Source organism: Lytechinus pictus, chromosome 14 (genome assembly GCF_037042905.1).
Source record: "Lytechinus pictus isolate F3 Inbred chromosome 14, Lp3.0, whole genome shotgun sequence".
Taxonomy (NCBI): Eukaryota; Metazoa; Echinodermata; class Echinoidea; order Temnopleuroida; family Toxopneustidae; genus Lytechinus; species Lytechinus pictus.
In genome coordinates this window covers 6931867-7003955 of record NC_087258.1, presented here as the reverse complement: position 1 = coordinate 7003955, position 72089 = coordinate 6931867, and the positions used below count along the sequence as shown (strand labels likewise).

General features: G+C 36.0%; 3 protein-coding genes across 3 annotated transcripts; 1 reads left to right on the top strand and 2 right to left on the bottom strand.

The window, feature by feature from the left end:
• Positions 1 to 16275: 16275 nt before the first annotated feature.
• LOC129275974 (probable RNA methyltransferase Y17G7B.18) lies at positions 16276 to 26079 on the bottom strand. The gene is made up of 2 exons (XM_064109543.1): positions 24281 to 26079; positions 16276 to 17460 (listed from the first exon to the last, which is right to left on the bottom strand). Exons 1-2 carry the CDS (start codon positions 25646 to 25648, stop codon positions 17176 to 17178), a joined length of 1653 nt encoding a protein of 550 aa, XP_063965613.1. The 5' UTR covers positions 25649 to 26079; the 3' UTR covers positions 16276 to 17175.
• An 8785-nt stretch (positions 26080 to 34864) lies between these two features.
• LOC129276706 (zinc finger CCCH domain-containing protein 13-like) lies at positions 34865 to 62337 on the top strand. The gene is made up of 11 exons (XM_054913103.2): positions 34865 to 34968; positions 38531 to 38592; positions 39461 to 39609; positions 40353 to 40574; positions 41289 to 41403; positions 42333 to 42405; positions 43175 to 43273; positions 50261 to 50344; positions 52060 to 52150; positions 56691 to 56891; positions 58482 to 62337. Exons 2-11 carry the CDS (start codon positions 38552 to 38554, stop codon positions 60035 to 60037), a joined length of 2631 nt encoding a protein of 876 aa, XP_054769078.2. The 5' UTR covers positions 34865 to 34968; positions 38531 to 38551; the 3' UTR covers positions 60038 to 62337.
• LOC129276707 (insulin-like growth factor-binding protein complex acid labile subunit) lies at positions 46444 to 49122 on the bottom strand. The gene has a single exon (XM_054913104.2). The coding sequence runs from the start codon at positions 49120 to 49122 to the stop codon at positions 46444 to 46446; it is 2679 nt and encodes an 892-aa protein (XP_054769079.2).
• Positions 62338 to 72089: the final 9752 nt, after the last annotated feature.

Sequence of the window (72089 nt, the reverse complement as noted above, 5' to 3'; positions counted from 1 at the left end):
GTTTCCCCGTGCCATCCTAAAGGAAATTTTCAACAACCTGTTTGGGTCAGTTCACATCAGAACTGACATTCTACCTTTGCAACAAATGTTGTGAACAGTTCGCATAATTCATAACAATATCCACGGGCCATTAGGAAGCGCATTGAGACGTTGGATGATAACGTGATATGCACTATACACGAACTTCATATTACGTGTGCCACCATGTTCATTATCATGAGAGGATTGTGGGTCAACCAATTTTTCCTTGGACATACAAGATAGAGATTCTGCTTTTTTCAATTTGACTAACATGCAATGCTATTCCCATCATGCAATGCGCACACAATGTGATACTTGACCAAATGTTCATGATGTCCACTTCAACTGATATCCCCTAGAAAACGCAATTAACGACCAGTATTTTGTTGGCTATATAAACTAGTTCGATGGAGCAAAATTCCCAACCATGCAGGAAACCAAATTCCTGATCATGCTGGACGATTCAAGAAGTTCCTCAATAAATACACTTAAAGGTAAAAGGCAGTAGTTGCAGCATACAATTATTTCATGAGAAAGTTTTTTAAATCAGGGTTACAGTAATTGCCAAAATATCATACATCTAGATCTGGTACATTAATGTAAATTTATTTTTGTAAAATCATGAAATCTTAGCCCAAAATCGATAATTCTGATGATCACTAACACAGAAAAGCATATGTGGGACAGTGTATCAATATTGCTTCGAAAAATACCCGACATTTGATGGAATTCCGTGCTTATTTTGCTCATTTCTCAGCAACTACACATTTTCTTCCAGAGCTATTTGGCACATACTTTTTTATTTATACACGTATACAAAACACTTTGGTGGTAATTTCATCGCATTCTGTTCAAACTCATTTTGAGATCGTTACCACAACTGGTAATTATCTTTAATGTGAAAGGTCCTGTATACATACGTCATTGCACAAAGTTGGAAGATTAAGAAAAAGAGGGCAGGAAATATCATCTCCTACTCAAAAATTAATATCATGTCCTTTTCCTGCTTCAAGTTTTTGACAAATGAGGAGGAGGGAGAAAGATAGACTCATCCTTACTTCATTACATTTACCTTTATACCTTCTACATGTTTATTCAAAATCACTTTGCTAAAATTCTCACTATTGACAATAATCAAACGATCCCAGATTTATAACACAAGTAGCAAGTTTTATGATGGTTCCTCCTCAGTATGTAAATCTTTGTAAGAGGAGATTGAAAATGAGATGTGAAAGCATGTGAGACGAGACTAGCGCTGTATCTGGATCTAGGAAAGCCTATAATTAGTGCCACAGAGGAAATAAAACAGTACATGTATCTCTACAAATTATTATCACCCGTATCAGACATCTGAGCTGGTCATTTACAAAACCGTATTTCCCTGTATTTTATTATCATCAGGAAGGGATAGGTATATTGTTTGTATTTTCCTCGGTCTCAATGCGCGTATTGACTTTGAATGCAGAGACGACGCAAAATATACCTTTGTATTTTCCCTGGTCTCACATCCGGGCCTTTGAGGATGCGAATAAGGTGATACGCTTCATGATGTTCCGCGCACCAACGATCTACGTCATAATAAAGACAACGCTGGATCTGGGCGCTTGCAAGTACGTCATAATGGTAAAGTGCAGAGCCTAGACACTGATATTATCATGACACAACAGAACTCTATTCTTAAAAGATATCACTGTTATCATGATTTTTGCTCTAGATATCTGATTTGGATGATAATAAAAATATTGACTGCCCTTCTTTCGGGAACATCAAATATATTGCCCTTAAAAGACCCATATTGCCCTCGTCTAAAGACTCGGGCCAATATGATTCTTTTGCTGGCAATATATTTGATGTTCCCCTCAAGACCAGTCAATATCATATAAATATAATACAGATTACGTTTTTTTTCTTCTAATACGTACAACCTGTATATATTGTGATTTACAATTTTTCTCATCCATATAATACAGATTATAACCTGAATATAGAATTTACAAATTAAGATTTTTCTACCATAATGTGTATACAGATTACAGTAATCTGATAAAGATTAGAAGGAAAACTGTAATCTGTATAATACAGCTTAATAAAAAAAAATCTCCGTCGAATTAATGGGTCTTTTGAGGACTAAGTATTTGCAGGTATTCTTGTGATCAGGTAGGCATAAAAACACCTTCTTGAACAATTTTGTTTGCTGCACATTATCAGACAATGCATGCAGGCTTGCAGAATGAAAGCTTACTTGAACAAAATGAATTTAGAATCAACTTTCAATATCAATGTCATTCACTAAATACTTTATTCTATATTTAGAAATGAGCACTCATCTGTATTAGATGACAATGGAATAGGGGTATGGCATGCACAGCACTTTGGGATGAAAGGCATTTCAACTTGTTTTTAAGCCATACAATTATGTTTTATGCATAATTTTCAGAGGCAGGATAAACAGTTTGTATAGTAATGCTCTAGTCACATAAACATGTACATGCAGGATTAGATTCGATGTGATCAGATGTGACTTGCGTTTTATAAACTCATTCAGATTTCAAATTCTCATTGAAAACAAAGTGGGAAGGACTACTCATGAACATTAGGCGGTGCTGCACCAGCCCGAGTTTGCTCAATCTTGAGATTTTAGCCCGATCGGCCCTCTTCGCGATTTATCTTGAGTTTCAAGAAACCCCGTCTCCACCATCGCAAGAGCGATTCCTGCTCGAGCGAGGCATCGATGCATTATGGTCTGACGCCATGAATAAATAATCCCGAGTGCATCTGCACCTGCGAATTAGCGGGATAATTCGTAAAATAGCCCGCTATTTTGCAAATAATCCAAAGATGACTTGGGATTGCAATCTTGAGATAAATCCTACGAACTAGCGCTATAATTGCGTCTCCATTACAAATAATCTCGAAATTGTTCAGATCTGGATAATTTGCCGGAAGATCGGGATAATTTGCCGGATCAGAAATAGCTCACTAATTTGAAAACTCGGGCTGGTGCAGACGGCCTTATTGTGTAACTGACATGTGTCGTTTTGACGATTCTGATCGCCGTTCTCGATGTATGCAAATTTTAATCATCTACCAATCCAAAAATTGGATCAATCGTAACTCTTTGTAAGATGGGACCCAGGTGTTTGATCTTTACCCCTCCCCTTCATTTCAAAATCCTAGATCCACCACTGCTTATAGAATCCTATCCAAAGCATAAAGCCCACAAGTTTGCATTTTAATTAAGGAAACCAAAATACAAGGAGAGAATCCATCTTATCAGAAATAATAAAATGAGAGAAGCAATCTAAAACTTGCTTCATCAAAATCGGCTATAGGATAAGCGAGTTATGGACGTTTGAAAAGTCTTGTTGTACTTTCTATAGGGTCCTCAAATTGGCAAACATGTTTCAAATGGCTGATTTTGTGCACAACTCTCAATTTGTTTTGTACACAAATTTTTAGATTTTCCCCTTTATTTTTGATATTTCACATTATCTCCTAACCTTGACATATGCGGTGTGAATTTTATTTATTCCATGACAAATGCTCCGAAGAGTGAGGCAAGATGCAATTTGAAAGGTAATGGGGAAAATTTGAAAATTTGTGTCCAAAACAAACGGAGAGTTGTCTACAAAATCTGCGATTCTGAAGCATGGTGACCAATTTGAGGATCCCCACAGAAAGTACCATTTTTGATGTTTTTAATTGTTCCTCTCATTTTACAATGTACTCTTTCTAATAAGCTTGCTTCTCTTCTTGGGTTTTGGTTTCATTAAGCACCTATAGTCACATACTAGATCTGCATTTAACCTACATGTAAATTGAAAGATCATGCAACTAGCATTTTGGTTTCCACCTATAGTCATACTAGATCTGCATTTAACCTACATGTAAATTAAAAGATCATGCAACTAGCATTTGAACCAAACACATCTAAAAATGCTCATTCTTTCCCTGCAACGTTACACATGAACTAACACAGTGTTTCCCCCAGTGTTTTCCCCAATAAAGTTCATTCATTCATTCATTCAGTACCCTGGGGTAAGGTACCAAGGCATGAATAATCTTTTCCACGATTCTCACCAATAAATTTTCTCTGAGCCAATCAGATGAAAGGATTTCAATAGCTTGTAACAAATATTCAGTACAAATAACTTACTTCTTGTTTCAGCCTCAGGTAATGCTTAGTCTGCAGGCACAGACCCTGATTGGAACTTTGATCAACAAGTATGCCTCCAAGCAAAGACTAGCACATACAAAACTTTCTGTTCAGAGCCTTCAGTACACAAGGCATGAGTAGGCTGCACATTCAGACCCTTAACTCAAGTGAAGGGTTTGCTCAGCAGACTAGGTAATGCTCCCCTGATCACTACCAGGTCTGCGGCTAAAGTATAATAACATTGGACCCTGGGCAAATACATGTATGTGAAGCTCATACCACCATAACTACAATACAACAATATGCCTATTCATATCTGCCCAATCACAAGAAAAAACTCAAAAAGACTAATTTTAGACTGACAATGCAATGAACATGTATACTGCACATCCACACTTTAATAAATGAACCCAAGCTCTCTCTAATAATTCACTAACATACAATGTACCAATACTGCAAAAATCCTTCAACCTTGGAGAAATACTTGCAAAAGTTTTTTAGTACCTACTCACTTCGGAAAATCTATTCAGGGATTGCCATCTTTTTATCTGAGTTGAGTTCCCTACAAAATACCAGGATTGAGTGTGTATACATGTAGCACCTGGAGGTCAATTCTCTGATAATTGTTGCGGACATTTACAGCTAATTTTACATAAGGACAGTACTTGTCTTTCACACTTGTTATTTCAGGTATTTTTCATGACTGGGTGGGTGTAAAAGCATCTTATGATTTGCTCTGCTTCAATACTATTGTTCAGTTGTTCTGGTTACAGTCCAAATCCTCAATTTTGTATTCCCTTTTGGTAGATGAGGAAATTCAAATGTGACAATCTCGAGAAAACATGTTAAACTTATCCACCATAAAGACTTCTATGACCTTTAACCTCATGACCTCCAAATCTAATCAGAACTCTGTTAAATCATATGCATACATTTATAGCTAATATGCTTTTCACACTGCATTTCCTTAAAGCTAAATGACAGTAGTTGCAGTAAAATACTGATTTCGTGAGAAAGTCTGTAAAACCAAGGTTAAGTATTACTATATCATCGTGGATCTAGATCTGGTACAGTTACATAAACTGAACTTTGTGAAATCATAATATCTAAGCTAAAAAACCATCACACTGAAGATCGCCAACACAGAAAGGCACACGTGGGACAGTGTATTATTATTGCTGGAATAAAGACCAGACGGAAGTGACAGAATCCGCGCTTATTTTGCTTATTTCTCAGCAATTACACAATTTCTTCCAGAATCCTTTGGCACATATTTTTTATTCATACAAACAGACACTTTGGTGATCATTATATTAAATTCTGTAAAAAGTCATTTTGAGATCGTCCCCAAAACTGGAATTTATCTTTAACCCCATACTATCCTTAACCCCAGACTATCCTTAACCCCATACTATCTTTTTTTCGATTCACACTGTCTTTCTTAACCCCATACTACATGTATCTGCTCAGCCGGGATAATGCCTTAACCCCGGACTATCCCTCAGCTCATGAATATTGATGATTTTACCATACAGAGCGTGATTAACGTGCAATTCGACTTCCGTGATTGGCTTATACTTAGCCCCACTTTCCTTAGCCCTGTTTCGTTTTCACACTGCATCTCTTAGCACCGCAATTGTGGTGCTAGCACCACAATAAGCCGGCTAGCCCTGCTTTTTTGCAGGGCCAGATAGTACCGTACTATTTACCGTGCTAGCCCACTTTGCTAAAATGTAGTGTGAAAACGAAGTGGGCTAAGCTTAACCCCGGGAAATTGGTGGGGCCCGGGGTTAAGGAAAAAAAGTGCAGTGTGAAAAGCATATAAGAGTGAGAAGTTGATCCCTAATATTGTTCTGTGGTTATCGCGAGTGCAAGACTTGTCAAAGACATAATACTTTACCTTTGCGACATTCCAACCTCTGACCTAATAAGACCCAAATCTAAGAACATTATAATCACTCGCATGTGCACACAAGACAAGTTGGAACTTTGAAATTGGTCCCTTAAACTAATAAACAGTTTTTTGGTTAATTGCAAGAATGAGACATTTTCGGGTCAGTCTGTGACATTTGACCTCAAATCAGGTGATTGTCCCTCCAATACATGTATGCATGCATGGTACCAAGATTGAAGTTGATCTGTCAGACGGTTCTTTAGTTATCACAAGAACAATAGCAGGACGGATGACCCAAAAAACAAATGCCTGTGGCAACCATCTACATGTACAATGGGCAGAGGCATGACTTCAAGAATGATATAAAAATGTTGGCGAATTAAAACAAACTAGAAGTCAAAATCTGTAGATCAACAGGAGTATTTGATCTTTTTTCATTTACTTGTTTTTCCCCTGGTTAACATGACATGGGTATGACTGAGAGTGTTTAATATGGTTATTTGATTTACCCTTGTCATATCCTGGATATTCAATTTTCAATATCTAGGGAGCCTTTCATGAAACAAATACTCAGTGATTTTTCACTGATTGCTGTTACAAGCTTCTGCAAATCCTTGCCTCTGATTGGTTGGGAGAAAATTGCAAGGTGAAAATCGCCGACTAAACTTTTCATGAAATGCTCCTCTATTGGCACCAATCCTCTCATGCCAAGAGATTCCTCAGGTTCAGGAAAATCTGGGGGAAATGACTAAAGCCAAAGACTCGAAAGGTGTGTTCATACATATGTTCAGCCCATGCTTATAAACACGAATCATGATGCAAAACATTTGGTGATGCTGTGCCTGTTTCTGTGGGAATGCATTCGCACTATTTCCAGATATGGTAACTTTTGTCTGATTGTAGCTGAGTTCTTAAACAGCGCTTCAAGGATTTAAAATAAATTCAGATTGGCCGTGAAAAGTGACCAGCAAAATTATTTTTTTTAATTCATATACTTTTAATAAGCAAGATACGTGTATTTCTAAATATAAAAGGATTCAATCAAACACTTTTTGCTTTAAATTCAAATTCATAAGGTTCTATCTCTCAAAGTTTAAATCTAACTATTTAAAAAAAACTGGTCATTATTCACAGCCGATATGGTTTAATCTTGAACTTTTGAGTACAGCAAGCAGTTTTACTACATATCTGAGGAAGATCTAGTTCAATACAATCTTAACAGTTTCCTTTCTAAAGCCTGCCACCGAGGACAGTATGACATCATCATAACTGACAAATGTCTAAAGCTATGCATTCAAGCAAATTAAATAAAAATAATTCGGAATGAATCAAGGATATCTATTTTTGCAATTGAGATTTGACATTAATTCTAATTGATGATTGAATAAACCAGTTTAGCCCTACATGTTAATACTGTATATGTCATGAATCCAATCGTTCTTTTTCTATCAAATGAACAACTTCAGCTTTTGAGGAGCTGCATGTTCTTTTTTTCTGTCATAAACCTAATTGAATTGAATCTTTCTACTTGAATATGTTCTCAAAACAATGTTAGGCCTACTGTACCATGCAAAATAGTCATATGAACTCAGTCTAGGACTTCAAGGGCAAGGGGAAAGAAATCCCTTTGACTAATGTAATCTGCATGTATACCCACTTCATGATAAGGTGCTGTCAGACCGACTCAATCACCAGAATACCTGTTAATTACAAGGGTTTGTCCAGCCCTCAAGATGCATGTACATGACATTTGTTTTTGTATGAATACATTTACCTAGCAGACCCTTTCGGGGTGAGTTCTCAAAGTTATGAGCATGATCATCTGTAATATCGTCTGAAGAGCAGACCAGGTACAGACAAGGTACATGACTCTGCAAGCTAAAACAGCATCCGCACCCAGCATGCTTTTAGGAACAGGATCATTCTCTTAATTTTTGTTTACACTGCAAAAAATACCCACACGGGCAGGCCACACCCTTGCAAAAAATCTTGGTAATTTGACAAGTACATACTTTTTAGTAGTTATTTTCTATAGCGAATATTATACCCCTTTCATAGACCCAATTATGCGGCTAATAGCAGCATAATTTGGTCGTAAAATCGGAGGAGGACCAGAGTTATCCGCATTATTTTGATGCTGCAATTATCCGCATAATAGCAGCATCGGGACAAGATTTTGAGTTTATGAACGTATTTCCAAATAATGCGGATAATTGCCATGGTGCGGTCACAAGGTCACCCTTTTCCAACACAACCGCATCGTAGGGGGCGTGTCCAGTTGTCATGACGATTATCTGCCTTTTTCAGGACGGGCGCTCGTAAAAATAATGCGGATTATTTTGGAGTTTGTGAACGCAATTTTTATTGAATTATCCGCATTACTATTACATGTAGGCGGCTAATTGGAGGATAGGCATACGAAAGGGGTATTAGTACTTTGTAATCACAGTGGCAAAACAAAAAAATGCCTGGTATTTTCCGATCAGGGCAGATTACAGTTAATTTCCTGATCAGAAAATACTTGGTATTCTAAGCTTTCGAGTTGGTCTGAAAACACCCAGTGTTTCTTCATGATTACTTGTAATATCATGGGATTCATACAACCCTGGTTGACCTTGGATTAAGTAATGATGAATTAATGAAGGCTTCTAAATATTAATCATAATTAACAAAAATCAATATTATTTGAAATAAGAAAAAAGGAGAAGAACTATAAGAAAGGTATTTTATATACAAGTAAGCGGGAAAATCAACCAAAATTTCAACACTTATTTTTCAAAGATTTTCAAATAATTTTTGACAATATTCATATTAACTCAAGATCAACATAAATTTGTGGGTTTTTTAAATAAAGCACTTGGGTTTGCTCTATTAGAATAAAATGAATATGTGGATGCAATCTAAATCATTTTTCCCCTTTTAATTACATAAATAAATGAAAACACAAGTTTTTGTCTTTTATGACTTGCTTCTGAAAAATACACACACACATACATGTACAAGTGTGTAAAAAAATGAAAGTAAGAGGGTAACAAATTTATCCTAAATAAATTTTGGACATGCTTACTAAGATTTGATGCTTCATCTTTTAAACACATTTATAGCACAACTGAGTGGATTGCATTAGCCACAATAACACAAATCAATGTTATAAAGCTCTATGTATTTTTGCAAGATAATGAGTTTGGCCTGAATCTTAGATGATTCACACGATACTGTAAGCCATCGAGAAAGAAACGTCAAGTTTGATGAAAGTAAACAGGTGTATTAAAACAAAGTAACTTCTAGCTGACTAGTCCATATAAACTGGCATGACAACAAAATATGAAGGAGTGTCAGCATGGAGTTGTGTTCAGACATACATGTACAAACCAAAGACTTGGAAGTGTTGGCCTTCGCTATTAATAAAACAATGCCTGTGATATATTTTATGCCATTTATATTTTTTTATATTTTGGCTAGGACATTCAACCTCTTAGGAAAAATAGTGGCAAAGTCGATGGTACCCATACATTGGTAAATAAAGCAAATCTACATGTACATGTAATACTGCTGGCTAAACCCAAACTATTCAACATTTCCAATTAATTCCTGAATATGTGCAGTGATCTACAAAAATTAGGTTGGGTATACATGTAGGATATGAAATGAAAATGTGTTTTATTGGATAGATTTTAAAATTATTCAATAAAATTTATACTGATCACGTAAAGCAAGGGTTCATTGACTCATCCAACAATCCTGTCATTTTAACACCCCCCCCCCCCTTTACCATACATGTACCATTACACAATGTTCATAAAATAACCATAATTATTTTTACCAAGAATCAACAATATTACAACTTGAAAGTGTTGAAACATAATTAATGATTGTTGCTGGGATTGAAAAATTTGCATTCATAAGCAACCTTTAAGTGTAAAAGATGCTCCTGCTGTAATGTAAAGTGAGGAGGGAAGCGGTGTGCTTAATTAGAGAAAACCACAGACTTGCTTGTAGAGGATGTTACACATGGAATAGCAGATAATAAACGTTAAAAATAGTTATCGACCATTGAAGACTCCATACTGGCACTATTAAAGCTGAAAACACACTCTTAAATGCCTCACTGGAAAGAAGTACAAGACATTTAAATATGGTGTGTAATAATCTCAAGCTTCAAAATATTGGCTGCAGTAAGCAAGTAATACATTCATCTGAAATTTGGCACGTGAACAAACTGAGCATCATAAACATCTCTATTTATTTATACATACTTACATATTTATACATACATACAATACATACGGCATGAAGTAATTCCTCAAATAGCAGTGCACACCAGAATTGTAGACTAGCTTAGCCGGGGTAATATAGGAGCACCTTGAGCACCTAGCAAGGTGGATACATGCGCTAAACAAATCCTATATTATTATTATTATTACTCATTATGCCATGTTAGATAAATTCCTCTTGGTCAGATTTTTTTTTTGAGGAGGAAGTAGAGTGTTATATGATATTCAATATTTTTCCTGAACATTGCATTTCTCAAATACTCTTTCCACATGTACGGGGGAGCATTTCATGAAAGAACTTGTCAGACGTTTTATCCGACAAGTCCTGTTTTATCCCACAGTTACCATATTAAGAGGGCCTCTCAGCCAATCAGAATCGAAGAAAGTTGTCAGATCTGACAACTTGTCGGACAAAAATGTTGATGAAACACTCGCCAGGTTTCAAAATTCAACAACCTATTGTACCGAACTGAAATTTTACTTGCTCTGAAGTAATATTACTCGATATTCTGGTCAGTGAAACAAAGACACCATTCTCACTACATTCCTGAAACTATTTTACTGGAAACTAGTTTAACACGTAGTGAGAACGGTCTAAGCGGTCTAGGAAGCGATCTTCCAAACCAGTTCGGAAAACCACATCGCGATGTAGTTTTCAAGATCACTTTGCCTCGTTAAACTGGCTTTAGCGTAAGTGAGGACACAATCGTTCTTCGGGAAGCGATCTTCGCACATTTTGAGCGCGCTATCCCACACACTGCGTGTAGAATGCCTACGCTGTGGTTTCGAATTTTGCGCGAAACGTGTCACCCTGCTGAGAGCGTTCCCATAGTAACAAGATCGCTTTACGTGAAGTGATTTTGAAAACCACTTTCGTGTGATCAAGTGGGAACGCTAGCAAAGCGATCTTCCAAACTGGTTTCCTGAACCGGTTTCCAGTAAACTAGTTTTAGAAAGCGTAATGAGAACGGCCTCAAACACACGGGCTGAGGTAATACTGCCAGTGAAACGTTGAAAATAGCCCCCAAACTACTACTCAGTTTAATAAAAAGGCAATAAATACAAACAGGAAAAGAGACAAGATAAAACAAGGAGAAAAGAGGAATAAAAGAAATTTAAAAAAGGGGGAAAATTGCATTTCAAGGAATCACTCCACTCCACAAGATATAAGACTGAATTAGACGAATTCTGATATTTTTAACAGACTACAGAGGAATATCATTTTTGAGGGCCAGCAGTCCCCTTGACCTTGGACCTGAAATGAAACCCAAAACAACAATAAACTAGCCTGGTGTGCAACCTTAAAAAGGCATTAAATTTCAGCTTTTCACTCGCCCTCTGCACAAGCACCTGGCTGAAATATAGTGCTATTAATACACAGTGAAAAGAAATTGTGTTGAAAAGTTTTTATATTGGTGTGAATGTGGAATAATGTGACATTGCCCCAAGCCCATGTATCATAAAGCTTGGCGATTGAAAGCAATAATTGACACAATAATCTATACAATCAATCACAGAAATCTGCCTCACAATCAATTGCTAGGTTTAAAGGACAAGTCCACCCCAACAAATAGTTGATTTGAAAAAAAGGAGAAAAATCCAACAAGCAAAACACTAAAAATTTCATCAAAATCGGATGTAAAATAAGAAAGTTATGACATTTTAAAGTTTCGCCTAATTTCACAAAACAGTTATATGCACATCCTGGTTGGTATGCAAATTGGCAGACTGATGACGTCACCCACTCACTATTTCTTTTGTATTTTATTATATGAAATATTAAATATTCTAATTTTCTCCCCCTTGTCAAGTGAAACAAAGTTTTATTTCTCCCTGAACATGTGGAATTACCATTATTTTAACAGTTTATGGTTAAGTTAAGTTGGTCCTTGTTGTCAAATCTGTAAAAATTGAAATATTGTATTATTCAAACAATAAAAAACAAAAGAAATAGTGAGTGATGGATATCATCGACTCTCTCATTTGCATATCACTGAGTTGTGCATTTAACTGTTTTGTGAAAAATAAGCGAAACTTAAAAATGTCATAACTTTCTTATTTTACATCCGATTTCGATGAAATTTGCAGCGTTATGTTTGTTTGATTTTTCTCTATTGATTCAAATCAACAATTTACTGGGGTGGACTTGACCTTTAATGTTACAGGGCCAAATGAAAGGAAGATAGTCTGCATGCACAGACCTATGGTTGTCGCATAGTGCATAAATGCAGAGTCTGAAGTAGTAAGACTAGATTAACACATGTAGTGTGGCTGCTTATATCAAAATCTAGTCTTCATGCTAGACATGGTATAACTTTGTGTCAAATATGAGTCTGTGCTCGTAGACTAAAAGGAAGATGGAAAGACAAATTATCCCTGGAATACTCAAGGGTGTATTGAATGATCTCACCAAGGATGACTTTACAACAAGTTTTACAAGGGTGTTGTGAGAGAGCAAAAAAGTTCAGCCATGACTAATCCCCTGCAGAAAAGGTTCCTGGCTTTGACTTTAATGTGTACCTATTTCATTACACTCAGTCATAGACAACTAGGATTACACATGTACAGTATTAAGTCCTATTCCAGGTCATCAATAGGAAACTTTACTGTAAATGTACATGTAGCTGTGCCAATATTGCGCGGGCTTTTCAGATGCAACATTAAAATTATTGATAATTATCTGATGCAGAGTTACAGGGAGTATCTACATGTACATAATGAAAAGTAATACAACAAAATGTTATCAAAATAGAAGATCATTTCAAATTAAAACTATAAAATGAATCCCCAGGGACCCATTGCATACAAGTTTAACTTGCTATCAAATGGTAACTGAGGTTTGGTAACAGAGTTATGGTAACTGAGTTATGGTATTAAACTCCCATGGAATCCTTGATTTTGATTGTAAAAAGGGCCTTGAACATGATGCCCTTAAATGGCGAGTGCCAAACTAAAAAGCAACCATGACAATCAACTGTGAAGCACTGTAGCCCAGAGGATTCATCCCCAGACTTGGAAGCAGAGGGTCGTGGGTTTGACTTCTGGCCATGGAGTAATTTCCTTCAGCAAGAAATTGATCGATAATGTGCTGCACTCAACCCAGAGGAAAATGGGTACTGGTATGAAGTAATTCCTCAAAACACTGTGAACACTGGTATCGGTAGACTACTTGTAGCTTAGCCAGGAGAGCACCCTGACTTGAACACCTAAAATGGTGGATATGTGTGCTATACAAATACTTTATATCACTGTGCGTAGTGGAAAAATGCAGTCTCTGAATGCTTTTTAGGCCAGGGTTGTGTGTACGGCCAGAAAGCCAAGGAAAGAATGTTGGAGGACAAAGCTAAGGATTTCAGACGTCCAAAGCAGAGGCCAGCAAAGTCAAGGAATGCTGGCCTCTATAAAGGCCAAGGCAGAGAATTTCTGGCATCCAAGGACAAAGCAAAGGACGTCTGGCCTCCAAGGACAAAGCAAAGGACTTCTAGCCTCCCAAGGACATGGCAGGGGATTTCTGGCATCCAAGGACAAAGCAAAGGACTTCTGTCCTCCCAAGGACAAGGCAGAGGACTTCTGATATCCAAGGACAAGGCAAAGGACTTCTGGCCTCCAAGGACAAGCAAGGCAAAGGACTTCTGGTCTCCCAAGGACAAGGCAAAGGACTTCTGGCCTCCAAGGTCAAGGCAAAGGACTTCTGGCCTCCAAGGTCAAGGCAAAGGACTTCTGGCCTCCCAAGGACATGGCAAAGGACTTCCGGCCTCCCAAGGACATGGCAGGGGACTTCTGGCCTCCAAGGTCAAGGCAAAGGACTTCTGGCCTCCAAGGTCAAGGCAGAGGACTACTGGCCTCCAAGGACAAGGCAAAGGACTTCTGGCCTCCAAGGTCAAGGCAAAGGACTTCTGGCCTCCCAAGGACATGGCAAAGGACTTCCGGCCTCCCAAGGACAAGGCAGGGGACTTCTGGCCTCCAATTCCAAGGCAAATGACTTCTAGCCTACATGGACAAGGCAAAGAACTTCTGGACTCCAATGACAAGGCAAATGACTTCTGGCCAGAATGTTTGAAGACAAAGCCAAGGATTTCAAACTTCAAAGGTAGAGGCCAGCAAGGAGAAGGCAAAGGAATTCTGGCCTCGTCATACTTGTGGAGTCAACATGTCAAGTGGGATGGCATGACTTATCCAATTGGTTGGTACTTGTGTCTAAACACTCTGCAGGCTGTGTGCAATAGAATTATGTTTCTGTATGCTGCTTCAGTATTACTATTTGTGTCTAAATATAGAGTACATGAAGACAGGAATTTATTTCTAAAAAGAACAAGAATGAAGATGACGAAGCAAAATTTTAGATTCCTTTCAGAGTCTGAAAAACAAATTTCTCTATCCTAACAAGTACACTCCTAGCCTCTCTCTCTCTCTCTCTCTCTCCACTAAATAACAACATTCAGGATTATCCTTGACATTATCTTGTATTAGAATAATTATAAATAGAAACGAGAGCACAAAAACAATATGGCTGCCAAAACAGAAAAAAATATCTGGATAAAGCCTTTCCTACAAGCTTTCCCCAGAAAGAAGCTTAGAGGCTTTCCCTGTATCAAGGATAAATAATGTCGCTGATTAAAACATGAAGTCGTAAACATCCATTTGCCTAAAAGCAGATAAAAAGAGATAAATATTTTCAAAATGTACAATTTCTAGGGATTTCAGGGAATAAAAAGGGAGGAAAATGTACACTTCCTCTTAAATTAATGCAACATTGACATTCATACTTGTATAAGCAGACAAAATATTTTGTGCCGTTTTGTGTTGTTTTATTTTAGCTTTGTAGCTAGATAAACAAGTGAATTGAATAAATGAAGATATGCACTGTCACGTATGCCTTGTTTGATAATTCATGTCAGAAACGTTTTGAGGTCAAATGAGGTCAGGTTTGAGTGAACTTCGAGGAATGGGAGCTCTAATAAGGGGCAAAATATATTCATGGTTTACAAGGCAGAGTAACAGAACACATCTATCTGCCCATTCCATGTGAAGAAAGCATTTGAAGCATAATATTGAGGAAGGCAGAACTCTTGTGTAAACCTATTTACACTTATCTCATAATAAAGTATTGAGATTAAACTGGAGAATTAAAGTCCCAGATTAAACACACCTATCTACCTATTCCTTAATTACAAAATAACCTACATGTAAACTGCAGCTGTTGTGTGAATCGGGGGGGGGAGGGGGGGAGGTTTGATGACCCAGTTTTTCAGACCTAATTTTCAGAACTCCGAATGACAAAAGTTCCGTTCAGAAGGCGCCCCGCCCCGCTCGAAAGACCCCTGTTACAAAACATCTCCATTCCCTAACCCTGCCAAATTTGTCCAGCGCGAGCACCGCATGCGAGAGCTCCACGCACAGCTTCACAACTCCCTCAGCTAGCACCCACATATACATGCACAGCGCTGGCATGCACCGTATCCTGTACAGCGATCCCGTTCCGTAGACCGTTTTCCACACCGCCCAGTATGTATTTAGTTCCCAAAGACCCCATATTTTACCCGTGTGTTCAGTTCCTTAGATCCCCATTTCAGGGTTTCGCGAGGCACGTCCCCATCAAAATATAATTTGAGTGCCCCCCCCCCCCCCCCCCCCCCCGGGTGTGAATTCAACTATTAAGAGATATTGTTTAATAATAGTAGGGAGGTGCACTGGATATATTTAATACTTAATGTAAGCTGAAGTGAAAATTTAATGATACTGATGTCAGATCGTCAATACAAACATATACATGTACATCTCAATACATCCCTCTCCCCATTTCGCCAAATTTGCCTCATCATTTTAAGACTCTTTATTCTATATCATTGGCATTTTTGTATAACTTGATTACCCTATTTACATGTTTTTATGGTCATTTATCATGAAAACAAAAATGAAGTTTAGGTTAATATACATCAACTACAGTGTGAACTCCACTATTCAAACATTCATGAATACAATCTCTATTGGGAATCCTTTGTTATGCACACTGCACATATATGAGTATGATTAGATCCATACGAGGTTTATGATGATGTACAAAGTCATTGGATTGTTCTCTCTATGATGAAGCAAATGTTTGCCAGGGAAAAAATTATAGATTCATGAGTGTGACAACCATACAATGATTCCCAGATTACCCAGACTCCCCAGAGCCAAGGAGATGTGATTGCCAGAGTAAAAAGTATGTATCATTAACCTGTAACATTGCATATGCACAATATGGATGATGGATGCAGAGATGAGGAGTTTTCATAGATTAAAGGCAACCACATGTAGTTCTTCTTCCAGAATCCCGCTCATAGATGGTGCTAAGTTTTAGCACTATCTCGGGGCAAGGGGCAAAGTTGTAAATAACTAAGACCGCCTGCACAGAACCGGCGATATCTTTAAGTTAGAGACCAATCAATTCAAGCAAGAACATGGAGAAATCATGCATGTTGTGAAATTTATGAGATCTGAATCAGTGTCTAAGGAGGTGATGACCAGTCTACACAAATGGCACTGATGATAATGATGATGATGATGATGGTGGTGATGGACTGATGGTGGTGATGGACTGATGGTGGTGGTGATGATGATGGTGGTGATGATGATGATGATGGTGGTGATGATGGTGATGATGATGGTGATGATGGTTGTGGTGATGATGGCGATGGTGATGAATGGTGGTGATGATGGTGGTGATGGTAGAGGTGGTGGTGATGGTAATGATGATGGTAATTATGAAGATGATGAAGATCATCATCATCATCATTGTTGGTGATGATGGTGACAAATGTAATATTAACAACCCCCAAATTCCAGTTCTACCATTCTTGAACAAAAACAAAATTCATGATCCAGCTAACTCTCACATGAACCTCGTTACCTACCGTCATTTTCCTTTTCTTCTGATATGACTGCCACGCCTGCGGTTCTAGGATGAGTCTACCACCAGGATAAAGTGCCCTGTAGATGCGCTTGAAGAAGCGTTTGATGCCCGCATCTCCCCAATTCAGATGAATCCATTTAGTGACACTGAGACAGAGGATGGTGTTGTATTCCTCTTTCTGAGTTTCTAACAAGGAGTCGTCCTTCAAAACAAAGTTAGCCTGTAGAGAAAAGTAAACAAAATGATAACAATAATTAATATCTGGATTTATATTTTGCTTCTTTCCAAAGGACATAAAGTTTGACTATTATAACTTCCGCTAAAGGGAAAAAATGACATTGGGGCTCAGGGTGATTTCCTCCCCGAAATGCTGAAAATATGGCTCTAGAAACTCCAAAAAGGGAACTGGGAAATCCCAATTCAATGCCATGTTAAAGCTTTATGTTGTAGTAGTACATGTAAGTTGTGAAAAGTTATGTAGTCCCCGAACATAAAAAAAAAAAAATTTGCCTGCTCCGGCTTTGGCTTGAGCTGCAGCTTTTTCAGCAGTGCTCAGTGCATGCAAGGAATTCATCCTGCCAGGTACCATTCACCTCACCTGGGTCCCGTAACACAAAACTTAGCAATGATCGTAGAACATTTTTTTACAATTGATTCCATTGATTACAATGTACAATCAATCGTAAAAATCAAGTGCACGATTAATCGCTAACCTTTGTGTTATGGGACCCTGGGTTGAGTAAAAATTGAGCAAAATTCAATGGCTATGTTCAAACCCACAACTCTGTTTGAAAGACACAAGCCAGAATCACTAGACCAAGCAAACAAGCACATGATCACAAACCCTATTGTTAATGTTATTAAAATCTGGGGCCTATTTCATAATGACGTACAACTATTGTAAATCTGCCATTATTTTAAGTTCAATTGAGACCTTGACTTTAATTGGTTGCTGTGCCCATTGCCATGGTTGTTACCATAAAGGCAAAGTTACATTAGTTGTAACTCTTTATGAAACAGGGCCCTTGACCTGTGAACCATGACATTGGAACACAGTTGTCTACACTGTAATCAGATCATCTTCCACACTCTGATTACTTCAAAGCGCATTCATCATCATCATACCCATAACAAAAAGATCAAAAGGTGCTTTCACACTGACTCGAAAACTGAGAATATCTTGCATTCTCTGATTGGGGAATCTACCCTATCTCCATCAATTAGAGGGGACGGGGACCTGTTTCACAAAGACATAGGACTATGTAACCATGGACCTAGCATAGTTGGTCAATGAAGTACTAGTAACGACCCTGTAAACCATGATTGTGATTGGCTGCTGAGCCTTGATTCCAGACTAGCCCCTCTGCCCCTGCATAGTCTGCTGTCTTGTCTGCTACTATTGAGTCAGACCACAACATGCAATGCTCATATTACTTTGAGAATTTACTGTAGGCCTACACCAAAAGCATCTGATTTGGACAGGTATGAATGCAAGGAAAATAGTGTATTTTGAGGCCTGAATTAACCTAAATCTCCTAAATTTTTTAGCATTTTGGTGATCGTGTCGGTCTGAGAGCACCAACTGATTACTGAACAAAGTGCATTTATCTCATTCAATTTAAAACAGACAATAAGCCCGCTTCCTCATTACCCCTGGGGGGCATTTCATGAAACACATAGTCTGGGTGTGTTATAAGCTACTGCAATCCTTGCATCTGATTGGCTGAGACCATATTACACTGTAGTAAACTGATATCATTGACAAATCTTTAAAGTTTACCATAAATTCATTAGCCCAATTGCAATTTTTTACAACTTGTACAAATAAAGACTTCCTTACTAACTGTTTGTCCAACTTTGTTAAAAACAATGTGCTTCTTTGAATTTATCCCTTATTCATTTTTTATTAGAATTATGGATAAAATATTCAATTTATTGAATGGGTAAAAAAACATATCAAAACTATAAAAAGCCAATACCGTAAATTAGTAACTGCTATTAAACTCTAAGCCTAGAATGCATAAATTAAAGGGGAAATGGCATCATTCACACAGGTCAATTGACCATTCCAAAAGAGGATAGAGACCTAATATTTGTACATGGTTTACAAACACATGCTTTTCACACTGCATTTTCTTAACCCCATACTATCCCTAACCCCGGACTATCCTCAACACCATACTATCTTTTTTGGGTTTCACACTGTCTTTCTGAACCCCATACTATTTGCTTAAATAGGGTTAACGCCTTAACTCCAGGATGTCGCAGCTCATGAATATTGATTTTGCAACACAGCGTGTGATTCATTTCAACTTTTGTGAATGGCTAATGCTTAGCCCCACTTTTCCTTAGCCCGGTTTAGTTTCACACTAGCACCGCAATAAGCCGGCTAACACTGCTTTTTAGCAGGGCCAGATACATGTACATGTAGTTTTTAGCCTACCGTTCTATTTACTGTGCTAGCCCAATTTGGTAAAACATAGTGTGAAACCAAAGAGGGCTATTAAGCTTAACCCCAGGAAATTGGGGGGGGGCTAAGGCCCCCAATTTCCTGGGGTTAAGCTTAGCCGATTTATTTCCTGGGTTATGGGAAATTTCTGTAGTGTGAAAAGCATATTACAATGTAGACCTACATATATCAACAAACTCCTGCTCACAGGAAAGGAAAATACAGATTTCCTGCAGGAACATGCCAGGTAGGTAAACTAGTCCCAACTTGAATGCAATAAACAGCATGTTCACACTATACACTTTTGTGCCAATCAATCATTGATCATTTCCTCAGGCAATATTTACATTGGTTGTGTTTACACTCTTAAATTAATCAAAGGCCAACCCATGGTCATGTACATGTATGTGTGCCCTGACTGATGACCGAACTTGATGCAGCTCCCTTGGCCTTGCAGATTTGTTGTGCCCATTTTTTTTATTTTTCCCTTTTGTGCTTTGATATAGAAATATGCCCTGGAAAAGTGGCCTTGCCAAAAATATCAAATTTTAGGTCTGGATGCTACAATGTGTCTACATGTATAAAGTATTCACACCTATAAAGTATTCACAACTATTTGGGTCAATAACCAATGCTATCACCTTGGGTGAATGAGGCCCACTATCAATAGCATACACAGTCTGAATCAGGGACAACTGCATGGATGTATTTCATTCCTGGGATTAGTGATTAACGAGTCATTAGTTCCATCCATTGACCAGTGGTGTGTTCACACTTCACACTAACCATGAATTATGATGACTATTAAACCCTACAGATGGGCACATTGCTCTAGAATATTATGATGATGATGATGACAATGATTATAAATCATTTTTATGATGATGACAATGAGTCAATGATAATGATGATAATAATGATAATGATGATAATGGTGATGATGATGCAAAAAAATTGAAGAGGAAAAAAAAGGACAAGTAGTCTGCAAGCACAGACCCTAAACTGAATAACAACTGGATCTTGAGAGAAGACTGACAAAAGGGTCAACTAGAGTGAGTTTGTATGTACTTCCAAGAAGCAACCAATGACAATCCAATTGCCTCTCTACTAGTCTAAAATTCAGACTAAGTACTAGCATTTTTTCAAGAAACCTAAAAACTGGTAGAGAACTTAATAAAGGGGTACTCCGGGCTGAAAATATTTGTATAAAAACATATCTTAATAAACAGAGCAAAATTCACAGAGCAAAATGCTGAAAGACAAAGTTTCATCAAAATCTGATGAAAAACAAGTTACATGTAATATCGAATTCTAAAGTTCAGCAATATTTTATGAAAATAGTATTATGCACGTCATTGTGAATATTCACTAGGTGGGCTGATGATGTCACATGCCCACTTTCCTTTTTCTCATGTTATTACATGAAATAATAATTGTTTCATTATTTCATACATGTGTGAATGATATGTCTGCTACATGTATAAAATGAGTTGCAGCAATGGATATCTCACGCACTATTCAGTTGTCAATCCATTAATATTAAATAGTTCTTGGAGGAAATAATTTTAATAAACCTAATTTCATACAATAAAATACAAAAGAACAAGTGAGGATATGACGTCAATTCAAAACTTTAAATGACGTCAATGCACAACTTTAAAATGCCATAATTTTGTTATTCTTTGTCCAATTTTGATCAAATTTTCAGTGTTTTGTTCATCTAATTTTTCTATATCTGTTCGAATCATATTACTTTCAGCCTGGACTACCCCTTTAAAATTAATAATGTAAATTATAGCTGCAATTTTCACACATTGGTTTTGTTCTAGCTGAATTTTCAAGTCTACAGTGTATGTGCACTTCTGTACATAATCATCATTACTGCACATGAAAGCAATTTTATTACTAGAATCCTGCAAATAAAAATTTATAACACACATGAAGTTTTTTTTTAAATCACCAAAATATTGACTCATACAATGACAAAACAGGGATAATACAAGGATCTTAAAACAGAAGACTTCAAAATGAACTCCGAAACTCTCAATGATTTCTGGAGAGTTTTTATCTGTCAGACATCTCAGGAAATCTTGGAGAGAAATGATTGCATACCATGATAACATTGTCCCCTTCAGACAGGAGGTGGTTTCAGACCGCCTCGAAGTTCGTCAGCTCCAGGTATTTTCTGATCGGGAAATTTACCCCGATCAGAAAATACCAGGTATTTTGGTAATGTGAAAGCAAACTACGCGTAATTTCCCCGAAAGAAAATACCCGCTAAATAGTAGGTACTTGGCGAAATTACGAGAACTTTCGCGGGGATTTTTCCAAGGTCGCAGGTATTTTGGCAATGTGAAAGCAATTTACGGGAACTTTTAGCCCAGCGTGTCGTTGGGCGCGGGCGCCGTGGGTGGCTGCTGGGCTAGTGGTTTTGAATCTCGCACCTTGCCTGCTTATTAGACCATACTGCGCATGCTCCTAACTTCAGGAATTTATCCCAAAGGGTATGTTTCGGGGCGGTGTGAATGCAGGAATAATTAATGGGTATTTTTTAGCCTAAAAATGTTCTTGTAATTTAACGGGGATTCTTGTGATCGAGGCGGTTTGAAACCACCTAATGTTACATTCATGAAACCTTCTCAACAGGTAAAAAACCTTTGGGATTTGCTTGAGGGAGGGGTGGAGTTACTTAGTTTCAGGCACAGACCTAGGATGCAGTCATTACAATATGTAGGTTCTTTCAGACAGACTCAAAACCAAGAATACCAGACTTCTCTGATCAAGAAATTTACTCTTCTACTTGAGTACATGTACATGTATGTACCTTCATGACAAAATACCAGGTATAATTTACTTGTTTATACTTGTAATATTCAAAAAAAAAAAATAATAACCTGCTCAATATAGGTAATATACTTGTAAAAATTACATTGGATGATCAGTAGAATGCTGTCAACCATGTAACAAATGCTTTTGCGAATTTGAGAATTGTGTTTTGAATCAAAATATCACTGCTCTATTTTCTCAATTATACAATATTCACTTATTTTCTTTCAAAATTTTGTCATTTTAAAATGAGTATGAGTCAGAGTGCACATACATAGTAGTGAGGCAATTTCCAATGGGACTGTGCATGTTTTGAACAAAATGATTGTTTTTCATTGTACTTGAATTCCATCCCATAATGCATTGCAACTGAGAAATTTAAAGGCAAATGAAATGTATTGGTGATACAACTTCAAAATTAAAAGCAGTCTTACTTTCAAACTACTAGCGAACTGTGGTAATTGTGTGCTGTAGCTGGCACAAGAAAGATAAAGTTGTGAAGTTGTGATGGACTTCTCTCAAAACCAGTACAGTATTGGTAACACTACAGTCTGTGCATTCATTGCATTCATTATGCACACAACACTACCAGCAGCTTCATCACTTTTCATTATTTATCATTACCACCATCATCACCATTGTCATCATCATCATCGTCGTCATCATCATCGTCATCATCGTCATAATCATCATCATCACCATTATCATCATCACCACCACCATCATCAACATCATTATCATCATCTTCATACATTCACCACTGGCAGATCCACTGGCGGATTGTAATGTAAAAAATGCCGTTAAAATACAACTGTGCCCCCCCCCCCCTTTTTTTTTAAGTGAGGACCTTCTTTTTTTGCTTTTTAAATTTTTTCGTGGACGAAATTTACGTAATTTTTGGTTGAAAACCTAAATTTTTTTTAATGCTTGTCAATTTTTTGCCCCCCTCCCCCATTTAGGAAAATCCTGGATCCGCCCCTGAAATTCACAATCATCAACTGTATCACCATCATCAGTTCATTGATGTAAATATGAAAGGTATTCTGTTGACTTTCAGTAGTATAATAATCAAAATTTACCAATCAATCTTTATTAAAGGTCAAGTCCACCCAAAAAATTGTCAATTTGAATCAATAAAGAAAAATCAAACAAGCATGACGCTGAAAATTTAATCAAAATTGGATGTATATGAAAGTTATGACATTTTTAAGTTTTGCTTTATATTTTTCACAAAACAGTTATGCACAACTCATTGATATGCAAATGAGAGTTGATGATGACCTTCACTATTTTCATTTTTTTTAATTTAACATTTCAACTTTTACAGATATGACAATAAGGACCAACTAGACTTAACCATAAACCATTAAAAAAATGGCAATTCCACATGTTCAGGGAGGAATACAATTTTGTGACAATGAGGAGAAAATAATAATTTTTCAGATTTCATATAATAAAATACAACAGAAATAGTGAGTGGGTGAAGTCATCAGTCTGCTCATTTGTATACCGACCAGGATGTGCATATGTATATAAATTGTGAATTAAGTGAAACTTTAAATTTTTTAAAATGTCATAAGTTTCTTATTTTACATCTTATTTTTATGAATTTTCAATGTTATGCTTGTTGGATTTTCTCCTTTTATTCAAATAAACTTTTTTGGGGTGGACTTTTCCTTTAAGTTTAAATTAACCAAATCCTCTTTTGACTCAATGGTTTTGGTTTAATTTACCACTATTATACATGTACAGTATATATACTCACACATCTAAACAAGACATTTCCTGGAAACAATGATTTTTCTCTTTCAGCTGGTGATGAAGTGGATGCAGCCGGTGCCAAAGGTCCATACGTCTTCTGCAGGGAAACTGGAAAGTTCACACGTCCTTTGCCTTTCTTCTCCCTGAACAGTTCTTCAAGGCAGTGCTTCACATTCTTCCTGGCAACTCCAATCAAGTTTCCATCAATGTCTACACCAACAATACTTGATGGATCGAACAGTTTCGCAACGGCTAGTGTCACATGACCAGAGTTACATCCGATGTCTAAACACTTTTTGCCTTCAAACCATTCACGTTTGAAGAGGTCTATGCGATTGTCATCACTGTTTGGCGTACGGTAACCATAGTAACGTGCATAGTTGCCGTACTGGAATTTCTTGTCCTGTTCTCTGAATTTAGGCAGGTGCTTAGATGTTTTCGAATCATGACTTTGCTGTCTCCTAAACTTGTTGACTACCTCTGGAGACTTTCGCGACCTTTTTAGTTCTGGTTCACTGCTCTTTGCTTTTGGCTGTGGCTGTGGCAGTAAATCATCAATAAGCAGAGCTTTCGCCAGTCTTGAACTAGGCTCTGTCCGACTAGCTTTCCTTTTGCGTCCTCTCGAGTCTGGAAGAACTGGAGAAACAATTTTGTTTGCGAGTTTTGTGGTTTTACTATTTTGCAACTCGAGCCACAATGGCCTGGTACAAGAGCTTTCCCCATCTCTATCAGAATTTCCCACTGATTCAATGCTATCACGCTTTGCGTCACCGCTATTGTGGTATTTCTTCTTCTTTCCTGATTTTCTGGACACCAGAGTTTTGGTGAGCGGAGAGTTTTCTTCGTTGTCATCAGCTGTATTCAATTTCAGAGGATCTTTGAAATCTTGCGGAACAATGATTGGATCAGGGTCCTTATTAATTTGAGGAAGAGGTGAACAAGCTGGAGTGACTGCATTCGCAATTTTGGAAATCTCTTCGTCATCGAGACTGTTCAAATTTAAAGGATCGGTGATAGAACCTCCAAGAAGAAATTTTGGTTTCGATCCATTTCTTTCATACGTTTTTCTTCTCCTCTTGATTTGCCCAGCTGACTTTGATGTGCTGTGATGTCGCTTGCGACCAGCTCCCGCGGCTCCTCCAACACCACCGCCGGTGACCAGCGTGTGTGACGGGAGAGTTCGTGCAGTCAGACTCCCAACATGTTCGGTGGCCATGGTCGCGCTCTCTACCACGACCGCCAGCCCACAACTTGTTCCTCCTATTCTAGCATTTTTCAGTGTTCCTGGCACATAAATACTAGCACTGCTACTCGAAAATGGATCACTTCGGGAGCCCGATTCCGGGCTAGCTTCCAATACCTTCGCCGACATGATTTCGTTGGAGACATGAGAGCGGCAGCCGCATCTGCACAACGTTGCACGTGCGATTTGGCGATGTAAACAACTTCACCCTCGCGATTTGCATAAAAAATGTCAATAACATGCAAAGTAGGGTCACGATACTCCAGTCAAATACACGATCGTACGAACTCAGGCCCAAGGTTTCTGCCGAGATTTTACGAATACACAAGGTTGTTTCTCCCAAAATATCACATTCAACGAGGGCCAATGTCATAAATGACAATCCTACTCAGTCAAAGATGGCAAAAATGAAGTACTAACGGTGAAATCTCTGGCGAAATGTCAGATGTTTCAAGAACGTAGCGGCCCGCGATGCTTGCGTAGCAAAACGATAACCGTTTCCGCGCTTGCGCGAAAATGGAATCTTGGGAATGTTTCATTACCTAGTAAACAATCATTCTAAATGATGTAAATAATTTGTGTTGTCTTGCATTTTATCCGTAATATTGTGATTTGAACATGAATTTGAGTCACTGGCAGACAATTACTTGTAAAATTTCTTCAATCTACAATTGCCTGTATACTATGAGCATTATTCCCATTATTCATAAATAGGATCGATGCTGTCGTCTGCTACTTCGCAGAATATGAGGCCACCTCGCGCGCTATACAGGCTCAATCACAGGCCCACGCCACGGCCACTGATACATCATTGTACACATAGTGCATATTATCATGGAGGTGAAGTCATCGAAGGAGGGTGTATGACCCCCATTGGCCTATACAATCAAAAAATGTATTAGAGAAACGTTAAACTGCTTTAAAAAAGATCTCAGCCAGGGTTGGTCGTCGTTTTTTAGGGAAGGATTTGCCAGTCTTTACCCCCCCCCCCCCCCTCCGTCAGAGGCCATGAAGATAAGAGGAGATTGAGAGGAATTGAGCCCGGAATCGAGAGGGCAATATCAGTGCAAAAAGGTTAGCTTCTGACTGACTTTTGTTTTTCTTTTGTTTGTTTTAATTTCGCACTTGTCCTATAACATGCCCCCGCATCAATGCCCATCTCTGATTTCCTTCCTTTTCTCAGCGTTGCTTGTAAGACAAGCACGGATTCAAGCATATGGAAGGGGCACATGATGTGCCGCCCATGGGCGGAAATCCCAGGGGGACGCATCCCCCCTACTCACTATTTCTTTTGTTTTTATTATATGAAATATTCTAAATTTCTCCTCATTGTCCTGTGAAACAAAGTTTTATTTCTCCCTGAACATGTTGAATTACATATTGTTTAATATTTCATGACTCAGTCAAGTAACTCATTGTCAAATCTGTGAAAATTGAAATATTGTATGATTCAAACAATAAAAAGGGAAAAGAAATAGTGAGTGATAGACATCATCGATTCTCTCATTTACATGTGACTAAATTGTGCACATTTTTTTGTGAAAAATAAGCGGAACTTATTTTACATCCGATTTTGATTAAATTTTCAGCATTATTCATTTATGCTTGTCTCATTTTTCTCTAATGATTCAAATCAACAATTTTCTGAGGTGGATTTGACCTTTGACTTTCAAGCTCTGTTAGACGAGTAAATTCGGTGGCGTAATGAGCAAAAAAAATGAGGGGGACTAGATATGGGGCATTGCGTAAAATTTGAAAAAAGTTGCGAGCAAAGTGAGCGAGCAAAATTTCGACATTTTTATTACAGAAATCTAATTTTTTGATAGATTTTGACACTTAGTAAAATTCAGAAAATCTTATATCATATGTCACCCTTCTTTCTTTCCTTTTCTCTTTTTTTTGTCTAGAAAAATTTGGGGGACAAGAGCCCCCAAGCGCCCCCCCCCCCATCTGTACGCCAGTGGGTAAATTATCAGGAGTGTACATATCACATGCGAGTATGAAGCGCAAGCTGAAAATTATTGATATCCTGAATCCGAACAACATAAGGGGCCCGTACTTAAAGGTCAAGTCCACTCTCCAAATTTGAATAAATGTAGAAAATCAAACTAGCATATTGCTGAAAATTTCATCAAAATCGGAGGTAAATTAAATATACAACAAATATATTTCCTCGCACTATGAGTTATTATTGTTTTCTGTAGTGACATATGCTTCTTTTTCATGACTACTTAAAGTGATTGCCCCATTTTAAGGTCTTAATTTAAAACATTTCCTTCCGTGCTTACGTTTGCATTAGTGGTTTGGTGAGATAATGTCTGCTCTCCATGAATTCCTAAAATCAGTCCTTAAATTGTCCCTTTTCTGATCTAAATATAAAAAAATTTCAGCTCGCGCTTCGCGCTCGCATCATTTGGTTAGTGAAATACGTATGGTCTTAGTGAATTCCTACAAACAAGCCTTAGAATGCCCCTCTTCAGGTTTGAATTTACTAAATTTTCAGCTCGCGCTTCGCGCTCGCAATATTTGATCATTATGCGTATGATAATCATGATTACAATGACTACAGAAAGTGCTTCATGTGTTCAGATGTAATTCTAACAATATCAGCAAGCGCTTGTCATTCGCATTAGATGACTATGGTGAGATATATATACTCTTAATGGATTCCTAAAATATAGTCCTTAAATTTTCCTGTTTGGGGTCAATGTATACAAAAATTTCAGCTCGCGCTTCGCGCTTGCACTATTTAAGCAGTGAGATAATATCCGTTTAATTGCACTGTCCTTAAAATGTCTCTATATCAGGTCAGTATACCTGGCAACTTAGCGCGCTTTCGTGCACTCACTAAGTGACTCGAAATTTTGCCGGTGCCCCCCCCCCCCCAATGCCGAGACCCACGGTACGCCACTGTTTGAATTATACAATATTTCATTTTTTTAAAACAAATTTGACAATAAGGACAATTAACTTGACTGAACCATACTAGTATTAAAGTATTGAACAATGCTAATTCCACATGTTCAGGGAGGAATTAATCGTTGTTTCACCTGACAATGAAGAGAAAATTAGAATATTTCATATAATAAAATACAAAAGAAACAGTGAGTGGATAACGTCATCAATCTCCTCATTTGCATACCGACCAGGATGTACATAACTGTTTTGTGAAATTAAGCAAATCTTTATCCCCACCCCCCCCCCCCCCTATTGGCGGAAAAAAGGAGGAAAGAAAGGGGGGAAAGAAAAAGAAGGGAAAAGAGAGGAGAAAAAAGGGGGAAATATAAGAGGATGAAGACGAGTAAATGAAATAAGATGAGGGGAAGAGTTTGAAAGTCCTTCTCCGATGTGCTCATTATTGAACCTCATACATTATTGTGTCTATCCTCTCCTCTATTTTCTCCTCTCCTGTCCGCTTATCCGCCTTCCTACCGGTTATTTGTTTACGGCATCAATCACATTTTTCGTGCATTATATTCTTTCCAGGTTATTTTATATACTTTTCCTCCTTTATACACATCATTGAATCCAGTTTGCTTGAGTCCACGACGGCATGTGTTCTATCTACATACAGCAACACCCATCCATCTTCTCAGGGCATTCTCCCCTTATTTTGTTATTTGTTGTGTTATCTATGTTTTGAGGGGCCCACATTGTACAAGCATTGCTTTTTAGTGGGTCCCTCCATTTCCATCTTAATTTAATTTCTATTGAAAAATAGTATACTTATTTAAAACCTACAATGTGTTGCCCAAATTGTCTAAGTGTTAACATATGTATCATTATTTTCCTTTTTTTTTGCAACGTATACAAATATTTATGTTTATATATGGTATACAATTCATGTATGTACAATTGATGGAAGTGAAATAAATAAATTTGAATTTGAATTTGAATTTGAAAGTTATAAAAAAAAATCTTTCATGTCACTATATAAAATTTTCGCTCGCGCTTCGCGCTCGCATTGCCTTTAGGTGCTCAATTATTAAAATATCGAATTCGGAAGTTAATATACAAAACGTATTTCAGCTTGGAAATCGAAATTTTATTATTTTGTTTGATTTACAAATCGATTTTTTAAAAGTGCTCTGTAAAAATTTCTGTTTCATGCATTGTCAAACAACTTAAAATCCACATTTCATGGCAGTTTATCAAAATTTTCGGCTCGCGATTTGCGTTCGCATTGAATGTTGAAAATAAATTAACTCATGCATCTTATTCATAATTTATGTAATTACAAAAGTTCATTAAATGTCAACAATATTAACGAATTTCGCGCTCTCATTAGGCTTATTAGATTAATATAAATAAGATATTAATTTAGATTCAAATTGTCCCTTTATGGAATATCGACAAGTTTCATCTCGCGCTTAGAAAGAGAATTAGGAAGATATAGTCATAATTTTCATATGATGACATAATTTTCTTAGAATGTCCCGGTCCTATGTCAAAACTCAAAGTAATAAATAATGAAACACATCAGCTCTTTTTTAACTGTGATCCGTATCCATCTCACAATTTTCCTACAAAGTGCTTAAAATACAGAGCTTAAATTGACCCTTTTCAGATTGGAATATCAAATATTTGCGCTCGCGCTTTGCGCTCGCTTTATTGATTTTCATGATAAAACAGGCATTTAGAATACCCAGATTCTAGGGCTCGGTGTAAAAATGGCAGAGGTAAAAATGGCAAAGGTAAAAATGGCAGAGGTAATAATGGCAAAGGTAAAAATGGCAGAGGTAAAAATGGCAGAGGTAAAAATGGCAAAGGTAAAAATGGCAGAGGTAAAAATGGCAAAGGTAAAAATGGCAGAGGTAAAAATGGCAAAGGTAAAAATGGCAGAGGTAAAAATGGCAAAGGTAAAAATGGCACAGGAAAAAATGGCACAGGTAAAAACGATAGAGGTATAAATGGTCAGTTTTAAACCCCCATGCCAAAAAACCCAAAAGCCCCTCCATGTACAGTAGATTAAATATGAAAGGTTCTGAGAAGAAATTTGGAATTATAATGTTTGACTAATGGAAAGAGTAACATTTTCAAATTATGCTGTAGATCTTCTGCACCAAATTGATAACACTTGAGTTGGTATTTCTTATTTTTTCTTGGACTTACATGCACGGTCTTCTCATGTCAAATCGCTCTTCTAATATTCAAATTTGAAGCACACTTTGGATCCCAAGTATTATACTATTATTCATTACAGGGGAAATTCACACTGACATAAAGATTATTGTAGAAATAGCAGAAAATAATTAAAATGATACTGGTGGGGGTTTTAGGGAATCCATCAAAGATTTAAAAAGCTGTTAGAATTTTACATTTTAACGGTGACGTCATTTGCGAGCAGTTTTTCCCGCATATGGTGTAATAAAAAATATCAATGAAATGTCAATTTCTAAAAAAAAAACTGAAAATGGCTTTTATTGTAACATACAAATCATTTCACATCCGCACCTGAAAGATTTTTTTTAGCAATCATGAACCACTGATTAAAATATTGAAAAGTATACATTTTGGTGCATTAAATACGGGGCAGCTGCTAGTATATGACGTCACAGATCATAAAAACTCAAACTTCTAATAACTATATCTTAATCTTTGATGGGCTTGCCGCAAACTTTCACCAATATATTTTTCTGCTCATTTTACAGTAAACCATTTGTCAGGGTGAATTTCCCCTTCAAAACAGGTCGATAGAATGGTACCTAAGAAACACCTAAAAATTCAAATCCCTGATTCGCTACACATTTCAAAATTAATGCGGTAACCGTTACCATAGAAACTAGGTTAGGAACCTGACATCCACTTGGACTAGGTGCAATGAGGTATTGCTCTGAAAAACTGAACACTAGTTGCTATTATTATATCATTTACATTAAACTATATACGTATCATATCAATATCTATTCGGATCCATTATGATGTTGAAATATGAAAAATTGCTTTTCTTGCAGAACGTTTTGTTATTTTTCTGTTATCCAAGTTATGCCAGTGGTTCAAAGAAATCCCGAACTTGTCTATTTCAGTGTGTTAATGGTAGCGCACATTGGTCTTTACATTAAAATTTGTTGGTTATGTATGGGATGAAGTGCTGTTCTACTATACGAACTGGCCAAGATAAATACTTTCATCAATAATAATATTCTGCATTTATATAGCGCTTAATACATCGGAACGACGTCTCTAAGCGCTTTATACAGTATTACCCCGGTCATCGGATCCTTGCATGCCCGCATACAATGTATGCACCTTCTCCACTCCCTGGGGAGCATTCCAATAAGAGTTCCAAGACTCAATTGCTAGGCATACTACATATAGGCTTTCACATCCTACCGGGTACCCATTTAACACCCGGGTGGAGAGTGGCAAAGTGTGGATTAACGCCTTGCCAAAGGACGCTATAGGCCATTGTGGGATTCGAACACACGACCCTCGGCGAGAGTCAGAATCATATCAACGATAAAGTATAGACCTAGAATGATGACAGAAAAATCCATATAATATCTAATCAGTTCATAATACTCCTTTCGTCGAGAGGAGTCCATTCAAGTTCAATAACTATGACTGATATTAACCGAAAAGGTTCTGCTTTTTCCTTGTTGATGTAGCATAATCATGATCTTTACCTCTGCCATTTTTACCTCTGCCATATTTACCTCTGCCATTATTACCTCTGCCATTTTTACCTCTGCCATTTTTACCTCTGCCATTTTTACCTCTGCCATTTTTACCTCTGCCATTTTTACCTCTGCCATTTTTACCTCTGCCATTATTACCTCTGCCATTTTTACCTTTGCCATTTTTACCTCTGCCATTTTTACCTCTGCCATTATTACCTCTGCCATTATTACCTCTGCCATTATTACCTCTGCCATTTTTACCCGGCACCGATTCTAGGTCGAAATCTGATACACGCGCGCGCATGTTTATTCAAATTCGCAGATTGTTCATTGTTTAAACCATTATCCAGTTTCAGATTACAATATCAAAAATTTTCTGCTCGCGTTTTGCGCTCGCATTATATTATTCATGTACTCATCCTTTTCATGATTTACAAAACATGAATAGAGTTTCCAGTTTAGGAGTACTCTTGAAATTTTCAGCTCGCGCTTCGCGCTCGCATTATTTGATTGTTGAAATAATTATGTAACGTCTTCATGGCTAACTGCAATCAGCCGTTAACAGATCCTTTTTTGATCAGCTCAAAACGGATTGGCTCGGAATTTTTTTTTCAGCGATAATTTTCCCCCGATCGGCCGCTCGAAGATGATTTTGTTTCTTTCTTTGAAGGGGTAGTCCTAATAGTCACTTCTTAGCTTTATTCTTATAATCAGCATAAATATATAATATCATAATCCTTATTCATATAATGCGAGCGCGAAGCGCGAGCTAATTTTTTTTATTTTATGTAGTTTTTCCCTAAAATTTGAACATTCTGGGCAAAAGGGAATGTTTGTTATCATGAAAAAGATGTGTATGCAACAAGATAATTACTACGAACGCGAAGAAATTTTTTTATACACGTTTGAAAGGGTACCTGTTAAAGACAGCTTGCAGTTAGCCATGAAGACGTTACATATTTTAACAATTAAATGATGCGAGCGCGAAGCGTGAGCTGATCATGAAAAGGATGAGTAATTGGGGATCTTAACAATGCGAGCGCAAAGCGCGAGCAGAATTTTGTTTTTTATACATTTTTAACTGATCGAAAACCTGTTTGCACTTAGCCATGTATACATTACATATTTCAACCATTAATGCGAGCGCGAAGCGCGAGCTGACATTTTTTGACATTTTGACATAAAGAATGGAAATTTTCAATCAATTTTTGTAATCGTGAACATGATAACTATATAATTAAACAACTGATGCGAACGCGAGCGGAAAAAAAATCGTGATTTAGACCTAAGACACTCTATTCATGTTTTGTAATTCATGAAAATGATGAGTAATAGGGGATCTTCCTACATTAAAAATGCGAGCACAAAGTGCGAGCAGAAAATTTTTGACATTGTGATCTTAAACTGAATAATGATTTAAACAGAGAACAATTAAGTTAACAATAAACATGCACGCGCGTGTTTTAGATTTAGACCTAGAATCTAGGCATTCTAAATGCATCTCTTATTATAAAAATTTAATATTTTATATTCCGATCTGAAAAAAAGGGTAAATTTCAGCTTTATATTTAATGCACTTTGTAGGAAAATTGTGAGGTGGATATGGATCGCACTTAAGAAAGAGCTGATATTTTTTATTATTATTACTTTGCCATAGGACCGGAACATCTCTAAGACATGACTTTGTCATCAAATGAAAATGATGACTATCTTCCCATTTCTCTTGCTAAGCGCGAGATTAAGGGACAATTTTATTATCAAATTAATATCTTATTTATTAATGCCTAATGAGGGCGCGAAATCTGATGATATTATGGCATGAGAACTGGAAATTTTAAGCACTTTTGTAATTATGAATAGGATTCATCCGTTAATATATTTTTAACCATTACTGTGAGCGCAAATCGCGAGCCGACTCGGAAATTTTTGATAAACTGTCATGAAAAGGGGATTTTAAGTAGTTTGTTGTATAATCAATATTGTGACATTCATAATTCGCCAATCAAAATGCGAGCGTGCAGCGATAGCTGATACGTTTTGACATTCAGACCTGAAAAGGGATATTATGAAAACTTTATGGAATACACGACAATAATAGGTACCTGATAAATCAAAATTTTCGAGCGCGTAGCGCGAGCAGAAAATGTTAATATTCAGACCATAAAACTGACATTTTTTTACAGGGCACTTTGTAAAAATTAATTTGGAAATCACACAAAATAATGAAAGTTCGATTTCCGATGTGAAATATGTTTTGTTTATTGACTTCCAAACTTAATATTTAAGCTCCATATTGAACAAGATATGTAAATCACCTAAAATAGGCAATGCGAGCTCGAAGCGCGAGCGATATTTTATACAGTGACATGAAATATTAATTTTGTTTTCCAAGTCTTCCCCTCGTCTTATTTTATTCACTCGTCTTCCTTCTCTTCTTTTTCTCCTCTCCTTTTTCCTCTTTTTTTACTTTTTTTGCTCCGCCAATAGGGGGGCCCGGGTCCCTTGGGCCCCCTGGATCCGCCTATATGCAATACAACTCTCATATATTCAAATCTCCTACTGCTCCGGTTAAATTTAATTTAGAAAATTGTAGTAAACAGGACACAATAGAAGTAAGTTTATCGAGTTTTGTTAAATTTAGAATAAAACCTGTGATGAAAATTAAACGAAAGTTATTCGCGCGGGAATATCAAATGCAAAATATTGGTCTAAAAATTATGACGTCATCAAAAATACAGCTGATCGATTGCACAGGCTTCGGTGCGGTGGTCTGCTGCCAAAAATCTCCCTGAATTTAGACGGTTTCCTCTACCTTAATTCTATCGACAGGCAAGTATATTTATTGTTCATTCAATTAGGATAATTAAATAATGAATACGTCTATTGTTTTAAATAAAATTGGATTGATTTTGAAATGTTTCAGGAGCAAGATCATGATCAAGAAGAGGACGGCACAAAACAGACCATTCACCGTGACTCTGACAGACACCGCCCCAGCCCGATCGGGCAGGGTAGAGTTCCAGCTGCCGTGCTCGTCCATGCCTCCGCTCTCTGAGTCTGAGAGCAATTTGCACAGACACAGTCACGTCACAGACGCACCGCCATCATATCTAACAATGTTAGAATCTAGGCCTCACTGAGAATTAGATGGAATCGGAGAAGTTCTTTGCTATGGATTGGGAGTTGATCTATACACAACACTTTACTTATTTTCATATCCGAAAAAATGCACCAAACTGCATGCAACTTGAAGTTGAAGTTTGAACTTGCAAATGCAGTTTGCAAGTGGAAAAAATGAAGATGATGATTATCTAACGTTAGGTCTAACTAACATAACAGTATCTAGAAAGTGAAGTTAGACCTATCTAGTTTTACTAGTAATAAAGTCTTAACACTAACAGTAACAGAGAAGAAGGGGAAATGGTTAGAAAGAAGATTTTGGTTTAATAGGGAATAATATAGTAAAAAAGGAGGTAAAGATGATAACTGGAATTTGGAAAGGGAAAGCAGAGGAAAATTAAGGAAGGACATGGGGGAGAAAGAGGGGGGTATGCCAAATAGATCTTGACTAGAAGAAGAAAAATGAAATAGAAAAGAATATAGATTAGGCCTAACGTTAGACGAAGAGAAAATTTGGTAGAGCGACTGTCAGATCATTGACTCTCATTTGCATATAAATCTCTGCAAATGTTCCATAGGTTTAATTTGAAAAAAAAATCACTTATTTTCTGCAATACAGTTTAACACAACACAGTGATGTCAATCATACCAGAAGCGTAAATCCTGGGGGGGGGGCAAACATATCGTTTTGCCCCCCCCCCCCCAATAATTCCGCATGCATGTGCAAAAATAAAATAAGATTGCAGTGTTACACAGAAATCAGCAATCGAGATTGAAATACACAACTCGTTCTTTATTTAAAATCATGCTCAAAATGTCAGTTTTTCAGATTGGAATATACAAATTTTCAGCTCGCGCTTTGCGCTCGCATCATTTATGTACCAAAACCCATAATTTTCATGATTAATTAGGTGAACAGAATGTCCCATTCTCAGTTCTAAACCTAAAAAGAACTCCCGCTCCGATTTGCAATAATCTTTTGTTGAATATATATCTTGTTCTTTATTAAAAACGTCCATTAACATGTCAATTTTTTCAGATCAAAATTTTCAGCTTGCGCATCGCGCTTGCATCTATTGTCATTTTAGATACCCATCCTAATCATTAGTACCAAAAATTAATCTTTCAGGTCAGAATATATAAAGAAATTTCAGCTCGCTCTCGGTACTCGCATTATCTGTGTAGTGAGATATGTATCCTCCACATGAGTTATGCACTACAAACAGTCCTAAACAGGTACCATTCCTGTTTTCAGGTCAGCATTCTAAAAAATTTCAGCTCGCGCTTCGCGCTCGCAATAATTTGTTGGTGAGATATGTGTCCGAGTCTCTTTCTCATATAATTAGGCCTGTGTGTGTGTGGGGGTGAGTTTGTTTGGTGTGATCGAGCGCCTTTAGAACGATTTATGATTTTGCCCCCCCAATCTGAAAAATGGATCGACGCCCCTGAATCATACTAATGGGACTCTCCATCAAATCACAGTAGGTTTGATGGCAATTTTGGCCTTTCAGCATATCCAGGGAAAAATCATAGGCCTACTAATTATTCAAACATAATAAACAGGAGCAAAACAAAATATTTCACATTATAAAATACTAAAGAAGTAGTGAGTGGGTGATGTCATTTATACCTAATTTGCAATTTTGCATACCCCCCAAAATTTGTTTTTTTTAATAGGTGAAACTTAAATTTAACTTTCTTCTTTGACATCTGATTTTTATTTATGGAATTCCTTGCCAGATGAACTAGCCAACTTTGCCTCTGTTAGTCTCTTCAAGGAAGAGGTACAGAGCATCCTGCTCCGCTAATAGAGGAGCATGGTTTTTGTCTCGCCTGCATAGCAGAGTGAGACTATAGGCACCGCTTTTTTTCCTGCGGCGGCGGCGTCAACACCAAATCTTAACCGAAGGTTAAGTTTTTGAAATGACAGCATAACTTAGAAGGTATATGGACCTAGTTCATGAAACTTGGCCATAAGGTTAATCAAGTATTACTTAACATCCTGCCTGAGTCTCATGACCTAGGTCAAAGGTCATTTATGGTCAATGAACTTTGGCTAAGTTGGGGGTATTTGTTGAATTACCATCATAACTTTGAAAGTTTATTGGTCTAGTTCATAAAACTTGGACATAAGAGTAATCACGTATCACTGAACATCCTGTGTGAATTTCAGGTCACATGACCAAGGTTAAAGGTTAATGAACTTTGGTCATGTTGGGGGTATCTATTGAATTACCATCATAACTTTGAAAGTTTATGGATCTGATTCAAGAAACTTGAGTAATCAAATATCACTGAACATCCTGTGTGAGTTTCAGGTCACATGAACAAGGGCAAAGGTCATTTAAGGTCAATGAACTTTGGCCATGTTGGGGATATTTGTTGAATTACCATCATATCTCTGTACGTGTATTGGTCTAGTTAGGTCAAAGGTCAATGGACTTTGGCCATGTTTGGGGTAATTATTAGATTGCTGTCATAACTTTCAAAGTTTACAGATATAATTTATAAAATGTGAATATAGGGGTAATCAAGTATCACTGACAAGTCTTTCATGTAGGTCGCATGATCAAGGTCAAATGTCATTTATTGTCAATGAACATAATATTGTATCATTATATGAATGGTGTTTTTTTGTGAATAATTATTTTATAGTAGTTTTCAAAGTCAGCACTGCTGCTATATTGAATCGCGTGATGCAGGTGAGAATGCCAGGGGCCCTCCACTTGTTTACCTGCACTTTAATAGTAACCTTGTGCATTTCTTTAGTCTGCTGAAGAAACACCAGCAGGCACTGGTAAAAATTTATTCAGCCCTAATTGATCTTTAGAAGTAACTGAATGTTAACAAAAAAAACCTAGCATTTATATAGTAGATCAAGATGTTGTCAAAACCTGTTTCATTCTGTGCATAGTGTTTTATGGAGGACAAGGTTATAATCTTATACATTCGATGAGTGCTTTTTTCAGTTGCCGCTATTGAGCATAATCCTTTCCAGAGAGAGGAACCCATGCAGACTCCTTGATTTGGATACTAGGTTCCTCCCAAGATTCTTAAAATTTAATACCAACTTTGTAGAAGTCTGACTATTGGCCATAATAATGTGTACAAAAGAGCTGTGTGAACTGCGCGCACTTCTATATAGTAGATCAAGATGTTGTCAAAATTTTACTTCTATTTCGTAAAATGACAGATTTTTTATTGGCTCTTTTTGTTAAACTCTGATATCTTAAGATTTTGTTTATTATCAACTCTTGTTGTTTCATTACAGGTGTAGATCCCATTTTGCAGCATGGCAGAGTCAGAAAATGAACCATCTAGTGAAAATGAAGAGTAAGAACAATGTTCTAATACTAAATAGTGAACTGTGAAGGCTCTGTCACATCGTTCCGTGCAAGCCTTGTGGGTGACCTTTTTTTCCAACCCGCAGGTCACCCGCATTTACTATACGCATCTCACATGCAGTTGCCCGCACAAGCACACGCAGAAAAGTTTTGAACATGCTCAAAACTTTGTTGCGGTTGAGTTGCGGCAATCACCCGCAAGGCTTGCAATGAATGATGTGACTGGGCCTTAAAGAGTTATTATATCTGGAATTTGAATTTTATTGACTAGTACTGATGAATTGATTGGTCATAATATTGTATGTTGGTTTTTTTTTTTAGTAGGGGAGATCGGGGTTACCGTAGTTGGAACGCGGGGTAAGTTGAAGCATTGTAATTTTCTTTAACGCCTGTAAAATAAATTTATGCAATACTGCCCTCAATTTATTGCTATTATTAATACAACACTGTGGTATTATTAATAGCAATAAATTGAGGGCAGTATTGCATAAATTTATTTTACAGGCGTTAAGAAAATTACAATGTTTCAACTTACCCCGCGTTACAACTAACCCCGATCTCCCCTAGTTTTTATGCCTGCATGTTCCATTAAACTTAGCATATCCTGGACTAAATATCTAAATCTTTCCACTTGTTCTACTGCAAGTTTGAATGTTATAGTGATATTTTAAAAAATAGTCTGTTTATTTGAAAAGCTCTTTAAAAGAAAAATGCATGGTATTTTTGGTTGTTTGAGATACATGTACTCCTTGGAAGATTATGTACGCTACTGAAAGAAGAAGAGGTTGCTTGGTGTCAGAGGAGAATATTATGTATTTGCTGTTGTCACTGCAATCTTTATTTTTGGTTTCATGCAGGTTTCTTTCTCCTGTGAAAGATGAAGTATCAGACAGAGACTACACCCCACCACCAAGGCAGAAGAAGCAGAAAGTGAGGAGATTACCAACTCACAAAGCTACATGCCCCAATAATCCCAGCAGAAGACTCATATTCTCCTCTCAAGATGGTATGTTCACTCAAACCTGCTTTAGTAACCACCTGTTTAGAAGGACCACCCTGTATAGAGACCACTAGTTTTTCCCCTAAACAGTCCTCCTCAACCCCCCCCCCCCCCTTCTTGACAGGGCCATCAATCTATTAAAGTTTGGATTGGGGAGGGAGGTAATATAAAATCCATAATTTTTTGCATACCTTAATTGACAACTTTGTATGTTGAATAGTAATTTTATTCCACATCTAATGGTTTTATAATGTTTTCCAATTCTTTTTAAAACATATTTACATTGCATATTGTAATATATGATCAAAATTGCATGTATTAGGGGCAAATCGAAACGTTTGGATGTTTCAACCTCCCTAGAATTGCCGTGTTGGTGTTGGTCTCCCAGACATTCACAGTCCTCCATGGACCTCCAAGGATGCACGAGGCATCTACAAGGATCTCTCCCTCAGATCACCCTGGATCTGATCCAAAGTGGTCTGATGTTTATGTGTGACTGGGGTTTAAGTATCATAAAGTTTGATAACTCGATTGTATTTCACTCAATTTGTTTTGCTATAGAAGGGTAGAAAGGAACTGTATGCTTCTTCTAAAACATATGAAGATTAAATGTATTGTATTCTATATCTGGAATTAATAAATAATTTTTTTTTTATTTCTTCATAAAGTCACTAAACTTGAAGACCAAGGGAATTTGTCAGCAATTACAGCCAATTATCTTGTGATTATTCTGTACTTTACTCACATAGAACAAGACCCCTCTCCACTGAGGCATTGCACCAAGAAAAAAAGAAAGATGAGACGCAGGAAGAGTGGACGGTCAAAGAAGCAAAAGTTTGAGGGTCGGAACATCGAGGTATTGGGTACCTGGGTCCAATGCACAAACAAGGATTGCATGAAATGGCGTTACCTTTCTGACATAACAGACCCATCCCATGTACCAGATGAGTGGACTTGTGAAATGAATTCTGGTAATATGATAACTCCATTCTTTCATGTTTTTCCTATAGTAAATGAAATGGATAATATGCTAATTTTGACTAGTTTCTAAGATGATTCCATTACGGCACAAAGAATAATTCTTTCTAGCTTCAAAGAGAATGTTCCAAAGAAGTGAATAAAGTTTGATATAAAAGCTGATAAAAATTGAGGTTTTCAATATAGATTTGAATCTGCCAAAGTCGGTTATTGATATGGCATCTTAGCGAAGTTTGTTCCACAATTTTAGTACTATTTTCTCAAAGCTATATTAAAAAATAAGGTGATATAGTGTTGGTAAAGTCTTTAAAAAGAGTTTAAACCAGATGAGATGTGATGACTTAAAACTTGTCCATACATAATCAATTCATTTGTCTTCAATTTATGTATGTTTTCTCAAAATTTCTATTGTAGTATGTCTCTCTACGTCTCTCTCTGACCTTTTTCTTGTCCCTGATTTTGAAGGTCTCCAGGGAATAAGTTTTTGAGGTATCGCTTTGCAATTTGCTCAATATTTTTAAAGACTGCTACATAAAAAGTTTTTTTTTAGCAGATTTGAATAACAGACTTTACAGAATTTAGTGGAAAAGTTTTATCATATGGCCAAAAATGTTACTGGTCATCAAATGGTATAACAAAATTGTTCCCCGATCTTTTCAACAGTTTCTAACGTTATGATTTGTTTGTATCCTTTATAATTCTTGTAGACTCATCATACAACTCATGCCTACTGCCAGAGCAGGATTATTCTACACTGGAATTTGTTCATGCCAAATTTACAGAGGGATCTCTTGTTTGGGCCAAAATGCAGGGATTTCCATGGTAATTTTACCCTACATGTATGCCCTGATATATGTAGTAATGCAAATTAGTTGATAAACTGTTTCCACAATGATTCATTTTTATTACATGTACCCTGATATTAAATTTTAGATTTGTGGCAGATCCTCCATGTGTAGAGGTGTTTAGTGGCTATAAAGTCAGATGTGAGTTACAAGATTACAGGTCACAAATCCCTCTGCAGCATTGATGGTTCTTACTAAATTTTTCTTTATATGGACGTGGACTTCACGGTATAGTTTCGCCATGATATGTGGGCACTATTTCACAGAGCTTGTCAGCAATGACAAGTTATTTTTTCTCTAAATGTTTTCAAAGCAAATGTCATTGACCAATGCTTCTCAACCAATAGAAACAAAGGATTTGCAGGAATTGTCAGACCTGACCATGTTCATGTTCCTAAAATTCATTCATCCAAATGATTGTGTTGTTGTTGACCTGACATTTCTCCCGAAATACTGTGATATGGCTTTTGGTATAATGATATTGAGATTAGAATTAAGGTTATGCTAGGTTATCAATTATCTTTGGTTTGATATGGAGATTTTCATAGGAGCCATTATCAATTGAGCGAGTGTCGTGAATTGTCATCGCTATTGCTGAATTTGGTTCAGGTCGGTCATCAAAGTACAAATTATTTTTAAAATCAAGGAAAATCATTTATTTCTAAAATTCAAACAACATTTCAATAACAAAATAATACTCAAGTTCGATAAAAACAATAAGGGTTATATGCTATTGAATATGAAATACAGAATATACATGAAACATATTTAATTAAAATAAAGAAAGTCTGTGTGAATAAGTAATATAAGTTTACACAAGATTATCAAGTCGTTACCTCCTTGTTTGGAATAACAAATTGAATAAGGATGTCATGTCATAGTGACCATTTTGTCATTTTATATCAGGTGGCCAGCTATGATTGAAGAAGACCCCGATTCTGAGCTGTGCCTATATCCAGATCCATTAACAGGATATGTGGTTAGTACATTTTATCTTCTATTTTACAGGTCAAATCTTTAAATTTACTGGATGGGCTTGCATTTTCCATCAAAAGTTTCATATGTGACTGCTGTCCAAAACAGAATCGTCACACAGCCATGGCCTATCACTACCATTGGGAAATAACTCAAAACTGAGCCAACCAAACTTTTTGTTTCCATGGTAATTACCAGTGATGGCAAACATTCCATCAATGTGATGTATTGTTTAATTGGCCCCTGTGTCAGTTTCAGAAAGGACTTATGATGATGGTAACTTTAAATGTGGTATTAGTTTTTATCAAAAGATAACATGGTCTCTAGATTTTCCTCATACTTTAAACTTGTTTTGCTAGTTTGTGAATGGTGCATGGAGAAGAATGACAACAAGAACCAACTCCCGTCTGAAAGGAATGAGACAATGATGATTATGCAAATGATGAAAATGGTGGTTATAGTAGTGGTGGTAGTGGACTGGTGGTTGTGATGATGATGATGATGAAGATGAAAATGATTATGATTATGATGATGATGATGATGATGATGACTGGTGATGATGACTGCTAAATGTGGTTGTTGTGATGGTGGTGGACTAGTGGTTGTGATTATGATGATAATGATGTTGTGATGATAGTGATGATGATGGTGGTGATGATGATGATGATGATGATGATGGTGATGATGATGGTGGTAGTGGTGGTGGTGGTGGTGGTGTGATAATGGTTGTCACATGTTTCTTTGATATATTTTTATCATGTTCCACACTACAGACTGACTACCATGTTGTTTTCCTGGACAAGAAAGTCACAAGGTGCTGGGTCAAGGTGTCCAACATCCAGAAATATGAAGATGCAAAATGTCCTGGTTCGGTAAGTATACCATGGCCCTGTAACATAACGCTAAGCAATTTTTTTTGCAGGATTTTCTGCATTTATTGGAATATATACAAAACAAATTTACAATGCTTGAGACATAATCATAATATAGCACAAAGTAAATAACCAAGTGACAATCTTGTATGTAGTGACTGGAGAAAGACATAAATACAATATATATAAAAAATATATATAATAAAAATGCAGAGGCAAACTATATAAGCAAATATATGCTTGAAGCATAGCAGCCAAAAAAGGGAAGGGCTACATGGAAACCTAAGAAATTAATTGTGTCTGTAAGAAAAAAAAAAAATAATGTCACGAATCATCAGATAATGGGGAAAAAAGTAGAAATTGACAATTTGATTGCAGGGCAGATGTTTATGGTTGATCATACACCATAATTCAATGCAATCAATCACTACAAAATCAGTCTTTACAATCAATCCCTAAACTTTATGTTACCGGACTCAGGTAATTTTCCAGATTTTATTTAGGGGGGCTTGTGTTCCTACTACTCTTCATTCCAGATTACATTTTGTATTGACATCAAAAGCAACTTAAGAGGACAATTTTTTGACAGATTAGATTGAAATTTATTGATCCACATTCAAGAATATGGCCTCCACTGACAGGGTATAAAAAAATACAATATAGTTACAAAAGGATTGATATAAACACTAAGCAAATAATTTGACATATATACACATAATATCTTACAAGTCATATATAATTGGAGAAAAAAAAAATTCATAGGAATTATGTTGTTATAAAATGGAATTGACAGTTTAACATAAATAGAGAGTTCAGTTTACATGACATAAGTTGAAAAACATAGGAAATTATAATAATAGAGATAGAAAGAGAGTTGGATAGAGCAAATGAGAGAGAAGGAGAGATAGTAGTAGAAATAGGAACAAAATTGAAGAAGTTTAAGAAACAGAATGCCTTAGGATGCTGTATGAACAAAATATATTTTTAAAATTTAATTTACATCCTATCTTCATATTGCTGGCAAAAAAAGGCGAGATGAAATCAAATTTGTATCAGTTTCAGTTTACTTTATTGGGATATATTTGAAGGGAAATAATGCAAAACAAATCAATAACAAGATATTTCATTGTTATAACAAATAACATAATGTATAATATAACAAATGATAATGCTGCAGTTGTGTACGAATAGACACCAACTTGCCCCCCTCTACCTGTATATAAAGGGAATTTGCACTGTACACGCAGTTTATAGTTGAGAATGATCAAGAGCTCAATTTCAAGATATTAAACTGTGAAACCCTTTACGTTTTGATCTTTTCAAGTCTCTTTATCCAAAACGAACACAGGAGTCTGTATTTGGACATTTCTTCATGAGAAAATGATCAACCCATTTCATATTTATAGTCAATAAAAATAGCCCTGAATGCCCAAATGTTTAGAATAATAATTGGGAGTGTTTCATGAAGAAAAAAGTCATTGATTTTAACTGACTAATTTGTTCTGAGCCAATCAGATTCAATGATTTGCAGTGATAACAGTCAGTAAAAATCATTGACTATTCGTTTTGTGAAATGCTCCCTTGGAATCGTGTCATGACAATCAATATTGGTAGCGTGCATGTTTGAATTCACAATACGTTTTTGTTCTCTCTACAAAAAGCTAAATTTTCTGGTGTTTTTGTAACCATGGTTTATACAAATAATACACAAAATCAAGGTCATTAGTATTATATGCACAAGGTAACTTCTAAATGTTCTAAATGTTTGGACCAGGGTGATTTCGCCCTAAAAAATGCTCAAAATAGCCCTTGAATCTTGAAAAGGGAGCTCTGGAAAATCCCCCATTCATTGCACTGAAAGCTTATCCAATGTTGCAGAGTTTTGGCAGTAATTCAAGAAAAAAAAAGTAGCCCCTGGAAATTTATTTAATAAATATTTTTTGCCTGGTTTGGACTGTTAATAAAGGTAGTAAGTACGTGTAATTATGCTAATGCCCTAGCAAGTTGATGTGTATTACATGTATGTGTTTTGTAAAATAAAGACATGCGTTCTTGTCATTTGATAAATAATCATTTTCTCAAAACCATGACTGCCAGTCATTAGCATATTTTCCTATGAGCTAAAATAAATGAGTGGTCAAGTGATAGATTTAAACCAATCATTTGACTATAATCCATATGACCATTTTTTATATTCACAGTTTTATGAACATTGCAAGAAGAAAATTGTAGGAATTAAATTTCAGGACCATGTAAAAGCTTAATAGTAATTGTGCATGGGAGTGACTTTATAACAGTTGATCATAGACAATGAATATCAGTGATCAAACAGACATAGTTTCTTAGACACATAAACTCTGAAAATATTTGTCATGGAATATCTAGTTACCTAAACAAAGGTGGCGATGAGACTAGAAAACACTTGAATAATTATTCAACATTATGATTAAAGTTACCCGATTTTGAAAGTAGCTTTCTGCGCAACCACAGGTTCATATGCACATGTACCAGGGTATAATTTTCCTGGTATCGCATCGCAATTTGCTCCATGTTTTTGAAAGACTGCTATGCATTAAGTCTTTTGTATAGCATATTTTTACATAGGACTGTACATTACTTTATAGTTGAGAGCTTTTCTCTTATGACCAAAAATGCTATTCAAATTTATAAAGCAAAATTATTCCCTGTGTACTTTGGGTTGTTTCTCACCATTGTAGAATTTCAGGGCCCCGTCTTGCAATGAGTTGCGATTGATCCTATCAACCACAAGTATGGAAAGCCAGCAATGTCTACATCTATTATGCATGTTTGTTCAAAATATTTTCGAACTAAGATGTACATGTATTTTCAGTGTGCTTCTCTTTGTTAGCAAAGGAAATTGTGCGAACTGTTTTTTGTTTTGCCCTCAGAAAGTTTGCTGGTGATGCTTTACTTGAGTGAACACACCCGCACATGCTGCATTTTATGCCCCACAAAACGAAGATGTCTTTAATGATATTTAGCAGGGATGTGGTCTAGGTCACATTTTGCCGGCCTCGGCCTTGGACCAAGTCAAATAACAAAGTCTGAGAGTGATAATCTTTTCCAGTGGCCTCGTGACTTAGAACTACCGGCCTTGACTACATCCCTGATATCTAGCGGTCTAGTTTCCTTTCAAGACGTATGAAAATTTAAACGGGTAGTAAGTCATTCATTTTCTTGTTTACAAGCATATTCTTGGTGAACTTCTCCCAGAAGAGTCTTTGAGCATATTCATCCTCATGCCAGAGAAGGTATGGTTTGTTCTTACTCATCAATAATCTCACCAGATAGGGTAACTTTCCTTGTCGGATATCGTCCTTAAAGACCAGCAGAGCCTTCTCAGTCTCCTCCTCATTCATGTGATCAACAGCTTGCCGTAACTTTGTGACAAAGTTATGGTCTCTGATGGCATTTTCACTGACGACTAGGACAGTCTTGTAGCTGTTCTCAATGACATATATCACAGCATCCATGTAGAACATGTCCAAGGGGAGGTCCCTGTCACCAAGGAGTACTCTGTTCAAGTGTGGCAGGTGTTCCTGGATGCCAGGTTTGAGGATATTTTTCACCCACTCCTCGTCATCTTCATCAAAGATGATGTTGACGTCGTATGTGAAATCCAAGTGTTCTCGACCATCCTGGAATTCCTTGTAACCCAATATCCAGAGTTTTAGATGGAAACATTTGTAGCTAATCCACCAACGTCTGTGATAGGTAGTCGCTGTCCCAAATAGGATACAAACAACAAGAATGGATAAGCCGATGTAAAGAGCAATGTTCGGGGCACATGAATGCTTCGGGTTGAAACTCAAGAGTGGCTCTCCAACAAGAGAAGGGATGGATGTCTGTGAGCAGGTTGTGTCATGTGATTTTCCAAGTGTAAGATTTCTTTTGTCCAGTTCCATTCTGAACCACATCAGTTTGCAAACACATGCAAGAGGGTTGTTTGAAATGTCCAAGTTTCTCCTTGGTAGTACAGTCCCCTCCTCAATCCAAGATATTCCATTGTTTGCAATATTCAGGGTTAAAAAGTGTTTCTTTTCAGAGAAGGCTTCTTTGTTTATTTGCTTAATGTCATTGTTTTGGGCATACAGTGCCATCAGTGAATGGAGTTCCAACAGATGCTGAGGTGATATAACCTTGATGTAGTTATATTCAATGTAAAGAAATTCAAGGGAAGACAAGTTTCTAAAAATATCTGAATGCAATACTGATATTGCACAGTGGTCCAACTTTAATGTGGTAAGACTGTACAGTGGATGAAAAGAACCCGAATGCATCGCATTTAGTGAATTCCAGTTGAGATAAAGGAATTCCAGCTGAGACACTGTTGCGAAAATTGAGGCATTCTTTACAGAGTCCCACAAGGAGTCTCTGGTCAGTGAACATCGACTCAGGGAAAGCCTTCTCAGTGAAACAAGGCCAAGAAATATTTGCTGGATAGGGTGAAATGATGTACCAGACATATCGATTTCAATCAACTGTTGTAGATTTTGAAAAGGAGAAGCAAATGAGCCAATGTTGCCTCCTGCAGATAAATCCAATTTCTGCAAATGAGGAAGTCCTCCAAAAGCATTGTTCCTGATTATGGAAATCTGATTCTTAGATAAGGTCAGATGTGAGAGATTTTCCAATCCCAAGAATGAGTTGGCACTCAAGAATATGATGCCATTGTTGGATAAATGGAGACTTGATAGATTCGGTAAATCCCAAACCAAAGGTGTAGAGAATTGAATGTGGTTTCCATCAAGGAATAGACTTTGTAATGTTCTTAATCCTGTAATTTGGACAGCACTTTGTAAGGACAGTTCATTGTTAGATAGTTGCAGCGTCTGGAGATTGGAAAAACTTGTAAATATTCTCCCATGGATTTCTGTGATTTTATTGCCTTCCAGATTTAGCAGCTTTAATGAAGTCAGGCCAGTAAATGAATCGTTATGAAGATGTGTAATTTGACATCCAAATATGTGAAGATGCTCTAGTTCTTCAAGGCCATCAAAGGCTTTTGAAGGAATGACTTTGATGAGTCTGTTGCTTGCCAAGGAAATCATTCTTAATTTTGGAATACTCAATCGAATCTCAGTAGCATTAATGACAGAAATAATATCTGATATGTTATCATTATTCATTGTAAGGTTGATTAGAGATTTCATTCCTAAAAATGGCATGAGACTAAATTTGTCAATGTCGTTTGCACTGAGTAGAAAGTTTCTTACATTCTTCAAGTAACAAAATGCATACTGAGGTAGAATCTTAACTTTGTTATGACTGAGTGTCAGTATTCCAATAGATTTGTTTTCCAATGGATGAAAAATTTGACTGTTTATGTCTGCAATCTTATTCCGATTTAGATTAAGTAAAGATAGCTTCCCACTTTCAAATCCTGTAAAATTCAGACATTTGATACTGTTCCTGTCCATGTTCAAAATCACCAGTTTTTTCAAAGGGCTTATTGCAGACATTGCATTGTTGATGAACAGGTTGTTTGTCAAGACTAGGGTATCCAGTTCATTATTGTTCCTGAACAAATTATCCTGTAATTTTCTAAGTTTGTTATGAGACAGCAATAACTGTTTAAGATTTAGGAGGCACAGTAGAGCACCGCCTTCAATGGTTGTGATATTGTTGTTGGTCAGTTCAAGAACTACAAGGTTGGGTAAACCTTTAAAGGAAGAGTTGTAGAGAGCTTTGATAGCATTCCCGCTCAGATCAAGAACATCCGTTTCCTTTGGTAGGTCATTAGGAACTGTTGATAATCCCAGTCCGCTGCACTTTGCTTTGAGCCCTTTTGTTGTCTCTGAAAAAATGCACTCTGGAGCTGAGGCCATTGGGTCGATGTTGATAAGCAGAACCAGGATAAAAATAATCATCATATTGGTGGCGCCTGAGTGATCCATCATTAAGACCTTGACAGACGAAACTCAAGCTTTTGTCAGAAAACTTTTTACTGATCAAAAGTTTCTTGAATACATGGACCAGTAACTCCAAATCTGCATAGAAAAATGAAACCCCAAAAATATAACATAACCATATACATCTGAAATATTGGTGTACTTGAACAAATCATGTAATTGTATTTCTTCATGAATATGTTTATATGCTTATTCTTTAGACTGGAAACGTAGATGAGAACAGAAATCATACCAAATAAGCAATGCCAATATTGAAATATGTGTAAACTCACCTGAAACCTTCAGCTCCTTTTCAAGTGATGTAACAATATTGTGTGGTACATGATGCTTATTATACTCTCTTGTGAAATGGTAGTGTAAATATTTATTAAGTAAAGAGGATAGAAGAGAACTCAATTATGATCTTTAGTTCCTCTTTCTATACTTTTGTAGTTTTGAATGAGGAATGGAAAATATTACCTCCACATCCTTTATGATATCCTGTTGTCCTATATTCTCAAAATGAAAAAACGGAAATGCACTTTCATGTTTCACTTTTTTCTACCAATGAAGAAAGTACAAATGCACAGTCATTCATATACATGTATGCTTCATAAGAATGAGTTTTTATTATGGTTATTATAAAGTAAATGATGAAACCAGGCTCAAATCCACAAAAGTCTGCCAAAATGAAATTTCGTAATTTTTACATTTGACAAAGTGGATCCAAATGGCTTCATGTGTTGCTTGTCAAAATTTATCAAATAAAAGAGTAGGGGAAGAGGAAGAAGATTGCAACATGTTCTTGAGCCAGCTTGCACCTTATAGATTAATTCGACTTCAGAGCTTCGTAAATTATGACCGCCATAACAGGGTGGCATCCAAAGAACACCAAAAGCACCTTTATTGGATTATGCATTGAGCCATTGTGTTGTTATGTCAGTGCATACTAGAAGCCCCCCCCCCCCCCCCCCGCCCCTCTTAGAAATTACCATAAAAACGGCACTCAAACCGAATTGGTCTACATGTATATCTAAACACAACTTTAGTTCAATTTTGTTTCATTTTTTTTCAGATGATTGTCAAGGGTCATGACTTCTCTCAGAGGATCATGGCTGCTAAAGAAGTAGCAGATGAGGCACAGAAACTACCTATCAAGGTAAAAAAACAAATAAACATTTTAAATGGATAAAAATAGTGCATCAATTCAAGGACGACATTTCTTCTACCTGTCTATCCAATCTCCCTGATGAACCTCTTCAAATAATAATCATGATAACAACATATATGGTGATCACGGAATTGGTTACGGTAGCCTACACCATGTGAAAACTATTTTCGTCAATGTTCATACCAACATGCGAAACTTCAAACATCATCTGATCTATGATGATATTCATAATAATATCAGTGATGATTTTAGGATATTATTGCGGCATTTTTACTTAGCCATGGGGGTGGGGAGGGGGGTTTTGCTGGTATATTTAATTAATTTTAATGATACAATACACATAAAATTGAAATAAAATTAAAATATTGTGTGGGAAGTACAGCATACTCATTTGCTACTTGGTAACATGGGCTATTTATTACAGTATGAATGTATTAGATAGTGCATTAGTTTATCATTCAAGTGGGCTTATAGTAAGACTGAACTGCTCAGAATTGGCATTATTGGTTAGGCACTTGGTCAGATATGAGTAGTTGAGGACTTTAGATGGTACTTTAGTTTACAATGCTGCTACCCATGTTGGCTGTAAGCTACATGTGTGGTTATGTTCTGTTCTTGTTTATGTTCTTATATTAAGAAATAATTTTTGTAACTTGCCAGTGGAAACCAAATTTCTGTGCAAATATGCAGAGACCAAATAAACCATCTTGTAAATAATAAATATACAGTGGATCCCACAAAAAAGGAAACCCTTTTTCAGAGATGGATTTCACAATTATAATGTATTTACTATATATTTGATACGTATGGTAATAGTACAATCTCATCTTTAATTTGAGACCAAAAGCTTATCAAATCATTCATACATGGCACATTACAAACAATAAATATTGAGGCATGTCGAAAACGATTTGTGCAGAAACTCATGTGTGAATCTGAATCCACTCTTATTTCAGTGATCAGTGAGAGAAACTTAACAAAAAATACAAAAGAAATGCTAAGTCGAATGAGCATGGTCGTGGATCACAAACCAATCTTGTCCAATTTTATGGCGCAACCTGATTTTGACATTAAAATTTCAAACTTGTCTTACTCATTAATGCACAAAGTGTTCGTCTCATATAAGGTATCAAAATATAGAGGATTAATTGAATTGTATGATGATGTAAATGAAATATCATAATTCATTTGCCTTTGTGAAGAAAATTGGCATGGGAATTTTGGTTACCTTTTTCTGGGACAGACTGTACATCTTTATGTATTTCTAGATCTCTCTCTATATAGATAAACATGTATATTAGGTGGGTATGACTCTTTGATGAGATGTGCTTAGAATGCATTTGTTAATAGTGTTGAGAAATTGACGTGTGTTTTTTATTATTTATCCAGCTCATTCACAGGAAACACAGGCAAATCACATTATAGCAAATGGGTTTTTATGATGTAATTTATAAGTACGTTATATTACAAGCAAGCATGATTATTATACTGGATTTTCTATTGTCCAATAGTAAACAATCCATGAATTATTGCCAGGAGTAATTTTAGAAATAGCCTACCTTGTCTGGATATACAACCTGTCAAGACATACAACTGAACTGGTTATCCTAAATTATTTGATTGATTTACATATATGTAGCAGCTCTTAAATTAGTTATTCATTGTCAGTAATTGAATCCTCTGCTTATGCTTGTGCAATACAGGAGCGAATCAAGACCTTTGGCTTCAGTGCTCGCTTCAAGGGTCCATGGGGTGAGGATACAGAGAAAACAAGCGATCAGAGACAAAAAACAGGTGAATGATTATTTTAATTCAATTCAATTCATTTATTCAATTCCAATAAAACATACACATATCATACAATTGCATGAAAACTTGAGCAGTAAAAAAATTTAAAACATAATATTAAAATATGATATACAATATAGAAGAACACATCAGGATATTGGAATAGGGCGGTCATAAAAAACCAAAAGGAATTGTCTGGATAACCACCCTTGATAATACAATATAGAATAGAATAAAATCCATTTATGAATCATATTTAAGTAAAGAAAATGTATGAATACCGTAAGTAACGGTGTATTAACCGCACCTTTTTCTCGGCGGGACAGAATCAAAAGTCGGGGGTGCGGTTTATACACGGTGACAGGTCTGAGCCAAGCCAATCTCAGCCCGATACCACTACCAGTTTTCAACTCGCGTCGGGTGGCCGAGCGTAGCCGCTTGGGGCAATCCCGTTTAGAGGGATATGAGCCGCGGGTATAAAAGGGAAACAACTATGACTACCGGTATCTGCCGTAAATGTCCCTCAAAGTTATATCACGGTAACAAACGCACCTACCTGACTTTTTTTAATGGTGTGACTCTATCTTTGTTGTCATTTTTTAGTCATCGCGGCAAAGTTCAGACGCCAATCGATCGCACAGCGCGGTGCAGCTAGCCGAATAAGACATGCATGTGTAATGTTTATCGCAACGTCAACGTAAGCTGGCGCTTTACCTTTCCGTGGAAGTTATTTTGTTTGACAAATTATTGGTATTATTTGACAATTAATTTCTTTCATTTGCCTTTCCTTCATTTCTCTCTATCATCCATCATCTCAAAATCAATCTTCAATCCCCATCTTCACTCCTTCCGACTTTTTATTTTTAATTATTATTCACTTTATTCCCGCCCAGAGCTCCCATTGAAAATACGGTATACCGGTACTAGCATTTTTTTCCCCCTATTTTGCTGTCTGTAAGATACCGCCACACACGTACTGAGAACTACCGGTAGTGGTTCAAAGCAGACAAGAAAAACACCTGAACAAAATCGCAAATTTCTCGTATCTTGAACCTTCCCGTATTCCCTTGTCTAAAATTCATGTCAAGACATTGAATGCTAGACAGAATTCTGAAAGCAAAAGTGGGGCTGTGATGCAGGAAATATGATATGAACGATCTTCTCGTATGGGTGAGCCCCCATGTTGATGCTGGTATCGGTACTTGCAATGAACACCGGTACCATATGTGTGTGTGTGAGGTGAGTGTGGAAGTGGCCAATAATATCGGCAACTTGCAGATAAGTGACGAAGCGCTGATTTCCCATCATTTTTTACCAGTAATTCTTCGATATTTTTTGGTTCTTGACTCTTTCTTAAATACGCATATTAGAGATAGAATGTAAGTTTGATTAAATTTTTTTTTGATGAATTTTTTTTTTTTCCATCCGAAAATGGGGGGTGCGGTTAATACACTGTTACTTACGGTAGGTAATGGGCATATAATTGTATACAATGAAAACAAAACAGAACACAATAAAATCCAGTACAAAGTCCGCACAAACCCAAAACAAAACAGGCAGTGAAGTAAAGACAAAATTTAAGTAGTATTGATTAAATAAAATTTCAATTTTCTTTTAAAAGCATACATTGAGTTGAGAAACTTTATTGCGATGGGGAGATTATTCCACACAACTGGTGCATGATGTCTAAATGAAAATGATACATAATTTTTATTAACAGTCCATAAATGATATTTATTTTTATTTCTTGTGTTATATTCATGCACAGATGAATTTACAATAAGCATTGAAGATAATGATTTATGAAGTAAATTGTGTTTATGTTTAAAAAGTAATATTGCACAATGATATGAATTCAGTTGAAATACAGTAAGGAGATTGAATTTGATAAATAATTCTTTTGAATGGGCTAATCTAAATGAGAATGAACATATGCGAATAATCTTTTTTTGTAACATATATATTGGGTTCAACTTCGTGGGATATGTGTTAGCCCATACTACATTGCAATAAGACACATGTATATAAGGTAATATAAGAGTATTATACAGAGTAAAAAGAATTTTTTGGGGTAAAAAGATGCTGAGTTTGCGGATGATACCAACATTTTTTGAAATTTTGTTTGTGATATCTAAAATGTGGTTTTTCCATGAAAGTTTTTCATCAATTATGACACCTAAAAATTTTTAATGAGTTACACGTTTAATAATATGACTGTTCATTTTGATGTGTAATAAATCTAAAGTATTTTGTGAAGTATTATTGAGAGAGAAATTTATATAATTTGATTTATCCATATTTACAGATAGTTTATTAGAATGAAACCAGTCAGTTATGTTTTTCAGCTCAGTGTTTATAACATTATTTAAAGACTGTATTGAATCATCAGAAATTAATATGTTGGTATCATCCGCAAAAAGTAGAAACTTTAATTTATTTGTACAGTTCGGTAGGTCATTTATGAATATTAGAAATAATAGCGGCCCTAGGATTGATCCCTGGGGCACGCCACACAAGACATTCAAAGGTTCAGATAAAACATTGTTATAAAAAACATATTGTAATCGGTTTGATAAATAACTTTGGAACCAGAGCAGCGGAAGACCCCTTATTCCATAGTACTGTAACTTACGTAATAAGATAGTAAAATCAATGCAATCAAAAGCCTTACTAAAATCTAAAAATATTCCAATTGTATGGCGTTTCTTATTCAATGAGTTAATTATAAAATCATGTAAATTGATAACTGCCGTTTCAGTTAATACATTAAAAAAAAAAACCAAATTGATTTAATATCATTTAAGAGAGAATTGGTACATAGAAAATCATATAATCGATTATATACAGTTCTCTCAAGAATTTTTGAGAAAATGGGGAGCAAAGAAATTGGACGATAGTTAGAAATATCATGTAAATCATTTTTTTTATAAACAGGAATCACTTTGGAAATTTTCAATTTGGAAGGAACTATACTGGATGATAATGACAAGTTAAATATGTGACATAATGGTTTAGAAATGAGTATAATTGTTTTTTTAATGACTATGGGACTAATACTATCGATTCCACAGCTTCTACTACTTTACATTTTTTTTACAATATCAAGTATTTCATTCTCAGTGATAGGTTTAAAAAATAAAGACTTAATATATTCCTGTGGCAAGAATTTGGCATAATCATTATTATCTAAGCAATTTACAGACTCATTTATCTTCAATCCAATCTTCACAAAAAAATCATTAAAACTGTTTCCTATATTCTTATCCCCATGAACGCTATTACCATTAACATTTATATAGTTAGGCAGCTTTTTTTTTTTTTTCCAAGTACTTCTTTAATAATGTTCCATGTCTTTTTCAAATTACCACTAGACTCATTAAACTTTTGTTCGTAAAATCTTTTACGAGCATTCTTTAGTGCTTTATTTACAAAATTACGTATTTTCACATATTTTTTCTTAGAATTCTCATTAGGATTTTCACGATATTTTTTAAATAGTCTATTCCTTTTCCGCATCTGTTTTAACAGTGCTGAATCAATCCATGGTTTCTTTGCTTTTCTCTTTTCTTTGGATCTAGAAACTTTTTGAAAGACATTGTTATATAATTTACTGAATTTCATTAAAAATTTATTATAAACAATTTCAGTGTTTTCACAGAAAAATATATCATCCCAATTAACAATTAAGAGATTGATCGTGTTTTCATTTATGTTTTGGCATGAATATATAAAATCTTGTTTAATCAAATTGTATTTTTTAGAGATTTGGAAAACCGGGAAGTGATCAGAATTTACTAATAGACCAGATGAAATATCGGAATTGAAATTATTGGTAAAAATATTGTCAATTAGGGAAAAGGAAGATTGTGTAATTCTAGATGGTTTATTAATAAGAGGCAAGAAACTGTTGGCATAAATAACACTAAAAAAATTATTAACAGGACCATAATTAGAAAATTTCATAAGATCAATGTTAAAGTCCCCCATTAAGGATTCCCTCACCGAAATACTGATTTCCACTTATGATACATGTAGCATGTGTATGCTATGCATGTATATATGTAAAGGTAACTCTCAGAATCACAGAAATACTATATAATGTCAAAGAAAAACAGAATTATTTTGCTTTACAAATTTGAAATTGAATAGCATTTTTGGTCATAGGAGAAAAGCTCTCAACTAAGTAATGTACAGTCCTTTGTAAAAATATGCTATATAAAAAGACTTTATGCATAGCAGTCTTTCAGAAATGTGGAGCAAATTGCGATGCAATACCACGGAAATTATTCCCTGGAAAAATACGGTAAGTTATTTTTTTGTGTAAACTGAGCCTGGTAGATACAAACATATTCAAACAGATTTTGTTTTTCTGTTTATGGTAACTCCCGCAGGAACTCGGCAGGACAGCATTTTGCTGGTAACCGCCAAGCTGGTATATAACCAATTACCTATAGGAAACATTTTACGTCTAGGTTAATCTAGCCAGATATTCTGATTGGTTGATCTACATTTAGTTCTATTGCCATATTCTCTTACTCTTATACAGAGCTGCATAAGAGGAAAGGCCCCAAACCTAAGAAACGGGTGATCATGGATGAGGATTCTAGCCTTGCAGGCTCACTCCTAAGCCACTCCGACATGGATGATATCCTAGATGAGGCCGAGGCGCTTCTTGGAGAAGTCCACAACATTGTCATGGAGGTGGAGGATGAGGTACAAGAGAGCCTTCTTCAAGAGATGGAGAAAGGTAGGTTGATTTAGCCAAAACTTATTATTATTATTTGTAATAATAATAATAATAACATTAATATAGGCTTTTTGTATAGTGCACATATCCACCTTGTTAGGTACTCAAGAAGCTCCTATATTAGCCTGGCTAAACAAGGCTACCTATTCCAGTACTCACAGCTTTTTGAGGAATTACTTTTTGCCAGTACCCATTTACCTCAACTGAGTTGACTGCAGCAGATTAAAGCTCAGATTCTTGCTAAAGGAAACTGCGTCATAGCTGGGATTCAAACCCACGACCCTCTGTTTCAAAGTCCACAGACTTATCCACTGGGCCATAGCGCTCCACATCATTATTTTTAATTTTATTGATTAAAAATCAGTTAATTTTATGTTGCTTATGATCGGAATAGTGTTGACAACAAGTTCTATTTAAAAAAAATAACAAAAAAAGATTGAAAAGACAAATTTATTGAGGCAATGAAATATAATGTTGAAAAATGATATTTGGACTTTATTATTGATTTAGAGCAGAATCATAATTTCATACATGAATTAGTATAATCAATGAAATTACACAATTTAAACAAATTTTCAATTTCGTAGAGTGGCGCCATGTGTGCTGAATTTCGGTGCAATCCTATTGTCAACTGCTTATATCCTGGCCATAATGATCTACTGAAAAACCCCAACCCAGTTAAAGTTAAAATACAGGTGACATTTAGGAAAGAATTTATTCTTTCTAGAAGTGAAATTTAGACAACTGCATTTGCTTCCTGTAAAGCAGAGAATTAATTATGAAGCTAGTTTCCATGATATTAAAAGCTATTCATGGATAAGCCCTTGTGCACATCTATTTGTTGACCTGCTATTATCCTTAAACTGATTATTCATCTATATCCATCTTAAAACCACAATAATGTAAGTAGAAAATTGTTTGAGTGAAAGAACAGATATATATTTCTAGCATTAAGTGATGAAAAGGTAGGCAACCAAGCAAGATATTTTTTTTTACAATTGGTGAAAACAGGCACACACTCTAAAACTTTTGGTGAAAGAATTACATGTACATTTCCTTGTTGGCTTTTCAATATGCATTGACCTTCAAGTAGAAGTTTGCTGCATTGTTTTTTTTTTTTTTTTTTTCTATTGAATGTAATCAGAAAGTTTTGAATGCTATTGATATGGTAAAGTTCAGTAAGTATACACATTGAATGCCATTTGATTTTCTTATTCCTAACAAAAAATTTTGATCATTAGCAAAATGTTTAGATTGGCATCACAAATAGATGAATAATTTTTACACTCTAAAATGCAGTCAGGATGTTTAGTATACACTTTGAATATGATAACAATAATATTCCCGCTTTTATCACATTGGAACGACACCTTAAGAGCTTTACATACAGCTTTTTAAACTTTATTCATTTGATTCTGGCTTGCCCGTATATAAAGTTTGCGCATCCTTCAAAACATAATATGCTGGAAAAGCCAAACAATTACCCATTCTACTCTACTCTTCCGCTTGCAATCTACAGGAGATAAATAATTTGACATGTCTATGATTTCTCAACCAATATTTCTTTCTCTGATTTTTTTTCTATTCCAGGTGAAAAGGACTCTCCACCACCATTGAAAAAGAGAAAAGTAGAGAGTGGCAAGAATGATGAACAACCCTCTAAGCAGAAGCAGGGTACCTCTAAGAATACTGATGACAGTTCACCTCAACCTGTGACAAGCGGAAAGAAATCAAGGAAAATTCCGAAGGAGAAGCAAAGCTCTGAGACAAAAATGGCTAAAGAACTTGAAAGGATTCAAAAGAAAAAGGAGGCAGAGCTGCATAAGTTGGAACTGCAAGAACTGAAAGTCAGAGAAAAGATAGAGAGAAGAGAAAAGGAAAAGCAAGCAAAGAAGGAACAGAAGGCAAAGGAGAAGCAAAAGAAGAACGAAAACAAGCAGAAGGTAAGACAAGAAGAAAAAGAGGCAGAGAAGGAAAAGTCTAAGCAAGAGAAAAAGGAGTTGAAGCGGAAAGAAAAGGAAGCAAAGAAAGAGTTGAAGAAGAAAAAGAAAGCTGAGAAGAAATTGCTAAAGAAATCTTTGGAAGGTGAAACAGATGCCGCTATTGAAGGCAAGGACAGTGAAGGTGATGCCGAAAAAGCTGCAAGGAAGGAGAAGAAACGTTTGGAAAAGGAAGAAAAGAAAAGATTGAAGAAAGAGATGAAAGCAAAGAAAAAGGAGGAAAAGAAGAAAGAGGGGAATGATGGAAAAGCAACTGATCAGAAAGAGAAAGAGGCGGCCAAGGTGAAACCTAGTTTCCAGAAAGCGAAAAAGCCAACATTCAGCGCACCAAAGCAGAAAGCTGCAAAAGCACCATTAGGTCTTCCAGCACAGCCAACCACAGCAGAAGAATCTTCAGTCAGCAAGGAGATTGGAGCTCTCATTGATGAGATTGTTAATGAGACAGACCGATCGATCAAAATCGATGTGGTGGAGTCTTCAGTGGCTGCAAGTGATGTTCCTGCAGTTAAACCGTCCGCGGTCCAAAGTATGCATGGTATCGGAGAAAGTCCTGTGAAAAATGTGAAGAAACCGTTCAGACCGAAATTCACCATCAAAACCAAAGATGGGCAAAGGGTTTCTGAGGCAAATCTCCCAGATTGTACAACTTCCTCAGCTGCACCCACTCCTGTAAATGATGGTGGACGGGACACTGGTCTGGACGCTCTCGATGAAGAGACGTCTGTTGATATCAGCAAAATCCTAGAGGTCAATTCCAAACAAGACAGTACTGTAGAAACGGATCAAGCCCAAGAAAACAGTGATCCTCTTGCATTTCCTCTGTCTGAGATGATAGGCAAGCAGTTGGAACTCCTGCCCAAGTCTGAGCATCAGGATTCTCCACCCAAGCGTGAGTGTTCCGTCAACATTGATGAAGGACAAGGACTGGACTCCCATCCTACCAAGGAGATCAACGATGTTATCACTGACTCGACCAAACTGGTGAAGACCCTGGAGAAACCTATTAAAGAGTACATTCCAGACTCGACGGATTGGTCAGAACCAGATGAACCCCAGACAGTCCCAGGCCAGAAAATGGTTATGGTTGCTGCAGCTGCAAACGGGAATGACAGTGAGGACTCTGATCCATTTGAAATGGAAGATTAGATTTATTCTGCCCTGGCATTGCATAGCAAAGAAGGGCTTACTTCTTTTTTCCAAGAAAAAAGTTGTTTTCCTCTATTTAAATATTGTTTTTCCTCAAAAAATAGTTTCTTTTACAGCAAACAACATAACATGTTTCCATGAGCGATTCCATATTTGATATTCAATTTGATGGCTTAATAGCTTTAAATATTTTAGATCACTTTCTACAATGAATTTAAAAGTCATTAACTTGAAGAACTAGCTTTATCATTTTTTTAATATTTTTCTATATTTTTTTTTACATGTTGAAATATCTTGTAGCAAAAACATTTCATATGAGCAAAGACTTTGTAGTGGTCAGCTACAAGGGATTAAGCATGAATAATGTGAGGACTTTAGTTTTGATACATATATCATTCCAAAATATTTATTTATTTACATGTAAACTATAATCATTCTTTAAAATGATGTGTTGATTTTATTATGTTCTATTATTTCACTTGATTGATTTCTTTATTTGTATTGCAGCTGATTATGTGCACGTAACTAGATGATACCAAGGAGAAATTTTGATTTTCTTGTAATTCAAATATTTTATTTTGATTATTGGTTTATTTTTAAATTGTCTAGAATTACCTCAACTGTAACATTTTTATATGAAATAAATAGTATTATTCAAAATATTTCTTTCTTGCCAAACTACTAAATTTTCAGGAAATATGAATGCCAGTCTATCCACTATTATATTTATTACACAACATTTAGTATTTCAAATGCATGTCTGTATATTGAATAGAATAATTTCATTAAGTTCATTCAAGATATGTATATTACTTTTATCATAAATAGTTTATGAATATATCATAGAATATATTATAAAATGTAAACTGAAATAAGTTTCCATTATTTATATGCATTTCCAAAGTGCCTATTGCTTGTACAAATTCATACCAAAACAAATGTTTATTGTTGAAATGTATTTATTTATTAATATAAATATGAAATAGCGATTATATAGATAAGAATCTATTTAACACTACATGTATATCAATACAGGATGCCTAAATGTAACAAATTTTATTTATAGTACTTGTATTTTGTATCTAGGTACCGTACTTCAACAAAATGTTGAATGGATGATGTGTACATATATGTTGTTAAATTCTTTTTTATGTGTTACATCAACAAATTATAAGAGAGTTTGGTATTTCAATTTGTTAGGACATACCTTGCTAGTATTAATCTAAAGAATAGAAGAGAGATACATAATGTACATGTATATGAGACAGTAAAATTACCTCAAAAATAGTCTCAAAGATTTCTCCATTAAATTTCAGAGTAACAATTCCAACAGACTTTCTCAATATTGATATTGATTTGCAATTCACATTAAGACCAATTCATATAATAATGTTGTCTTTAACTTAACTGTCAATTTTTTTTCTCTTTTTTTCATGAATAATTCTTACGTTTTGGCTTTCAAATCCAGTGGCAGATTAAGCTGGATTAGGAACCATATTTTTGATAAACCACTATTCAAATCCCTCCATATTGTACATAATTTTTTGTAACTTAATGAACTTATATATTTTAAAAGTGCACAAAATGATAAATATTTCACTTGTCTTGGAGATATTTTTAGCATTTTACATTGGAAGATATGCAAACATACATTGAATTCAAAGAGGAAAAGCATTGAATTAGACAATATTGACAAGTTATGTACAGTATTGTGTTCAATCACCAAAATATTTGTTCTGGTCAAGGAATAATATAAGGACAATGTTGCATGAGTAAAATCTGCCTATTTTGACCTGCTTCAACAAGCAGAAAGCAACTCGCATTAATGGAATATGAATACAAATGTTCCTTCTCTTTCAAGTGCTGCTTGTATTCTGTAAATATGTTATGCTAAGCTTTCAGAGAAATTATTTCATGATATACATTTACTTGTAATTGGTTTCAAGTGCCACTGGTATTCTGTACATATGTTATGCGATGCTCAAAAGCTGCAACTTCTCTGAATGTTTTAATTAATTTTTCATTGTTCAACATACTTGCCAAAAAAAGTGTTTTTGTATATATTGTTCATTAAAGTGTATTTCTGATATTTATAAACATGAAAATTAGTTGGCTCCTTGATTGTTCTTGCTGTAAGTTAATATGGTGTAAGTCTTCACTATTTTTGTGAATCATACCGAGAGGATCTAGGTGGACAGAAAAAACCCTTCTGAGATGACATGTTTAGATTTAATTTGTAGACAGTAAAGTAATTAATAAAGTGAGACCGTTCATTTTGTGACGTTTGAAAATTTTGTCCAAATATCAAAATATTGTTTGTATTCATTTATTTGGGCCTCTTGGTACAGTTCCTAATATTGTTAGCAAAATCATGGTATGATGATGAGAATGATTTGGTGTTGTCTTGTAAACGAATAGAATGCAAAATACATGTATTGTCTTCTTAACATAAAAATGAAAATAGATATCAAAGTGAACATACAAATTACATACGTGGATATTATTATCAGCCAATATAAATATTCTTTATTGTTATTCTCAAATTATTATTCAGCACATTTTCATTACAAGTAACTTTGCCCGAGTCGATTCTTTTGGGACCACTGAATCCCTTTGACGAAGAAGAAGTATATAGGCCTATTACAGGGGCCGCGAAACCGGGGGGGGGGGGGGGGGGCTGGGGGGGCTTCAACCCCCCCACTTTTTTCCAAAACCGTGTACAAAAACGTATAAATGACCATACGATTGTGATTTTTAGCATGGTCAGCCCCCCCACTTTGAAAACCGTTCCGCGGCCCCTGTATTATACATGTGTTTGCATAATCTGGTCCAAATAATTGCTTTGACTTGGGCAAGTATCCATAAGGTATTCAACTTGTGGAAGATCAACTTTCACTTATGCAAGTTTAGCTGTATATCCACGTCAAGAAAGTCTGAATCTCAGCTTTTCAAGTCAGTTAAACCAGTTAAACTTCATTGTAAAGGATTCTAATTTCATTTTTTGATATTTGTATTTACTCAGTAAAATTTCCATCATTACCAATTCTTGCCAAGCAAAATTAGTGACACCGGCTTGGAAATGGAATAGCGCCATCTGTTGACATGAGATTAAAAGGTATAAAGAAAACTTTGGTAAGGGTTCAATCATGGAGCTATCAACACCGTTTAATAGCTCCATGGTTCAATAATGTGATTTATATTAGAATGTTATATTTCAATCTTACAAACGTGAAGAGACTGTTGTATCACTTTTCATTTAGTTATTTGATGAAAATTTGATTTTTTTTTTCTTTTATCAAACTTAGTGCCCCCTCTTGGTGATGTGCTTATTTTCTAGAGAGACCGTTTTTTTTTTAAATAAATATTCTTTTCATTGGAAATGTACTAATTGTATGATGAAATAAGTTTTATACCCAATAGAAAGAATTATGCTATTTTAACATAATTTTTGTCTCGATACCTACGAAAAGTAAATTTACTTTATAGATAATTTAACTGTAAATTTTACCCCAAAATATCAGATTTTAGATGTTTTTAAGTGTTTTAAACAACACGTTTTTGTTATATATTCTTTCTTTAATCTGACAATTAAATCACAAACTTTACTAATGAATATATTAAGAGTATTAAAAAAAGAGATATTAGATGGGGGGTAATTTTGAAGTGGAGATACTGGTGTCGGCCTTACGCCAACAGGGTTCTGTCACTTATAGAGTCAACGACACAATGGTCCTCTTGGCAGAAGGTCGGGAAGGAAAAGGGGAGGCTGGAAGGTGCTGTCGATGTAAATCAAATCACATCTAAATTGAATTAGCAACAACCAGGAGGAAGAAGGGGTACATGCTTCAAATCTTTTAATAGTATGAAAAAATAGTAGATTAGAGCCAATTTATGATCCTTGCCTCCCCTCCAAACATTCCTCATGCGCTCATAAAAATGATTTGACAATAAATTTGTTGGTGTACGACTTACAAACATGATTGCCCAGTATCAAACATTCTGGTTGATTCTCACTCCAAATTAGGTTTTATTATTTTGGGGGTTGGTCTGGCATATATTTACCCAGGGGCCAGGGAGCAATGGTGTATTTTTTTTTTAATCTACCTGGTAAAAAAAAAGATGTGGTCACCCCCATAAAAGTAGTGGCACTAGCGTACCTACGGGGGGGGGGCAGAGGGGGCAGACTGCCCCCTGACGAGTCACAACCCATGCAAGGGACATATCCCTGCCCCCCTGACGAGTCTTGAAGACCTTCTTTTTTTTTGTTTTGCTTGTCAAATTTTTTTCTGGTACGAAATCCTTTATTTGTGGTTGAAGACCTTTTTTTTATTTTTTTGCTTGTCAAATTTTTTGGCGGACGAATTGCCCCCCCCCCCCCTGTGGAAAATCCTAGGTACGCCACTGAGTAGTGATGGGGTGAAAGGAGTATTACAACCAATCACATTGGTTATTTTTACCAATGTATTGTAAATGGATGTCAGTGCCCCCTTCTCTTGGTGTTGGGGCATATTGCCCAAAACTTGTGACAAAAAAAGAAATGAATGATTCATTAAAAAATACATGTATAAAAATGTTGTCTCCGTATCACTCTCAAAAAACTTTCTTGGGTTGAAGTAGTGCCCTAGACCAGGCGTGGATCAATGGAGGTTGAGTTTTTTTCCCCCCAACACCCTCCCCTTTTTTTGCATCTCGAAAGTTTTCATTTCTTATAACCTGGAAATGCTTTCCTTGAGTGGTGATGACCTTTTCCCCCTTTTTACTGCCATAATTAGGCCACCCCCCCAAAAAAAAATCCTGGTCCTGTAGCTGCCCCTGTCTAGACCACCAGTCCCTCAGTGAGCTCCTCTCAATAGTAAAAAATAATAAGTGAAATCAACCTAACAAGAATCCCACAATCAAGCCTATGACAGATCGACGTGACATGATAATTCCAAACTCCCCGGTGTTTATTTTGCTTTTAAATGTGTAAATTACTTTTTTATTGCGGTACTTATAAACCCCTGGAGGTTCGCCCCCTTGTCATACACTGTCAGAGTCATGGCTCTCTGCGGAAAATAACTCTTAATAAATTGGTGTTTGCTTTTCATTTTCGGTCCAAATTGTCGGGTTGAAAACGCAGCTGTTCCATTCAAAACTTCCCAACTTATCATTTTTTAACCTTTTTTTTTGTTCATGTATCCCCTGATTGAAATGTTTCCGGTGCTATATTATATCAATGAAGAACTAAGGTGGCATTTCATCAAACAAAAAGGTGATTTTCGCTGACTTTTGAGATAAGCTACTGAAATTCTTGTATTTGATTGGCTTAGAGCAAATTTGTCGATGAAAATCAGCGACTATTTTGTTTCATGAAACACTCCCTAGGGATTTTATCTTTGTGTTATGCTACGAAATGTTTCCGGAAAGATATTTGGCAAACATTCAAAGTAGGGCCAATGCCTGGTTTAGCAAAGAAGGATTGCTCTTTCGTTGCCCGGGGAAGATATAATAATATTGCTACACTTGTCGTTGGTGATTTTATTAACATAGTTGATATTGGAAACCATATGAATGTGAATTCTTTCGTAACAACGAAATTGACACAAATTCATATCTAAAAAGGGAATTCCACCCCCAAGATATAGTTGATTTGAATAAAAAGAGAAAAAACAAATAAGCTAAACGGGGGCTGAAAATTGCATCAGAGTCGGATGTAAAATTAGAAACTTTTTAGTTTTTGGAAGCAATAACTGCACCTTAAATAGAATGGTGCAAAAATGCACTTTCCTGTTTGAACCCCCAAATTTCCATTTGCACCCGAGATGGTGCAAATTTGCATATTCCGTAGACCCTCCTAGGGTTTAAAGTTACACCACAAAGGGAGCTTCAATGTCGCATTTGAAAGGTGAAAATCTCACCTTTTATTTTCTTAATGTGCAAATAATTTTTAAGTTTTATTTATTTTCCTTAAGATTTTGGCCTACTACCCTTGAAGGTATACTGTACCACCTTGCTCCTTACTTCCCATATCAAAATGTTTCCGTCTCCCCACTCTTTATATCTCCCGTCATCTTCATTGCCAAAGGGAAGCACGTCCGTGCCCCGCGGTGTGTTTGTCTGAAGTCAACTCCATTTAAACATCACGTTCATGACTCCTTCATAAAATTCAGATTTTTTTTTTTTTATTCCGGGAGAGGGGTTGAGTGAGTTCCCCACCCCCGATGGGGCGAGGGATCCGTCTATCATGCACAACTACTTTGTTTTAGAGAAGAAAATGATAGAGGTCAAGAATGAGAGAGGGGGAGCAATAATGTCATAGTAACACAGGAGCTTAAATAGATAGGCCCCTTCACCCCCTCCCCCGATGGACGTGGGCATAAGATAAAACCGACACTGAGGGATCCTCGAAAAAGGAAACATTAAACGTGCTCTATTCTAAATAAATCCACTAGCACAGATGTGAAATTTCAAAACTCAGACATGATATGAGGCCCTACATGCGTGTGGGGGCGTGAGGATGTGAGCTTTTTTAATTTCCCTACTGCTATATGGTCTTCATCACATGATGTCTTTTTCATTCATTCAATGTATATATGAGGATATTTTTCTTACATTATAATACGATGCAGCGGGAATCAAAAGGTTTCTGAATAGCAGAGTAAATCAACAATTAAATACAAGAAATAGAGAATAACAAAGATACATTAAATTAAGGGTTTTTATATGCATATTTTATCAAAAGAGCACAAATTTCTTTGATCTGATGAAAAAGGTGAGAAAATTGTTTGAAAAATATACATTCTCAGCCCTGTCGGCCAAAAACAAAGGATTTGTGAAATTATCGGTAAACAAATCGAGGGGAGGGGGAATCAGGAAAAAAAAAAGATACACGAAAGGAATAAAAAAAAATTAAAAAATGAGGAAAAGGGACGGAAAGTAGAGGGATCGAGAAAAGGGTGGAGGGTACTAGGAAAGGTACTCGACTTATAAAGGGCAAGGGACGGAAAAAGCAAAAGAAAACTGAGAAAAGAAATAAACAACATAGAGGAGTAATTTTTGTTTAGTGTAAAGTATAGTGTGATGATTTAGTGTTATCTCGCGTAATGATTTAAAAAAAAAAAATTCCAGAAAGCTTTTCGATTTTTTTTTCTTCATACAGTCATGGAAACCGTGCGCCGTTAATGTAATAAGTCTACGATCATGATGATAAAATAAACTTAATTAGATTGCAGATCAAAATTGAACAAAAATCCGGCCGGTTCCTTCTACGAATCCCGCGGGGATGTATTCTTTTCCGGAACGCAAAAAAAAGCTAGAAAATAAACAAAAAGAAAAAGGAAAACGAAACTCGGTGAGAAAAACATCGCTTCCTTCAAATTAAGAGGTGAAATTATGGGAAAAGATATGTCATATCTCACTCATTTTGGGGTCATCTTTGTCACTGGTAAGTTGTTTGTTTATATTTCCAGCAAATTTTTTGAATAAAAACACTCCCCGAGGTGCCATTTTGATGTGCTTGAAAGGTGAGATATTATGGCAAGTTCAAGTGGGTATTCTAGCGCTGTTCAGGAGAGTATTGGGTGAGTGAGATCAGTGGGGCGACCCCCCCCCCCTTCATTGCGAGGAAGGAGATACCGAATATTGACGAAAATGGAAAATAAAGAAATTATATTGAAGTTTGTTCATATAGAGTTCTAGAAATGTACTTGTAGTTATGGTTATGTAGAACTAGTGAGAGATACATGTAGATAGGAAGATAGAGGATGGATAGTTGGTAGATGCAGATATAAATAAACTGATGAATGAATAAGTTAATGAATTATTAGATATATATTTTGACAGATATTATAAACGGAAAGATAGGACAGTTAGATAGATGGATAGATATATAAATGTATTAAAAAGATAAGTAGATATATGGATATATTGATTGAAAGATAGGAAGGTATAGATATACAGATTGATAGAAAGAAAAATAGATAGATAGATAGATAGCCAAAAATGGAGAATCAGACACACGACAATACTGTATAAACACACAAAAAAACTACACATTAATAATTGTTCTCTATTTGTTTATATCATAATAAACGAGATTGAAGATCGCCCACTTCACAAATATTGACATTTTTAGGACCTAACATACCTTTCTGGAGTGGCATGTCAACTCCAATCAGACTAATGAGAATCGTGGAAATGAAACATTTATATTACCATGGCAACCATTTATTTACAATTTGGGCGCGCCTTGTCATCCGGGACAACCCTGAAAATATTCCACTTTCAAAATGAGTGGGAAAATCATTCCGAATTTGCAATGTTAATAGAACGGTGCCTACTCTCATAAAAGTTGTTCCTCTAGAAAAAAAAATCATTTTTATGTGGGCCTCATTGATATTGGGTTACGTTAGGTTAATTTGGTCCAATTCCATTATGCTTATTTTGGATGACAGATATTATTTGTCGAATGACTCTAGTATGTTTGATAATATTTCCATCAGAAATTTGATATTCAATAGATGACTTGGTTTGAAACCCTGATAAGGTCACCGTTTTATTTCTGATTATTGGATGAATGGTGATATTGTTTTAATAATGTATTCTTTGAATTGGTTTTAGAATTCTATTCTTAAATAAATTAACTTCGAATAAGTGCCGATAACAAACCCTTAAGGTTTACGTCAAATCGATGTTATTTTTCAATGATCTTTCTAATAAGATTCGTTGATTTGGTTTCAATTATATATTCCATTCATACATTTTCTAAAAGGAGTAAAATAAACGAACTTCGAATAAATGCCGATTACAAACATTTTTATTTGTAGGCCTATTTCAAACGAGGTTACAGGTTTTAACGTAAATCGATGTTTTTGTTATTTTTTCAAATGATTTTCTTTATAACTGTCGTTTAATTGATTTGATACTTTATTCCAATCTTACCTTTTTAAAAGTGTAAGCTAATTTTATTTTGAATTGCGCCGATAATAAACGATTTTCATCTGTATATGTTTTTAAGTTTCGATTTGGTAAAAGCTGGGATAATTGCTTAGTTATTACAGAGCGCATATAAAAGCGCATATTAGGCATTTCTGATGCAGTGTTATGTTACATGTAGGTGCTGGAAGTATAATTATTTAATACTTGTATAAACAATTAAGTTCATGATCAAAACTTGAACGCAAAATAGCGAAATGTCTGATGTTGTAACTATAAAAACAGAGAGTAAAAAGTTACCCGACATTGGGTAGAAAATAAATGTTGGGTAATTCCCCCCCCCCCCAATATTGGGAAAAATGCATGTTTGAAGGATAACTTTCAACGCAACATTGCGTAAACTTTACATATTTGGTATCTTTTTACCCAACAAACATGCATGCTCCCATTTTACCCAATATTGGTTAAACTTTTTTTAGAGTATATCAGGTTAGAAACCACAGGTGCATGATGGGAGTGACATTTTCACGTTGCGCTTCCTGTCTGGGTCACGTGTATAGCTGAGGGTCAGAGGGGGTCAAGAGATTTCCAGCAGTGTCCTCGCATTGCCGTTGACCTCGTCTTTAAATTAAAAGATGATTTGATATTAATGAATTATGAAGGGTTGCATGCGGATATATTCTTGTCTTTCTCTTAGACCTTGATTTAGCTCTTGGACGGAAATATACTGTACATGAAACCCAGAATAACTCAGGTCTATTTCTTATTCTATTTATATTCTTCACGTGTACACTTTTTTGAAGCACCATGAGCACCTAAAGGTGAAGCTTAATAAGTAATCAATGTTATGATTATAATCATTATTATGATTATCGAAATGAGTGATTATTTATGACGTTTCTACCCTCTTTATCCAGCGACGACTTTGAGACATGTCGGCATGTTTCCTTTCACATTTATTCACATGTCTGCTTCCTCATTCACTCTCTCCCCTGCTCCCCCTCCCCCACTGTCTCCTCTCTCTCTCTCTCCCACTCTCTTCGTCGCTGCCCATCTTACTTACCCCCTCCCCCTCTCTCTCTCACTCTCTTTCTCTCGGAAATAAATTTTCATTGAATACATGGGTTTCAACCTCCACCCATTAATCAGGCATTTTCCATTTACTGTCTCTGTATGTATCATCTCACCCCTTCCCACACTCCTGCATTTCACAGGGGCCGCGGAACGGTTTTGAAGGTGGGGGGGGGGGGGCTGATCATGAAAAAAAATCACAATCAAATTGTCATTTTTACGTTTTTGTATTGACCCCTTATTGTTTTCTTAAGTGACGTCATTTCCGTAAATGAAATAAAGGTGGAGACCATAAACAATGGCAAAGCCGCACAATATAATGGCCTACAGAGATTTGAACCTATTCGGAGCTGTCAAGGGTAATTATTTGTTAAATTATGAAAATAACGGCTCAAAGTAAACGGGGTGCTGTGCACTCAAAGCTATGCATGATTAAGGTTTTACAGATTTTCATATTTCTGTATTTACTTGAAGGTACTCCACATGCTCAAATGATTTTTCCCGCAGTTTGGTCGCAGTATCCATCCATGATGTGACCATTATCATTCTGTAATTTAGAAGAAATCAATATATTTTCGTAGTGTTTCAAGTTAATTTTCAGCCATTACAACTTCTAAAGCGGGTAGTAAATAGTTTTCTAAATTTCTCATATTTTCCTATCGTAAACTTTTAGCTAAACCGTCTATATTTTTGTAGTTTCTCGAATTTACAAACCAGAACGAGAAAAAGAAAACCTCCCAAACACCCTGTTTTAGATTTCATGCACAAGTTTAGTGAAAACCTATTTTCAAAATGGCGTATATTCATTTCATATTCATGAGCATGCTCACTTAATAAGAGCCCCTCTGCCTGAAACTGGAACAATTCATGTTGAATACAACAGAGGGACAACATTGGAGTTTTCATGGTTTTTTAATTGATATGACCATTACAACCATACACAATTTTTACCGAATTCATTTTTTTCCCTGAGGTTTACGTCACTTTGCATTTTTCTCTTTTTTCGGCTGAAGGGTAACGACTTCGTGGCCAAAACGTTCTCTTTTTTCATATCGATAGGGTTCCTTCTTCACAGACGAAAATGAGTCAGTATTTTTAATAAATGGGACTTTATGTTTTTCGTAAGTGAAATAGCGTCTTTTTTTAAAGTGAATAATTGCATCCATCTATTTTGTTATGGTATGATGCATGTTCAACGTTCTGATTTCAGAGATGTACAATGCCAGCGAGAGTGGAAAATCCTTGACATTACACAGTTAAAAACTCATGAGGGCGGTATATAAGTTTAAAGCAAACTTTGAAGAAGAAAAATCATTTTCGTTCAAATATTCATTTGTGTTTATTGATGTATCTTGATATATTTTTAATTCTCGTTCGTTTTAATTGTAACCCTGTATGAGCACTGATCGTTAAATTTTGCCGTTATACATAAAGATCCAATTTGGTCGGATGCCCAATCAAAATAAAACATGTGCATATATTATGTTTAAATATAAAACCATTTTAAAAGCTTGGGATTGACCGAGGTTTACAGTATATCAACTTTGTCTGTATTTTTCTAATATTCAATCACTGCGCTCAAAATGCTCAAAGAACCCTTCTTTGAGAAATTAAAAACATTATTGAGAGTGGACGCCAGATCTAACAATTAAAAATTCAAATTTCTACAAAGAATCGACTGTTAAAAAACATTCAATGGCCCATACGCTATCGTAAGATGGAATAGATGATACTCGATAAAATTGATATTATGTACCAGTCACCAAGGCTTTAGACAAGCTTTAAAATGACAAACACAGTCGATCGATTCGTAGAAAACAAGTAGGATTTTCTTCGCCACACTTGAACCCTACGAACTCACAGCTTGGTATGTCTTTTTTCTGACAACGGTCGTGCATTGTTGGTGTTTTTCGTCACACTTTGCAGAGGCATATCCTCCGAGCGAATCGCAGTATGAGAGCACTTTGTGGTAAAACCACAAGAGAAAACAAAACATACAACATATGGGTTTTGGAATCTAACACAATTTATGGATATATCATACTTATACAGTTCTGAAAAATAATGC

Coding starts and splice junctions, on each gene's coding strand:
- LOC129275974 (XM_064109543.1), bottom strand. CDS start 25,648: ATGTCGGCGAAGGTATTGGAAGCTAGCCCGGAATCGGGCTCCCGAAGT. Junction 17,461..24,280: donor GAAATGTCTTGTTTAGATGT/GTGAGTATATAT, acceptor TTTTCTCTACAG/GCTAACTTTGTTTTGAAGGA.
- LOC129276706 (XM_054913103.2), top strand. CDS start 38,552: ATGGCAGAGTCAGAAAATGAACCATCTAGTGAAAATGAAGA. Junction 40,575..41,288: donor GACTTGTGAAATGAATTCTG/GTAATATGATAA, acceptor TAATTCTTGTAG/ACTCATCATACAACTCATGC. Junction 52,151..56,690: donor CGATCAGAGACAAAAAACAG/GTGAATGATTAT, acceptor ACTCTTATACAG/AGCTGCATAAGAGGAAAGGC.
- LOC129276707 (XM_054913104.2), bottom strand. CDS start 49,122: ATGGCCTCAGCTCCAGAGTGCATTTTTTCAGAGACAACAAAAGGGCTC.